At 35.5% G+C, this 71,598-nt stretch overlaps 5 protein-coding genes across 5 annotated transcripts; 3 read left to right on the top strand and 2 right to left on the bottom strand.

Annotated features, from left to right (window-relative positions):
- Positions 1 to 3,602: 3,602 nt before the first annotated feature.
- LOC104100755 (IQ domain-containing protein IQM4-like) lies at positions 3,603 to 6,507 on the bottom strand. The gene is made up of 7 exons (XM_009608065.4): positions 6,066 to 6,507; positions 5,619 to 5,799; positions 5,298 to 5,386; positions 5,103 to 5,190; positions 4,627 to 4,857; positions 4,427 to 4,528; positions 3,603 to 4,291 (listed from the first exon to the last, which is right to left on the bottom strand). The coding sequence occupies exons 1-7, from the start codon at positions 6,395 to 6,397 to the stop codon at positions 3,872 to 3,874; spliced, it is 1,443 nt and encodes a 480-aa protein (XP_009606360.1). The 5' UTR covers positions 6,398 to 6,507; the 3' UTR covers positions 3,603 to 3,871.
- Positions 6,508 to 24,105: 17,598 nt separating this feature from the next.
- LOC104100756 (BTB/POZ domain and ankyrin repeat-containing protein NPR1) lies at positions 24,106 to 31,779 on the top strand. The gene is made up of 4 exons (XM_009608066.4): positions 24,106 to 25,747; positions 28,276 to 29,023; positions 30,147 to 30,347; positions 31,206 to 31,779. The coding sequence occupies exons 1-4, from the start codon at positions 25,202 to 25,204 to the stop codon at positions 31,475 to 31,477; spliced, it is 1,767 nt and encodes a 588-aa protein (XP_009606361.1). The 5' UTR covers positions 24,106 to 25,201; the 3' UTR covers positions 31,478 to 31,779.
- A 7,835-nt stretch (positions 31,780 to 39,614) lies between these two features.
- On the bottom strand, positions 39,615 to 42,371 carry LOC104100757 (heat stress transcription factor A-7a-like). Its single transcript, XM_009608068.3, has 3 exons — positions 41,867 to 42,371; positions 40,112 to 40,870; positions 39,615 to 39,923 (listed from the first exon to the last, which is right to left on the bottom strand). Exons 1-2 carry the CDS (start codon positions 42,212 to 42,214, stop codon positions 40,163 to 40,165), a joined length of 1,056 nt encoding a protein of 351 aa, XP_009606363.1. The 5' UTR covers positions 42,215 to 42,371; the 3' UTR covers positions 39,615 to 39,923; positions 40,112 to 40,162.
- A 3,934-nt stretch (positions 42,372 to 46,305) lies between these two features.
- LOC104100758 (small ribosomal subunit protein bS16m/bS16c-like) lies at positions 46,306 to 50,287 on the top strand. The gene is made up of 3 exons (XM_009608069.4): positions 46,306 to 46,594; positions 47,137 to 47,182; positions 49,855 to 50,287. Exons 1-3 carry the CDS (start codon positions 46,462 to 46,464, stop codon positions 50,075 to 50,077), a joined length of 402 nt encoding a protein of 133 aa, XP_009606364.1. The 5' UTR covers positions 46,306 to 46,461; the 3' UTR covers positions 50,078 to 50,287.
- A 1,270-nt stretch (positions 50,288 to 51,557) lies between these two features.
- LOC104100759 (nucleosome assembly protein 1;3) lies at positions 51,558 to 55,624 on the top strand. Its single transcript, XM_009608070.4, has 12 exons — positions 51,558 to 51,748; positions 51,859 to 51,902; positions 52,006 to 52,101; positions 53,604 to 53,696; positions 53,785 to 53,875; positions 53,964 to 54,025; positions 54,122 to 54,306; positions 54,403 to 54,580; positions 54,668 to 54,711; positions 54,865 to 55,063; positions 55,158 to 55,175; positions 55,265 to 55,624. The coding sequence occupies exons 1-12, from the start codon at positions 51,703 to 51,705 to the stop codon at positions 55,331 to 55,333; spliced, it is 1,125 nt and encodes a 374-aa protein (XP_009606365.1). The 5' UTR covers positions 51,558 to 51,702; the 3' UTR covers positions 55,334 to 55,624.
- The last annotated feature ends 15,974 nt before the right edge of the window (positions 55,625 to 71,598 follow it).

Raw genomic sequence — 71,598 nt, 5'->3', positions numbered from 1 at the left:
CAATTTTTTGGCTAAGGGCTACCACTTCTTGCTCACTTTGCTGCAAACGAGCCTCCAAAACAACGACCTTTGCAGCTCTGGTTTCCAGTTCAAAGAGGCGGAGAACATTTTGGTCCCGTTCCGCCAAAAGCTGATCCCATTTAGAATTAAGTTTTTCCTTCTTACGAATCAACCTTTGAAGGTCATCGGAAGTAAGAAAGTTGGCCTATAAAATAAGAAGAGGTAAAAATACATTCGTTCAAAGTAGAAGAAATAACAAAGGAGGAAGGAACGTACCGCTGCGGCATTTTGCATGGCATTGTTCAACAAATACTTTCTCGAGAGTGTCCGAATATTTTCCTAGTCCTTCTCTAAAGCCAAAGGCTTCAGATAATTAGCAAGTTTCACCGGCCGAGACAACAAGTTTCAACCGGTAGAGACCGAAATAGTAACGTTCCACCTCCTTAGTGGATCTTCAGAAGGAGCAGCATAATTTTGCCCCAAAATTCCATGAACTGGGGACTATGGTAGAGGAACACATTCTTCATGGTCAGGTGCGGCCGATGGAAATGATGTAGCAACCACTGGTGGAAGAGTAGACGAAGATGGAAATGATGTAGGAGTTGCTGGTGTTGGTAAAGGTGGAGATGAAGTTGATAGAGTTGAAGAGTGAGAAGAAGCTACATCACATGCAGTACTGACTGTTTGATGCTCGCCAACCAAAGACGACAGGGACCCGGTACTTAGCCTCGCAGCACCGCTTATAACAATTAGGGTCCGGAAGCGGGAGTTGGCATATTCTACTAAATTGGATTCTCCCCAAAGTGCTGAGACATCGTCTACAGTTGGTGCAACTATCTCAACATGTTAAGCATTATGTTGAGATGATGAGTATCGTCGCCTTATGTGTAAAGAAGCTCCATCATCAACAACTTCTTTATCATGATCAATCATCACAGCGTCTATGACTGGCCCTGAAGGAGGACCAGTCATCATCACCACCGGAGACGACTCAGGGGCATTCGTCTTTGCCCTTTTATTCTTTTCCCCGGCCGCGGAGGAGCGTTTTCTCTTTGTTTGTTTATCCTCCTTCTGGGGACTCCGTAAAGAAATATTTGCACCCGAAACAATCCCGAAGATACATGTTCGAGTAAGTGCTTCCTGAAGCAGCCTCGCTGCATCAGCAGGGTCAGCCAGAACGTCCTCCTCGAGGACAGCAACAGAGCCCGCAGGTAGACCTAATTCCATGAACAAAGTCAGAAGGGTTCAACTAAGTTTTTCATATACAAAAATGAAAGCAAGGTAAATTAGAGTTACCATAATTTTTGACCTTTCACCCGTACTTAACGGCTAGTTCTTTCCACGAATAAGTTTCGGGCGTTGTGGCGTCCAAAATCTTCTGAACCCACTGGTTCAAATCTTCCACCATCGAGCTGCTGAAACATGCGAAGGGTGAAGAGATGATATAGCCATAGAAGAATATCTAGTAAGAGGAATATTATACAAAGAACTTACGAGTGCGGTTCCAAGCAACCGGAAAGGATGAAGTCGTTGTCGGAATGATGTCGTTGGTGGCAACTGCAATGAATCGTTCAATCCACCCGCAGTCGCTGTCATCATCCATGCTAGACAATAAAGCATAGTGGACACGCTTGCAAAGGTTTGTCATTCCCCCGTGGAAGATTTTGGGGGAATAAAGATTTATCACGTGAGCTAAGGTTAGCTCCTCCCCAGTTTCTTGGTACAAGCGTCAGAGGCAGGCGATTGTCCTCTACATTGAAGGACTTACTGTGCCAAACTCACCTGGCAGCGAAGGTAAAACTCCGCAATTATGGAATGAAGCTCTCAGCTCAAAGAAAACACACCCAAAGTAAAGGGATACGTGAAAAAGTATGTAAAACCTTCCTTGGGAAGGGTCACTCGCTCTGATAGATCAGGAGCAATAATTTTTAACTCATTGCAGCGGCAGTCCTCCTTCACGGCAGGAATACTGGAAGGACGAATGAAAGAAGGGTACCTACTAATAGCCCATGTACGAGAGTTAGTAGTAGGAAATTTCTCTTCAAAATCCTTCGAAGTGCTAAGTCTTCTTGGGGTGATGGAATCCACTGTTGACTGTTGGAACAACGGAATCCTCGGTTTTGTTCTTATTCTTTGTAGAACCACCATGTTTGGAGGAAGAAGCCATTGAAAAAGAAGAAGGTAAAGAGTTTATGTTTGAAGAAAATTAGAAAACAAGGATGCAAATCAGAAGCTCAAGCAATTGTGAAACGCTAAGAAAAAGAAAGTTGCGTATAAGTAAAATTTTGGCGGCTAAATTCATGGCCATGATTACCTCGATAATCGGCAAAGGTTGTGCTGAATCATGGGATGACGCGTGTTTGGAAAATTAAATGCGGAGAGATGTACGTCTAATCAACTATCAGAGACCTTCAAAGGAAATTATAGTAATTCCCGCCAAAACGGTGTCTCTAACAACTTCCCAGTAACACAAAGTTATGTCACCAAAAAGTAGGGGACTATCTGTATAGGGTAAAATATGATATGACACGTGGCTGACTAAAAGGAGGACGCGTGGAATCCAAGATGGAATGGCTGAGGACCGAACGCAGCCACTGCGCTTGTCACCGGAACGGATAACGTTCATAAAAGTGTATTAAATGCCCTGCGCTTGGTAGCATTTACTAAGGAATATTCTACAGCATTAAGAGTGACGATCCGTTACAGAGAATTTGGCATTTATGCTCAACGTTACATCTTCATCAATGACCGTAATAATTGGCATTAAAAGAGGGCATGATCCTAAGACCTCTCTCCGTAGGCATAGCTATAAATAGTGAGCTCAATTACCATTATAAATGACACGAAATTTCTAGCAAAAACATATAATATATTTTATACAAAGTTTTATACAATTTCACTCTCTTACTTTTTGATCTCATCATTGCTGTGTTTGGAAACCGTGCTCACGGAATCACTATCTTTGCTATTTCATCTAAATTCTAAGGCTAAGTATTGTGTATTTCTTCGTTTATTATATTATTTCAGGATCAAATTAATTCACTTGTCTAGAAACCATGTATAAATTTAATTGTACCATTTTACGGGTAAACACAGTTGTCTAAGAGTTATATCTGCTGCAATTTCATGTTATTGTCCTCCTGCAAACCTCTCATTAAGTCGTTTGTGTTCTTTTATCTTTGACCTTAACTCTTTATATATATATATATATATATATATATATATATATATATATATATATATATATATATATATATATATTTATTGGTTTCCTCACTGAGCTGTATGATCATAATGTACTTGTCCTTTGGTCTATTGCCAAAAGAGCAATGTGCTTCTTTAAGGGAAAAATCTCAACTAGGCTTTTTTTTTTTTAAATGTATATAATGGATATGCATTATTGCGAAAAAGAAGTGACAAACACAACCAACCATCATTAAAAAATTTCATGTTTGGACCCATTAAAAATGTGACTTTGGTAATCGGTATTTTTCTTATATATATATATATATATATATATACAATTTTCTATTTTCGGGCTAACTTCAAGAAAAGATTCTATAAAAGAATAAAGAGCATATATCTTTCTTTCCAAATCCAAATACAATGCGATGGTCAACTTTGTATTTCTGTTACTATTAGCTGCTACAAAGTTGTGTACAAGAATCACCTCTTTGTTTCTCAAGAAAGAATGAAACGTTTTGAAGATTAATCAAAATTATTACCTCAAAGACTATTTACTTTGGCTCAATGAGGCCATCTAGTAAATACAAACATGAATGAATAAATAAATTGAAGATTTGAGTTAGTTTTGTCCCTCCCATTTCCTGTCTAGTAGAACTAGATGTGCTTCATTTGGTTCAAATGTTGCTTAGTTAGGTGCTGAAATAGGAGTCCGAGGACTAGGCAGTCCCATATGTGCAATCCTAGGAGAAAGCCTAATCTTTGGACTTGGTCTTGGCGAGGGGATTGGACCAGAGAAATTAAAGCCTACATTGGCCACCCGAGGCGATAAATTAACTTGTTCAAGTGCTCGGAATTGTAATTCTGTTGGGTAATCTCTAACACAGCCAATACGCGGTCCAGTTCCAGTTGTCCATTTGTTGGACAAATGTTTAGCCAAGCTAAATGTTGGTGCCTTCTCATTGATGACAATGTCCTTTGGTTTCTTGTCGACGTATGTGCTTCTTTGTTCAGATTCTTTAGTAATGAAAGGATCCACAGATGGTTGGCGATTTGAGCCCTCGTTGCTAACATTGAATGAATGATAGTCATCATCAACTGCACATCTCTGCATAAGAGAATAATTATCGTTACTATGTTGTTGAGACATAATATAATTAAGATGGTCGCACACTTTAATATGATATCAGAGCATCATATGATCACACTTTAACACATGTTCAAGAGAAACTTGATCATTTACCTTAACATTTGTAAGATCGACGTTGTGCTCTTCAAGAAAGCTAATGAATTCCCTGAAGTTCTCTTCAGTTGGGTGATAGTGCCCACTGTATGGCCAAATAGCCTGTAGCAGAAGACATACATGGACAAGATAAGTATATTTATTCGCAACAGATCTAATTCGAAGTTTGTATATTATATGTATATTGTTGGATAATTTACCTCCAGAATTCCAGCATGAGCAACAAGTCTACCAGCTGCAGTGATAGCACCACCAGATAGAAAACTTGAATGTTGAAATGTGCCCTTTTGCTTCTGTCCTACATATAATGTTCTTGTTGTGCTAAGAACAAAGATCCACTTTGAACCCTCTACTGACTGAACAAAAATTCCACTTTGTTTATATACAAGCTTCCCATTCTCAATAACTACTTCATATGATTCGCGCTCTTTCTGAAATTGTAAAACAAAAGCAATTAAGTTCAAAAGAACTATAAACACATCATATATCTGTTAACTATAAAGGGCAATCCAGTGCACTAAGCTCCCGCAATTCATGGGGTTCAGGGAAGAACCGGACCACAAGGATCTATTGTACGCGGTTTTACCCTGCATTTCTAGAATAAGCTGTTTCTGTTAACTATACATCGATTAATTAAGTTACATATGTTTAATAAAGATTCAGATCGCGAACTTACTGGTCCAAGATATTTGATGCATTGATGGTGCAATTTTGTCCTAGGACATTTCTCTAGATTTATTTCTTTCCCATCTCCAACATCCAACCTTCATAAGAAAAAAGGTTAATAACGCGATTAGATGTCATCTCCGAGTAATTAACTTTCTCATGTACACAAACATAACTTTCTAAAAAAAATTAGTAATATACTTACCAGTAGAAGAAAGGCTGAGAGCTTTCACTCTCAAACCATAAATCATAGTAGAAATGCAAGTTGTGCCCATACCGATGTCGTGGATCAATCTACATAGAAAATTAGAAAAAAGTAAAAAAGTCAATTGCTAGATCATACCAAAACCTTCTAATGAAAGCAACAACAACAATAAGTGGGGCCTGGAGAGAGTAGTGTGTGCGCGGACGTTACCCCTACCGTGAAGTAGAGAGGTTGTTTCCAATAGACCCTCAAGAAAACAGGCAAGTGAAGCAATATCAACAAGCATCAACGACAGCAAGAAAAAGCAATTTCAAAACTTACAGCTTCAAGCCAATGCTGCAGAGCCAATTTTTGAGCTTTTTCATCTTTGGACAATCCCTTTCCAACTTTAGCAGCTCTAGTACGTGCTCTAGCCCACCTTGAAACAGCAGTTTCTGGCTTCTCATCATTGAAAAATGAAACTGAACTTCTCTTTAGAGCTGCAAAATCTAATGCCTTCCACCTACATATATCACAACATAATTACTTCAATAAACATAGAATAAGAGAAATACATATAACACAATTGTAATCGAAAAAGGGCGTTGTAACAACAACAACAACAACAATAACAACAAAACTAGTATAATCACACAAGTGAGGTATGTGGAGGATAGTATGTACGCAAACCTTACTCCTACCTCGAGGGTAGAGAGGTTGTTTCCGATATACTCTCGGCTCAATAGAAAGCAGTAACAATCAACAATAACATAATAAGAAAACACGAACCATAATTCTTCAACCACAACAGCACAATCCGCAAGATTTCTTCTTGTCCTATAACTCTTATATACTTTTTGAAGCTTAACAGCTGCAGCATCAAGCTCGCTAACAGGACGTGGCGAAAACATAACAGCAGGCTCAGGAAAAGAAACATCTGATTTTGCCTTAGTTTCTTGAACCAGATTCTTGAATGAAAGTGTTGTCTCAAGCATCAGTTTGATTGGCTCACAATTTCTTACATTTATTGTATTCTTTCTTGACATCTTATCAACCCCATTTGATTGTATTATGGTTTCTGATTCTGTTCCATTAAAACCATTTTCTCTCATCACTGTCATCTAAAATCACAAACTTGAAAGTAAATTAGAAGAACCAAAAAATTTCTTTTCTTTTCTTTTGAAGAATATTGAAGTTTTTCAGAAATGATGTGTCTGATTATTACAGAATTGGTAGTTATATAGGGAGATTTTTAAAGCGTGGATTAATGGAAAAAACAAATTAAAATAGAGGAGACTAAAAGATTAGCTAGTGGACAAAGGGAACTGTACTAAAGAAAGTAATTGGTCTTTGAATTACCGTACAGCTTAATGTGAACGAAATTGGAAAAGAATTAAGAAAACACATTGTTGGTTTTATTTAGAACTTCTTTTAACTTTCAAACACCACGAGTTTTTTGATCAATTCAAAGTTCCCTAATTTCTAAACCAACCTTCTTTCTAATTTGGGACAAAAATAAAATCTGTCCCCTTTTTTATTTTTTGAAAAAAATCCTCGAGAAACCCGTAGCCACTGCCCTGCAAGTACGCACCGGATAATCTGGTCAATGCGCAATAACCCGTGAAACCTACAAGAAATATAACTCATACTAGACAAGTCCGATGTGATGAGTTCTGACTGAGAAAGTTACTGATAAAGAGAATCGATCAAGTGATTTTTTATTTGAGAAACATTCACACAACCAACTCAATTAACTTTACCGACAATCTGTACCCTTTTTCTAACCCAAAAAATGGAAAACATTTGATGACTTAGGAAAATTTTGGGTGGTCAAAGAAAGTAAGCTTTAGGAGGTTTCTTCCGTGTAACCAGAACTGACTCTTGATTTCCGTAGAAAGAAAGAAAGTTTTAATTTTCTAGCAAATTATTTTTCTTCAAGATTTTGGACTTTACTGTGATGTTAAATCTTTAAAAGTCAACTACTTCAAGTCTTGGGTCATGTAACGCGCCATAAATAGCTAACTAACGTGTCATCGTGTTTGGATTGTTAGCTAGGTAAATAGACTAAGTTACCCCTTACTGACTTATTTTCTTTAGGCCAAATACATATTCAGTCCATTTAATTTAAATTCTATTTTTTATTTTGGCACTCTATCTCAACTGTATTTCATTTTGGCCCTCCAACTCTATTTCTTATGTTTTATTTTAATACAAAAGCTGAAACCAGTACAAAAAAATATAGCGCATGTGTATACACAAATCTGAGGTGTAATAAATATCTAATTAAATGTTGCTCATCCTTGTCAAACGGGTCAATACTAAAATACCCGACCCGAATTTCTTTGTGTCCATGATACTTTCGGTTCAACTTGAAATCCACAAGAACAAATATCCATTCTATTATGAAAAAATAATTTTCTTTGAGACATGGATTCACTTCAAACTTCAAGTTTATATGAAATAAAGGATGAAAAAACGATGTGGCAATATTTAATTGGATATTTATTACACCTCAGATTTGTGTATACACACGCGCTATATTTTTTTGCACTGGTTTCAGCTTTTGTGTTAAAATGAAACATAAGAAGTAGAGTTGGAGAGCCAAAATGGAACAAGGTTGAGATAGAGTGCCAAAATAAAAAATGAAGCCAAATTGAATGTGTTGCATATGAGTTTGGCCTTTTCTTTATAGCACTACTTTTTATTCAATTTATTTTCTAGTACTTATAGTAGTTGATGCATTAAAAATAATTGCTTTTCTTTTTTTAGTAATTTAAAAATTGCAATTTGGGTGACCAAATCTCTTTTAGATAAAATGAATTAGTGTAATTTCTTGTCCTGTATGGAAGAATTCCAAAACAGATATGTTCTTGATTATCACAGACGGACATACAAAACTGGTATGCAATTTTTTTCTAATTAATTTAGTTTCTCCATTTATTTTTTGGGAAAATTTCACAAAAGAACAACTGGGCTCCCTACTTTTTAATTTTATAGCCCATATTTCAATTTACAACCAACTAACTCAAAAATAATAGGTTAAGATTCAACATTCAACTCCAATAAGGTTCTCGAAATTACTATTTAATTTTAAAAAAAGATTGCTCAAGCTTTTAAGTTAATTTTCAAATTAGTAATTGTGACTCAAATATTAGTTCAACAAACCAAATCCATTTGGGTGGTGAAAATTAGATTTTTAACAAGCTTAATTATGTGAGTTTAAATTTCGAATTTGATTTTGTGAAAAATTTGGAGTGAGTGTTATTTAAACTTGTTAGAAATAGTATAAGGAGATTGTATATAAAATTTGAAGTCATTTAATGGAGATCTGGACTGGTTTTGAACAAGAATTGCAACTAAAAATCGTGGAAGAAGTTCGTCTACAGACGCTTGTATAAAGGTGTATAAAAGTATATAATAGTGTATAAGAGTGTCTTATACACTATTATACAAGATTATACATAATTATACAAAAAACTGACTTTGTTTTCTTTCTTGCGTTTTTTCTGAAATTTAACTCAAATCTACTCCAAATCACTTCAAATTTAAATTTTGAACTACCTTTTGATATTTTCAATCAATTGGAACAACGTCCAATCCAAACAACTAACAAACTCAAAAAATTCTATTTTCGAAAGCAAAATTTTGAATGGCCTTCAATGGTGGACTTCTACTCTTCAATTTTTTTACATTGCAACCAGGTGATAATGGGGAGAAGCAGATATGACGGACGACCTCTTAAAGCATATGTAGAAGATGCGAGAAGAAGAAAGAGCGAAAGCAATGGTTGTGAGAACATAGATTTAACTTCATAGCTTTTAGAAGCAATGGTTGTAAGAATACAAATTTTGAATTTGCTAGTACTTTCAAAATATATACAATATGAACTAAGTCGGGTAAAACTTAAAAACATGAGCCATTTTTTATTATGGTGTGAAGTCAAATATATATTCTTGTAATTCTTTCTTATTTTTTTTTAGTAGAGCAATACACAACCAAGGAAACAATGGATGTTACATCTTTATTTTAACTTATAGTACCCTTTTCTTGGACCCTAACGTAATGCATGCTTTGGATGTCGTGTAATCTGTTAATAGAGTCATGACCTCCATTTAGACAAAATGGTTATGATTTATAGTTAACCAAATGTCCAAAGATCAAATGTGATAAGTTACAATAATAATATATTCAGTATATTCTTACAGAAGATCAAATATGCGTAAAGATATACGATTATTGAATTTAACATTTCCTATGCTTCTAATATATTTGAGTTAATTTACGAGCGAATGATTTTTATTTTTATTATTAAAACTAGCTAGTACTCCTATTATATATTCTATTCACAAGTCCTTCCAGAAAATGGAGGAACATATAAAACTGGAGCTCCTTGTCAGTGGCCGAGCCACCTTATAGGAAGGGGTGTCACCTCTTCGCGAGAAAAATAAATTGTGTAGGTAGGTAAAAAGAAAATTTTATATGTATATATAGTAGTATGTATTAACTCTTTTTAATTTTTTGATATGTTTACTTTTATATATTTTGACATTCCTTAATAAAAATTGTGGCTCCGCCTCTTCTTCTTGTATTGATAGTGGTCAAAATCAGAAGAGATTGGTCAAGGGTCAAGGCAAATTAAATACTACGTACCATTTTGCATTGTTGAGATATTTTGATGAGATTGACCCTATTTGGGAGTAGGAATTAAGGCTGCTAACCGTATTTTGAGGTATTGGGTGAGTAGACTAGACGAGACACTAATCAACGTTGATTGCAGTCATTTTGGTCAACTTTGCTTGGACGGCTAAGATCTGTTAACAGCCAACTGGTGGTACAGTGGAATGGATAAATCAGTAATAACTCAACAGTTTTTTTACTAACTACATTTGTTCTTTCTTAGCAGCCTCTATTATTAGACTAGTTTAATAACTTCTTTATTACTAAAATAAAAAATAAAAATAAAAACAAAAACAGAAAACTTGATCATATCTTATGCAAACTGAAGTAGATGGACTACCAACTGCGCTGCCTATTATCATTTGACTACTTATTAAGTACTAACGAAATTAAATATTTTTTTTGTTTCATTCTTGGCAATTTGTATTCAGTCATTTGATTGATCATTGAGCTTCTAATTTTTGAAGTATTTGCCTTCCACGAACCCGTTTTATTATTTAAGAACACACCAATGAATTAAACTCTTTAACAAATTGCAAAAGTTAATGGTGTTATGGTCCAAAAACTTGTTTAAGAGTTCGACACTTTTATTCATGGTACTTACATGCGAATTGGTTCATACCCCCAACTTGCGTCAACAACGAACTTATCATTTAATGATAGAGGAACTCGAGGTGGTGGTGGTCAAGCTAGTTGAGTTGGTCGAAGTAGCAAGTATCGCACTCAACTAGCATGTTAGGTTGGGCCAGCTTCACGGACCAAGCTTATTTTCATAATCTTTTTTACGCATTCCACAAAAAAAATGAAAGAATAACTCTGGAAGCTTGTTCTTGATTCTGTAGTGATAGATGGGTTCATGAAGCAATTTAGTTAGATGCTTCATGATTACTAGGTAATATTTTATATTAATGTGACTGTGAATTAATGTTGTTTGACCTAAAGTTCCTTCAAAGTGGCTCGAGGGCTTTGGGCTCAGTTTTAAGAGAGCGCGTAATGCATGTTGTATTGATTAAACACACATTACAAGTTTGAATTCTACGAATAAAAACTTGATATTTAAGTGGAGAAGGGTAGAGAGTCGAGACCCATTATTAATATCTACCAAATTAGGAATCATATGCGCTGTAATATTGTCTTCTGATCTGCAATCTGCAGGTAGCACTGGAATATCTTAAGTTATGCAGTTCAAAGAAAAAGTGAACGCAAATTCCTGATGTTTGTTTCGTATGTGCAATATATGACAATAATGGACCTCCTTCCCTTTGTTTTTCAAAATATACATCACAAAACGAGTCCCGAGTGAATTGATCTTTGTCATATGCTAACTCTGCTATATATGGTCCTCTCCCATATCACACTTCATTTTTCAGCTCAAAGCCTTAATTCATCATCTGCGCTGTGGTTCTGTTTAGCAGAAAAAACAAAGGGAAGGTGCCTTCTAATCTAAGTGAAAAGGCTAAGGGAGAAATCGGACGACGTTTATGCATAAAAAAATCGCCGCATCATATGAGAACCATGGTAATTGTGATTCAAATTTCAAGGGAGACAAAAGGTGTAAGCTTGGTGGATATATAGATTTATTTCGTATTTATAATGATGAGAGTTAGAAAATACCCGATGAAATAATTGAATTGTATGCAAGCTGGTCTGAGCACAAATACTAGTATTTTTTTTTCTAAAGAAACACGATTATTCAGATTTATAAATGCAAAAAGTCAATCAAGTTATAAACCGAAGCAAGTCATCTTCTTGCGAGATAATGTTGCGTACATCACATAGTGTATCCAAAACTAATTTGAAGTGTGTACACACATAGACAAAAAGAAATAAAGGCTTAATTAAATTGAAGTACTAAGGTATTTTAAATGTGGTATGGTTATCCTTGTGTAAATAATTTCAACTAAATACCAATTAAAATTGTGAGGGAGTAATAAATATTTTTTCATATTTAATCAGACGTTTTTTGTTCGAGCCTGAATATGGAATAGAGATTGCTCTATCCCAAAGTAGAAATTTATAACGTGTGCTTGAATAGAAATATGCAATCTTCCTTTAGCCATCTCTTCTTGTCTATTCAAGCCTTGCATCAGTCTGAAATATATTGGCAATTGAGCTCGAATTTACTGAAGAAGAAGGGGCGAAGTCTCAACTATCAGACTACTACTATACCAAACGCACTCTACGAGTGGATTAGTTGAGTGATTGTCACACCTCTTTTTTTCCGAAGGGGATATGGAATTTTTTCAATTAAAGTTACATTAATCGAAATAGGATCAATTATTTAGTTTCAGAGTCGCCACTTTGGATAATTTATGGTGTCCCAAGTCACCAGTTTATTTTAAATCCCAAATCGACAAAATTTGACTCTATTTTAAGTCTGCGAAACCAGAATACCGGGTAAGGAATTCTATTAACCGGAAAAAGGTATTAGGCACTCCCGGATTTCGTAATTTTAGCACGGTCACTTTTAATCATACCTGGCTTAATTAAATTATTTAATCACTCATTTTAGAACCTATGTGTATTTTACCTTTTACCGCTTTTAATTGCTTGATTATTCGTAATTATGGAATTATCTTGAAACGAGTCATGCGTACGTGTACTCTTTTTGTTTGGCACGTTAAAAATCATGTCACGCGTACGCGTACACAATTAATAACACTTTGTTATTATTAAGAAAGCTTGGCCAAAGTCGCGCGAACGCGTACCTTGATTTATTTTGAAAACCGTAATTATGTCACGCGAATGTATACACAATCACGATAATAGATTAAGTCGCGCCTAAAGCATTTTCTACGAATATTCATTTTTTAAATCGTACTCGTGTCATGCGAACGTGTACACAATTAATAATATTTTATTATTATTAATATTGTTTCGCCCAAAGTTGCGCGAACACATACTTTAGTCTTAATTTTGAAAACCGTAATTATGTCACGCGAACGTATACATAATCACGATAATTTGGATAGGTGTGATCTAAAGCCCAAAATTGTACCGATTCCTACAGACCCGTTAACTTACCAAAGTCCACATGATTCATCATTCTCAAACTCCAATAATCCAAAATAATTAAGCTTTAAGTAGAGACAAATCGAGTGAGATAAAGAATAACTAAACAATAGGATCCAAATTATAATTTTACAATCCAATAAAGATACCATGATTTGGAACCATGAATAAATTAATTCACTTAATACATTTTGGTTACTGTCATAGTTATTCTAAAATTCCATAATAGTCTAGCAAAATCATCTTACAAAAATAAAGAACAAGAGCTTAAAATTGGAAAAATAAAATGAGTTTTCATACAGCACAAACAAATAAACAATAGATGAGGTAAAGTAGTAGACTTTCAAAAAGCTTTCCTCATTAACATGATCCTTCGGCAAAAACATTACAGCATTGGCTATTTGACGCGAGCAAAGACAGAATCAACACCGGAAAACTCGCACACAAACTCGACTGAACCGCAAATTTGTCCGAAAACTTCAGACTACGACCTCAAACGACTTTAAACCCAATTTTGATAACACTCGGCAGAAACAGATTTCAGCTTTGTTTTTTTTTCCAGTTGAAACTAACCTGTTTCGACGAATATCGTCGATTTTCTGTTCGTTCAACGTCGAGGGTGCGACTCCGAGGATACAAAGACAATAAAGAAGTACCAGCTAGGTGCATCAACAAAAGTCATGGTCGTCGTCGGTCATCACCTCCGGCGGCGGCAACCATAGAGAGTGCGAGAGCTGGAGGGAGAAACAAGGAAAGGGACTTGGGCGGCTGTTGTCTCTCAAGTGTGAGAGAACGAGGAGTGTGATGAGGGGTGGCGGGCATTCAAAGATGACACAGAAGGAGCAGGGGATGAAGAAAGAAGAGAGGGAGGCACCAGCTATGGCTGTTGGTGGTTGGCCGACGGCAAAAGATGGAGGAAAAGGGGTAACTGCCCTCTAGAAAAATGAGGGTGGGAGCTTTTTTTAATAGTAGGGTTTTTAGGGTTGTAAAATGGTAATTTTGTTGGCTAGTTTACATGGTGGAGAAGAAAGGTCTATAAGGTGCTATGGAGCTTCAAGGAAAGGAAGAAGAGAAAACCCCCATTGAAAAGAACGTTTGTCCGTTTTCTTTGGTGGCTGCTGCCGCGACATTAATGGAGGAAAATTGGGGTATTGGGTGTTTTAGGAAGAAGAAGGCGGCGCTAGGGATTTTAACTGCTCCCGTTCTCTGTTTTTGACTCTCTATTTGTTCCCCTTTTCCTCTCGTTTCCCCTAGATTTTCATTCTCCTCTTTTAATTGGAAGATATATAGGTGTAGGTATAGAGATTAATCGGTGGCCAAGAAAAAATAGTGTGTATGTGCATGTGAGTTTTGGGTGAGAGCATGTGAGTTTGTTACAAAAGATAAGGAAGAATCTTGCCACATGAAAATGACTCATTGGCTCTTGCTTTAATTAATATTTTTTCTTTTCTTTTAAGAGTGTAAAAATAAAAATACTAGCTAAATATTTTAAAATCAAGAACATATAAATTATTTTTGTGATTTTTAATTTTCTTAAATAAAACCTATAAAAGTGAAATAAAGCTAAAATATCAATATTAAACTTAAAAGATATTTAAATGTTAAAAAGTGATGAAAAGAGTTAAATATGGTAAAAACTTAGGTGCACACAGCATGCCCCTCTTTGCGGGGAAACATAAAGAGTTTTCAGGCAAAGACAAGGTGAGCCATGTGACTAATTTTTGACCAAATCATTATTTAAAGGGAAAAGAAATAAAAGAAAAGAGTGCAAGAGTGAAACCGAGTCATGGTTTTGGACAGCCTGCATATCCCGGGTTATAAGAGAATCAGGTCGGGTGTAGTTAAAGGAGAATGATGGAATGGTGAGTTGGAGATTCGAGTGAGGTTCCGTCAAGGCTCCGGTCCGTGGTCCCTGCCATTTACATCATAAATTAAAACCAAGAATTACAGCAAAATAAAAGAAAAATACAAGATCATATCTACTTCTTGTCTTGAATCTTCCTCGAATCTCCACTTGATCCTTCAACATGAAACTGAAAATTTACTCTATTCTTCAGGTGGGTATCCTGATGACTTGAATTTGAAGAAACCTGAAAATTGACCATGTTCTTCATGCGGGCATCCTGCTGCTTGCACTTGAAATAAACTAGAACTTGGAGTAGACTTGAGCTTGCAAACATTGTTCTTCAGGCGGCTCATGCTACTTCTGATTTGAATTGAAAATACTGGAGGTTAACCCTATTCTTCAGGAGGGATCCTGCTGCCTCTGACTTGAACTTGAAAACTGAAAATTGACCATGTTCTTCAAGCGGGCTCGTGATGCTTCTCTAATTTGAACTTGAAAACTTAAAGTTGACCATGTTCTTTAGGCGGGCTCCTGGTGCCTCTGACTCGAACTTGAAGTGAATTCTGAAATGACTTCCCTCGTTCTCCAGGTGGGCGCCTGCTACCGACTTAAAACTTAAAATGAATTCCCTCATTCTCCAGGTGGGCGCCTGCTACTGACTTGAAACTTGAAAGGAATTCCCTACTTAAAATGAATTCCCTCATTCTCCAGGTGGGCGCATGCTACCGGCTTGAAACTTGAAATAAATTCCCTCATTCTCCAGGTGGGCATCTGCTACTGACTTGAAAATTGACATAACTCTGAAATGAGTTCTCTCGTTCTCCAGATGGGTGCCTGCAACCAAAACAATAAAACGAACAAAATTTTCTGCCCCAGTTTGCACTACGAAGATTTGTGAGTTGTTAGCAGAACTATAAATCACCTATGCTATTTATGAAGGATGCAATGATAAGAGTAAAATTAAAGACTCGACTAGGATGTGCATCTCCTGTGAGTAAAATCAAGAAAATTTTGACTAGCAAATGCGTCTGCTAAAAAAACTTGAATGACCCAAACTAGGAAGTGCGTCTCCTAGGAGTGAACTCAAACGATCCAAACTAGGAAGTGCATCTCCTAGGGGTGAAATCTCAATTTAGGAAGTGTGTCTCCTAAAAGTATGACTTGAAAGACCCAGACTAGGAAGTGCGTCTTCTAGGGGTAAAACTTGAATGACTCAAACTAGGAAGTGCGTCTCCTAGAGATGAAACTTGTAACCTAAGATTAGGAAGTGCGTTTCCTAAAAGGTATGACCTGAAAGACTCAGACTAGGAAGTGCGTCTCCTAGGGGTGAAAACTTTAACATAGAATTAGGAAGTGCATCTCCTAAAAAGTGTGGCCTGAAAGATTTAAACTAGGAAGTGTGTCTCCTGGATGTGGGATTGGGCTTGAGAAAAACTATAAACTAAGCTTGACTAAAATAAAAACTGACCCTATTCTCTAGGCAGGACCCCTGAACTAAAGGAAAACTAGAGATTGAAAACTTAAGGAAACTAAAAATTGACCATATTCTCCAGGTGGGCCCCCTGACATTAAGAAAAATTAAAGATTAACGACTTAAAAAAACTAAAAACTGACCCTATTCTTCATGCGGGACCCCTAAACTTATAGAAATCTAAAGATTAACCACTTAAGGAAATTAAAGTCGACCATATTCTCCAGGCGGGACTCCTGAACTAAAGGAAAGCTAAAAATTAACAACTTAAGGAAACTAAAAAGTGACCCTATTCTCCAGGCGGGACCCCTAAACTCAAGAAAAACTAATGACTAACAACTTAAGGAAACTAACAACTGACCTTATTCTCCAGGCGGGACCTCTAAACTTTAAGAAAAACTAAAGGCTAAAAACTTAAGAAAACTAAAACTGACCATATTCTCCAGGCGGGACCCCTGAACTAAAGGAAAACTAAAGATTAACAACTTAAGAAAACTGAAATTGACCTTATTCTACAGGCGAGACCCCTGAACTCAAGCAAAACTGAAGACTAACAATTTAAGAAAACTAAAAACTGACCCTATTCTCCAAGCAGGACCTCTGAACTAAAGAAAAACTAAAGATTGACAACTTATGAAAACTGAAATTGACCCTATTCTACAGGCGGGACTCCTGAACTCAAGTAAAACTGAATACTCTTCTGACTAGGGAGAATGCCTAGGATGTACGGTTCTTCTCAAAGAGGACAAATGCCTAGGAGGTAAAAACCTTCTCAAACAGCCTATGTGCTGACAAAATTTGGGCACGACACCTCGAGGATGATTGCTCCTACACTTGCCATGACAACTTTGATTTTAGCTTGGAAGACCTTGCTTGTTATTGACTAACCATTTTTCTTGCACTGTTTTGTTCCTGTTTCAAACAAAGAAAATTTTGTCAGTTTTAAAAGTGGTGGTCGGTTTGTGGCCTTGATGTCTTTGGCAGCTTGGCTTTAGGATCATCCAGCCTTTGGAAGACCGACTGCATTGGTAGTTAGTCGCATTACTGGGAGACTTTGTTGTTGCTTACATGGGGCCTTTACTTTTTGTATCAACTCTGATTGTTTCGGTCCCAGTACCATTTGTGTTTTGTGGCTCAATCACCCATATCTCAAAAAGGAGATTTCTTTTCTTGGATAACTTTTTCTAATATCTTGAATGACTTTTGCTTTTGGAGCAATTTGTCTGTCAGAGAGAATCACAACTGGTAAGTGCCTTTTGCATAAGGTGCACACTTCATAGTCATTGTTCAATACTACATTGAATCCCTGAGGTTATATTTGCTTGCTTTAACCAAGTAGTCTGACAAGAGTCTTTTGGTGGGGACCCTTTGCATGAATCCTCAAGGTACGTTGACTGTAACAACAGGGTGTGCTGGACAAATTTACTTTGTGCAACTGAAAAGCTGGTCGCATATTTTGAAATCTTTTCTTGCTTGTTTTGACAAGGACTGACTCAGAGTGAAGGACACAATGATGCAAAGAAATAATATTAACAAGAAATGCCCATGTCGGGAAGAACAAAAGGAAGAGTTTTATTTTCAATAACTAGCCTTAATGATAATGATATGCACTTTGGAGTCACCAGCATGATCTATCAAACTGATCTAATCATTCCTTTCGTTATTCCTTCGGGCTTTGAAGTCGGGCTTGTTTGTGTTAATTCTTTGCATCAGCTTCATGACTCACTTTCAATAAGTGGTGCCCCTAGGGCTTTTCATCAACAAGTCTCTCTTATTTATTTATCTCTACTTACTGTAGCCTTAAAGTGTCCGTGAGGGTTTTCACTAGTAAGAGTTTCTCATTTTTTTTCTTTTTCATTTTCTTTCCTTTTATTTTGCTTTATTTTGTGAGCAACTTGACAGTGTTCTATGTCGTGTGACAACTGTTGCTCATTGCATGTGTCCCTTGGCATTCTTGAAGGCTGATGAGGAGGTCTTTATTTGGAAGGTTTTGGATAGGGTTGGAAAGAAGGGACGATATGAAGGCTCAAAATAGACTCAAAATAAGGGGGTTGTAGACTTATAACTCTTGGAATCGACTCTTTCAAAAATAAAATAAAATCTTTGTCCCAGTTTTAGATACTGGGGATTTTTTGAATCTTTTTTTCCTTTTTCTTCTTCTTATTTAGTTGGACCGAAACATGTAAAGCTGCCTACGTATCCTTTTTTAAAGGAATCAGGTCAAACGTAGTTCATACATCTGACCTGACTATTGTTTTTTTTTTTTCATCTTTCTTTCTTTTTCTTTTTCTTTTTCTTTCCTTTTTCTCTTTTTTTTCATTTTTTCTTTCTTTTTTCTTTTCTTCCTTTTTGTTTTCAAAACAAATTGCCCCAACTTTATTTTCTGGGGGCATGGACTTTGATTGTTTTTTCTTTTTTCTTTTTCACTTGAACTTTCTAAGAGTTGCCCCAGTTTGTACTCTTGGGGCATTGACTTTTTTTTATTTCATTTTTTTTGACTTTTAACTCTTAACTTGATTCCAAAAGAGGGTGGTCAAAGAAAATAACACAGACTCAAAAGGGGTAGCGAAGGATATCAAGTGTTTGGATAGCAGAAAAAGGGCCTCCAAGCCTCGAGAACGCCAAACATATTATCTCTTCACAACTACAGCACTGATGAATATGTCTGCCTTCATGGTGTGCCGTGGTCGAAAGACACTTTCCATCCATTAAATGTCAAACTTTCCACCGAACTTCAAATGATTCAACATTCTCAAATCTAATCTTCACAGTGATTTTGAAGGTAAAGATCCTTAAACTCCACGGGTATAACTATTCTAGTTTCACTTGAATTTTACTCGGGCTTAATTTTCAAGGTATTTCAACTCTTTTTCATCCTCAAATGTGTCTTTTTCTCAGTTATCCAATTCAAGCTTAAATCAATTTTCTAAGACCTGGCCAAAAATTTCGCATGCATGTCATGTCACTAAAACTAGCGGCGAAAGAATTAAGCATAGAATGACACAAATGGACAAACTGTATTTCATTAAATAAAGGACGAAAGGATTTGACAATAAGACAAATAAACTGAAATCTCGGTTACAACCCTAGATAACCTAGATAACAGAAAAGATGACAAAACAAGCTACCAAGACTCCTCCCTGTCTAAAACAGGAGTGACTTTCCAGTTGCTAAGCGACATCTTAGCCACAAATTTGCACATCAGCACATCTACGACATTCAGTCCTTTTTATTACTTTTAATTCAACACTCAAATTTTAACTTTTTGATCAAACTGTTGCTAATATTGGCTGTGAGATTTCAGTACTAACGATATGAGAGATTTCATAGCAACTAATTTCCCAAAGGACTTGAAAGCATTTTCATGTCTCCCTATCATCAAACCATCCCGAGCAGCACATGTCCTATTGCTTAAACTTGGTAAAGTCAAATAACATTTGCCTCCCTTTTTACCACCAATTTGTCAACTTGCCTTTTCGTGACCTTAGTTGGATCAACAATAATGGTTCTTGTTCCTTCGATTGAGAAGATGCTTTTATTTCTGAGGGATCCTGGACTCGCCATTAGCTTTTATTTTAAAACAACAAAACATGTTAGAATAAACACTCTCTTTTCTTCTTCTTTTTTTCTCTTTTTATTTTCTTTTGTCACTCTTTTTTTCTTTTCTTTTTTTCAAAATCATTCGATCGAACCTGATGTGGGTTGCCTACGTATCATGTGGGAACATGAATCAGATCTTGCGTAGTTCGGAAAGATGAGGAATAAAGGAAATAAAGTAACTCTTTTTTTTTGGATTTTAATTTTTTTTAATTTCCGAAAGAAAGACTTATAAAAAAAAGAAAATATTTTTGGATTCCGATTAGTTTATTTTTTTTTTAAAGAATTTTTTAAAAGAAAGACTTCTAAAGAATAAAGAAAATATTTTTTTTTGAATTTTGACTTTTTTTTTCCTGGAATTTCGAAAGAAAAACTTCTAAAGAAGAAAGAAAATATTTTTGGATTTTTGGACTTTTATTTTGAATTTACGAAAGAAATACTTCTAAAGAAAAATGGAAATATTATTGAATCTTGAATTTTCTCTTCATTTTTCGAAAGAAGAATGAAAATATTTTTGAATTTTGAGAATAAATTAAAAAGAAAATATTTTTGTATTTTTTTAAAAAAAATTGGGGTCTAAAAGAAAGACTTTCTAAAGAAGGAAGTAAAGAAAAATATTTTTGGATTTTTTAAAAATTGTGGACCGGAACCGATGAAGTTTGCCTACGTATCTCACATCCGGTGAGAATCAAACCCGCGTAGTTCTGTAAGTTTTGATGGAACAGGGGAAAAATAATTTTTTGAAAAGATTGTCTTATTTTCTTTCTCTTTTATTTTTCAATATTTCGGCAGAGTTTCAGCATTTTTCAAATACTTACCACTCACTTTTATTTTTTTTTAAATTTTCTTTCCCTATTCTAGAAGCGAGTCAACATGAAAGCCGAAACAAATAAATGCGCAAGTAGAATGTAAGATACATCAGGATGGTCTTTTAATTTGGGTATACCTGTCCTAGACGGACCGAACCCCTATGTTGAGTCCCCAAAGTCAAATGCACGTGATGCAAACAAACGTTCCTACTAGGGATCCGACATGAGACTATGTTATTCTAAGTTTAAACCCGGGGGTGTGTTCTAGACATGGCTTACCCAAGCGGATATCTCGAGCCGAGGTGGAGGCAATGTACCGAGAGCATGAAAGTCTACCCGGCCTAGTTGCTGATCTAGCCTCGTTCTATTTGGTACGACCTCTAACAAAAAAGTGGGCCACACGTGTGCACCATATTTTTAGAAGACTTAGAAGGGAAGCGTAAGAAGACAGTTTAATACAGTTCAAATAATATCAAAGTGGTAAATGAGCAGCAATTAGCACATTAGACCCACAAACACAGTAATATCAATAAACAATAAAGCCAAGTATAGATCACATTAACAAGATTGAATTCTGAACCCTGAACCAGAGATTCTGGGTTCGATCCTCAGCAGAGTCGCCAGAGCTATCACACCTCCTCTTTTCCGAAGGAGATAGGGAGTTTTTCCAATTAAAGTGACATTAATCGAAATGGGATCAATTATTTAATTTCAGAGTCGCCACTTGGGATAATTTATGGTGTCCCAAGTTACCAGTTTATTTTAAATCCCAAATCGAGGAAATTTAACTCTATTTTTAGTTTGCGAAACCAGAAGACTGGGTAAGGAATTCTGTTAACCCGTAAAAAAGGTGTTAGGCACTCCCGCATTCCGTGGTTTTAGCACGGTCAATTTTAATCATATCTAGCTTAATTAAATTGTGTAGTTACTCATTTTAGAACCTATGTGCATTTTACCTTTTAGCGATTTTAATTGCTTGATTATTCGTAATTATGGAATTATCTTGAAACGAGTCACGCTTACGTGTACTCTTTTTGTTTGGCGCGTCAAGAATTATGTCACGCGTACGTGTACACAATTAATAACACTTTGTTATTATTGAGAAAGCTTGGCCAAAGTCACACGAACGCGTACCTTGATTTATCTTGAAAATCGAAATTATGTCACGCGAATGTGTACACAATCACGATGATAGATTAAGTCGCGCCTAAAGCATTTTCTACGAATATTCATTTTTTAAATCGCACTCGTGTCACGCGAACGTGTACATAATTAATTATTATTATTAAGATTGTTTCACCCAAAGTTGCGCGAACGCATACTTTGGTCTTAATTTTGAAAACCGTAATTATGTCACGCGAACATATACATAATCACGATAGTTTGGATAGGTGTGATCCAAAGCCCCAAATTGTATCGATTCCTACAGACCCGTTAACTTACCAAAGTCCACATGATTCATCATTCTCAAACTCCAATAATCCAAAATAATTAAGCTTTAAGTAAAGACAAATCGAGTGAGATAAAGAATAACTAAACAGTAGGATCCAAATTATGATTTTACAATCCAATAAAGATACCATGATTTGGAACGATGAATAAATTAATTCACTTAATATATTTTGGTTACTGTCATAGTTATTCTAAAACTCCATAACAGTCTAGCAAAATCATTTTACAAAAATAAAGAATAAGAGTTTAAGATAGGAAAAAAAATGAGTTTTCATACAGCACAAACAAATAAACAATAGATGAGGTCAAGTAGTAGACCTTCAAAAAGCTTTCCCCATTAAAATGATCCTTCGGCAAAAACTTTACAGCATTGGCTATTTGACGCGAGCAAAGACAGAAATCAACGCCAGAAAACTTGCACACAAACTCGACTGAATTGCGAATTTGTCTGGAAACCTTAGAATACGACCTCAAACCCAATTTTTATACTACCCGGCAGAAACAGATTTCAGCTTTATTTTTTTTTGAGTTGAAACTAACCTGTTTCGATGAATATCGCCGATTTTCTCTTCGTTCAACGTCGATGGTGCGACTCCGACGATACAAAGACAGTAGAGAGGGAAGAAGGGAAAGAAGCACCAGCTAGGTGCAGCAACAACAATCATGGTCGTCACTGGTCATCATCTCCGGCGGCGGCAACCATAGAGAGCGCGAGAACTGGAGGGAGAAATGGGGAAAGGGGCTTGGGCGGCTGCTGTCTCTCAAGTGTGAGAGAACGAGGGGTGTGATGAGGGATGGCGGGCATTCAAAGATGACACAGAAGGAGCAGGGGATGAAGAAAGAAGAGAGGGAGGCACCAGCTATGGCTGCTAGTGGCTGGCCGGCGGCAAAAGATGGAGAAAAAGGGGTAGCTGCCCACTAGAAAAATGAGGGTGGGAGCTTTTTTTAATAGTAGGATTTTTAGGATTGTAAAATGGTAATTTTGTTGGCTAGTTTACATGGTGGAGAAGAAAAGTCTACAAGCTGCTATGGAGCTTTAAGGAAAGGAAGAAGAGAAAACCCCCATTGAAAGGAACGTTTGTCCATTTTCTTTGGTGGCTACTGCCGCGACGTTAATAGAGGAAAATTGGGGTATTGGGTATTTTAGGAAGAAGAAGGCGGCGTAAGGAATTTTAATTGCTCCCGTTCTCTGTTTTTGACTCTCTATTTGTTCCTCTTTTTCTCTCGTTTCCCCCAGATTTTCGTTCTCCTCTTTTAATTGGAAGATATATAGGTGTAGGTATAGAGATTAATCAGTGGCCAAGAAAAAAGAGTGTGTATATGCATGTGAGTTTGTTACAAAAGATAAGGAAGAATCTTGCCACATGAAAATGACTCATTGGATCTTGTTTTAATTAATATTTTTTCTTTTCTTTTAAGAGTGTAAAAATAAAAATACTAGCTAAATATTTTAAAATCAAGAATATATAATTTTTTTTTGTGATTTTTAATTTTCTTAAATAAAACCTATAAAAGTGAAATAAAGCTAAAATATCAAGATTAAACTTAAAAGATATTTAAATATTAAAAAGTGATGAAAAGAGTTAAATATGATAAAAAAAATATGTGTTCACAGTGACTAAACTGATATTCTAAACGAGGCCAATACTATAAAAAAGAAAGTAGCTTTCTAATTAATCGGATCTTATATTGAGCATCGAATACCGGAAAAAATGATATAGAAGAAGTTTAATTTAAATTAGGGTCTTTAAATTAAATAATGGCATATGATGGGAAGAAGATAAAGACAGACGGTGGTGATTGGAAGGACGTAAGCAAACCCAGGCTGAAAACACGTACAATTGAGGAGCTTAGGAGAGTGGGACCCATATATTCTCTTTTCTACTATTTCTCACCTCAGCTTCAGTCGTCACCTCCGCCCCACGCCAGCGGCCACCCCTTTCCTTTCTCTCTCTCTTTTTTTTTTTTTTTGTTTCTTGTTCATTAATTTGTGGCTTTTCTTTTCTTTAAATATTGATTTTCCAAATTTTGATGGCTCAAATTCGGACTCAATGTCCGATAAAATCACTGAGGAATGAAATATTTTCTATTTTCAAACTTTAACTCAAGAAATGATGAAATTCGGCTCTATGCACTTTGATTAACTTATTAGGCACGTCCAATGTATGTGATATAACTTAATTTTCACGAATTTAAGACAAAGGAAATACTTAAGAATATATTATTTTAAATAAATATATATAATATTGTGTCAGTATAAAAATATCTTATTAAATCTAAAATAAAAATTTTAAAATTAAATTATTTACGTGCTAATAAAAAATCGTGTTAGATTGAAATAGAGAGAGTGATATATCTATTTACTACTAATTACATATTGAATAATTTCTTATATTATCTTCAATTAGTACATGCATCAAGTAACACTTTCGTCAAGATTAAACACATTCAACTCGGAAATAATATTTCATTAAAGAGATTCAGAGAAAATAATTTTTTGATATCTAGGATTCAATAATTAATATTTTAAATATATATTTTTTTGCTAATAAGAAAATGTTCAATACCAGCATACAACTCTACATAGTACTTAACAATTTTGTGTTGAAAAAATAAAAATAATAATTTTCTATTGAAAGGGATTCATTTAAATCCTTAATGGTAATTCTATTTCACACACAACAAAGAAAAAAGGAAAAAGAAAAGGAAAGAAAATGCCTAAAATTGTCTCGATTGGATTAAATTTCAATTTCTAACTCCACCTCTTTAGATTCCTTCTTCCTCTTTCTTTTGACTTTCTAACTATCGCTGAAATTACAGAACGAAGAAGACTTTCCATTTTTACTTGAAAGAATCCCAAAATGGCAATCTTTCTCTCTTCTTCTTCTCTTTTACTACCTCCATTTCCATGTCTTTCTCCTCTTCTTTTTCCTTCTTCTCTATCTCTTTCCCTCCTCCACCTTCCCTAGCCCTTTTGAATTTCTAGAATATTCTTTTCTTAGTCTGTACTTATATATAGCTCAATTTCTAAGACAGAACTTATGTAAGGCGGCTTTCTGTAATGGATAATAGTAGGACTGCGTTTTCTGATTCGAATGAAATCAGCGGAAACAGTAGTATATGCTGCATCGGCGGCGGCATGACTGAATTTTTCTCGCCGGAGACTTCGCCGGCAGAGATCACTTCACTGAAACGCCTCTCGGAAACACTGGAATCTATCTTCGATGCGTCTTTGCCGGAGTTTGACTACTTCGCCGACGCTAAGCTTGTGGTTCCCGGCGCCGGTAAGGAAATTCCGGTGCACCGGTGCATTTTGTCGGCGAGGAGTCCGTTCTTTAAGAATTTGTTCTGCGGGAAAAAGGAGAAGAATAGTAGTAAGGTGGAATTAAAGGAAGTTATGAAAGAGTATGAAGTGAGCTATGACGCTGTAGTGAGTGTGTTGGCTTATTTGTATAGTGGAAAAGTTAGGCCTTCACCTAAGGATGTTTGTGTTTGTGTGGACAATGAGTGCTCTCATGTGGCGTGTAGGCCAGCTGTAGCGTTCCTTGTTGAGGTTTTGTACACATCTTTTACCTTTCAGATATCTGAATTGGTCGACAAGTTTCAGGTAAAAGTGTGAAGTCTTTTGCTGCTATTGTTCTTCTCGTTGATAAAAATTGAAACTTTGCAAGTTAGCCAATTATATTACTAATGCCCTTGATTGAATGTAACAACTTTGTTTATACTGTCTTTTCTTTTGCATCATAGGATAGTTATTTTTCTGAGTAAAGTTGTGATAATCTATTTACAGTTTCTGAGTGAAATGTCAGGTTGGGGAGGGTTTATATTGATCTCTTTTACTTTATAAAAATGGATGTGTAACTTGCAGTGAGTGACAAAATCAGAAGTAAAAGGTAGACATGCTGAAATTAATTTGTGAGGAAGGAAGTGATCCCAAAATAAAGAAATAAACAAATATGTTTAATAAAAGAAATTAATTTAAAGCCTTGTTATGCTTAATAAAATTATTGAGAAATGTTTTCAATCAATATTTTTAATATTCTTGCTGCCCCATCTTCTAAAAAACCAACATCTACTTTATCCTTAATGAGATAGATTTATAACCACACAAGTGTATAAGGCTTGTTTTAGATGACAAGTTTCAAAAGTTTTTTTTTCCTTTTTAAACTCTGCATCTAGTCAAACAATGCCAAATAAATTAGAACAAGCGAGTAGTATTGATCTAAAAAGGGAAAATAACACTTTATAGCTGCTCTCAAAATAATAGCAGAAAAATATATAATTTTAAAATATTTTTTGTATATATTTTTATATATAAAAACTATACAAATTTTATATACTTTTTCGGCTACCGAATGTAAATAATTTCTGGCGCGGGCTAAAAGTGAAATAAGCAACGTACTTCACTTTTATTTTGAAGTGAAAAAGCATGTTGCTTGGCATCTCGACTACAAGCTGTCATCACCATTGTTATCAATGAAGCTCAGGCTGGATTCATTTCAGGGAGAAGAATTGCAGATAATATAATCCTAGCGCATGAACTAGTGATGGCCTATGCTAGAAAACACATCTCACCTCGATGCATGGTTAAGATAAACCTTCAAAAAGCATACGATTCTGAGGAATTGCCGTATATAAGACAAGTCATGGAAGAGATGGAGTTCGCTCAATTATTTACCTCATGGATAATGAAATGTATTCAAACTGTCAACTACTCCATCATTGTTAACGGGGAGCCAACGGCTTCCTTTAATGCTGCTAAAAGATTAAGATAAGCTATCCAATGTCACCTTTCTTATTTGGTATAGTAATAGTAATGGAGTTCCTGAGTAGAAATCTTAATGGCCTTAAGTCAGTTAGAGAATTCAAATATTACCCTAGGTGTGCCAAGCTTGGGATAAGTCACCTTAGCTTTGCTGATGATCTACTGCTGTTTACTAGAGGTGATATCAAATCTGTAAAGGCAATACAACAGAACTTCCTACAATTCACTCAGGTGTCTGGACTGCAAGCTAACATGAACAAGAGTAAAGTCTATTTTGGTGGAGTTCCTACAGAGCACATGCATCATATATTGCAGCATTTAGGATTCACAGCTGGAGAATTACCCTTCAAGTATCTTGGAGTTCCATTGTCTACAAAGAAACTCAGTATACTGCAGTGGCAACCCTTTATAGATAAAATGACTGCAAGGATCACCTCTTGGACTGCTAAGACATTGCCCTATGCAGGGAGGGTGCAGTTAGTTCAGAGTTTGTTATATATTTGGTATCCAGGCTTTCTGGACTCAGCTGTTTGTGATAGCCAATTATTTTACTAATGCCCTTGATTGAATGTAACAACTTTGTTTATACTGTCTTTTCTTTTGCATCATAGGATAGTTATTTTTCTGAGTAAAGTTGTGATAATCTATTTACAGTTTCTGAGTGAAATGTCAGGTTGGGGAGGGTTTATATTGATCTCTTTTACTTTATAAAAATGGATGTGTAACTTGCAGTGAGTGACAAAATCAGAAGTAAAAGGTAGACATGCTGAAATTAATTTGTGAGGAAGGAAGTGATCCCAAAATAAAGAAATAAACAAATAAAAACACTCTGACGCAGGATTGTAGGGCTGCTCCTGCATTTTACTCTCTGTCATCTGCTTCAGCCAGGAATGAATAATTGAAGATCATCTAAATGATAAAAGCCTTTCCTACGGACTACCAAATATTTGGTAGTCAGCCAATGCTGAAGGGAATGCCCCCTCATCTTGTAGAAAAAGGACTACTGGCATAAAATAGAATCATATAAGGAGACAGTACTCGTCATCAACTGGAGCAGTGGAGAAAACTACTATAAACATGATATTCCATTTTTATTAATAGAAGGAACAACCATGCATTGCCAAGACACTCCTAAGACTGAATCTCCTTATTTGAAATTGGGGACATTTGTTTTGCTCAGTTATATTGATAGAAAGATACTTAGCTACACTTATTTACTTTTGCAGTCATTCAATATAAGTTATTCAAAGTAAGTTTCTAGTGAAATTCCATAGTTACTAGTACAATTTAGCATGCAGACACCACTTACCGTACTGGGACATAATATATATTTTTCTAATGTTCCATTTCACATTTCCTTCCCTTTGCAGAGACACCTATTGGATATTCTTGACAAAGCTGCAGCAGACGATGTAATGATGGTTTTATCTGTTGCAAACATTTGTGGTAAAGCATGCGATAGATTGCTTTCAAGCTGCATTGAGATTATTGTCAAGTCTAACGTTGATATCATAACCCTTGATAAGGCCTTGCCTCATGATATTGTAAAACAAATTACCGATTCACGTGCGGAACTTGGTCTACAAGGGCCTGAAAGCAATGGTTTTCCTGATAAACATGTTAAGAGGATACATAGGGCATTGGATTCTGATGATGTTGAATTACTACAGATGTTGCTAAGAGAGGGGCATACTACTCTAGATGATGCATATGCTCTCCATTATGCTGTAGCATATTGCGATGCAAAGACTACAGCAGAACTTCTAGATCTTGCACTTGCTGATGTTAATCATCAAAATTCAAGAGGATACACGGTGCTGCATGTTGCAGCTATGAGGAAAGAGCCTAAAACTATAGTGTCCCTTTTAACCAAAGGGGCTAGACCTTCTGATCTGACATCCGATGGCAGAAAAGCACTTCAAATTGCCAAGAGGCTCACTAGGCTTGTGGATTTCAGTAAGTCTCCGGAGGAAGGAAAGTCTGCTTCGAAGGATCGGTTATGCATTGAGATTCTGGAGCAAGCAGAAAGAAGAGATCCACTGCTAGGAGAAGCTTCTGTATCTCTTGCTATGGCAGGCGATGATTTGCGTATGAAGCTGTTATATCTTGAAAATAGAGGTAGGATGTCATGACTCTGCTTGCTTCTTCTCTTATAGTAACTCTTACTTTTTAAGATCCAGTCGTTGTATATGATCTTCCACTTAGTCTGAGCCTATGTCTAGAACTTCATGTTTAATCACCAGCCTTACTTGCTATGAAAGCTTTAATTGATATTTTGGTCTGTCTAATAGAGAACAAATGGAGGATGAGATATGCTACAATGTAATATTTCTCTATTATCCTATACCTCATATGGCATGCAAAGGACAGGTGGGATGAAAACTGGCAGATATGCTTAATTTAAAGTACCATTTAGGTATTCATCTGTTGCATGCAATCCATGATTGCAAGGTCAGTGTCTATGAATTGGTTATCACCCCATTCCAGCAAGTGGTTCTCCTGGCTTTTTGTTCCTGTAGATATTCATCTGTTGCATGCAATCCATGATATTTTATAATGAATTCTGATTCCATGTGAGAAATATGAAATAAGAGAAAATGTATTTATGACATGGTAAATGCAAGACACACATTTATAGGAGTCAAAAAGAATAGACGTGATATTTGTCCAATGAGGAATGATATTCAATATTAAGAACTTTAACGCTTTTAATTCTAACATCAACACTTTATATTCTAGCACTGTCTATTTCTATTTGTACATTCTATGTTTCTTCTTCTTGCTCTTCCTTACCAGTGAAATACAAAGAGGGTTAAATAAATGAGATTTGTGTTATTTTTGTTTTCATCCTTTTGAAATTAATTCATTTCCAAATTTCTATTGACGTTGTCATATATTTAAATGAAGGAGGTTATTCTGGTCCAGACAAGTGTGGTGGGATAAAAGGTCTAGAGCTAGACAAACTTTCAAATTAAATGTGTGGTTCACATGTTATTAGTTTGGAAGGAAAACGTATCAGTTTCACTTGGTCCATTACAAGGATATTTTTAAAGTTTGGGGGAGGGGGGATTTATGTTTGTAAACTTAAAATGTGACAGCTAATCTTTTTCCGAAGAAGGTCACAAGGTTTGTCCTTTTAATGATAGGTGGTCAAATTGATTATGGTTGAGGAACTATTATATTGGTGAAAAGGGAAAAGAAACCCATTATACTGAAGATGGCTAGTTGATTTGTCTTTCAGTTGGCCTGGCTAAACTCCTTTTTCCAATGGAAGCAAAAGTTGCAATGGACATTGCTCAAGTTGATGGCACTTCTGAGTTCCCACTGGCTAGCATCGGCAAAAAGATGGCTAATGCACAGAGGACAACAGTAGATTTGAACGAGGCTCCTTTCAAGATAAAAGAGGAGCACTTGAATCGGCTTAGAGCACTCTCTAGAACTGGTAAAAGATGTTTGCAGCTATATTTATCATCAAAGTATCCTCGTTATTCATGTTTCTCTTATTTCAATTCTTGATATGTGGACTGCTAGGGGTCGTTTGGTACATGGAATAAGGATAATAATACCGGGATAGAATTTGGGATTGTATTTATCTCATGTTTGGTTATAGCCATTAGCTTATCCCATATAGAAGGTGTGATAGCTAATCCATGAGATGTCCCACCATTCTATCAAACGACCCCTTGGCGTATAAATTGTGAGCCCAGTGGTTGTCCTTCGTTTTCTGCTTCTTATTTTTATTTCTTGGCCTGTTTTTTGGTGTGTGGTGGGGGTGTTTTTTTTTTTTTGGGGGGGGGGGGGGATGAGGGGGGACGGGGCGCTGGGAAAGGGATGGAAGCCAGATTCTTCCCATATGGGAAATAATGGACTTTAGGAATTTCACGTTCAAAATATTGTCGTATGGACGTACTTCTTAAAAAGATGCAGTTGAGATTAAGATAAGCTTTGATGAATAAAAGAAGAATTGGTAGAAATTCTCATAGATGAAGCAAATCAAACCTATTTTCAGACAAAGAAGATATAAACAGAAAACTATAGTGGCTAGGAAAGCTCCGGAGATTCTATGGGAAATTGAAAACGTCGAAGTAAGCGGCCTCAATTGGCAAAATCAGGGTTGTTGCACCGTTGTGAAGGCAACCGAATGCTATTGTTATTTTTATTTCACTTGAGATGGGCCTCGAGAGTGCTTGATTGTATAAATGTATTAGCATTTCAATTTCTGAATTTGTGCTTTAAGGTCTTCTGTGTTGAACATGAGCTTTGAAAATAAACCATTGTGTACTTGTGTTTGTACGAGCAGTGGAACTTGGAAAACGCTTCTTTCCACGTTGTTCAGAAGTTCTAAATAAGATCATGGATGCGGATGACTTGTCTGAGATAGCTTACATGGGGAATGATACAGCAGAAGAGCGTCAACTGAAGAAGCAAAGGTATATGGAACTTCAAGAAATTCTGAGTAAAGCATTCACTGAGGATAAAGAAGAATTTGATAAGACTAACCACCTCTCCTCATCTTGTTCCTCTACATCTAAGGGAGTAGATAAGCCCAATAAGCTCCCTTTTAGGAAATAGGTAACCTTATTAGGATAGGAGGAAGAAGAGAATTTTCTTGTAACATAGCACTCTTTCCTTCTCTTCTTTAGTCGAGGTCTATCGAAAACAGTCTCTCTGCCCTTTCAGGGTAGGGGTAAGACTGCGTACATCCTACCCTCCTCATACCCCACTTGAGGGATTACAGTGGGCTATTGTTGTTATTATTATTGTATAGCACTCTTTCCTTTCGTCATTTGATATGTCAACATACATACAACACCTGTACCATATACTTGTATTGTTTCGCTTACGGCTTTTAAAGAACAGAATTTATTTGAGAAGCTCCTTTCAACATTTTATTTCTTATTTTTATGGAGATAGAATTTTAATATTAATTGGAAGCCTAGTAGGTCTGTCTTGTTGTTTTTATTCTGCTTTTATATGGCTTTTTGGTACTGTCCCTTGTCTATATTTTCATTAATATAGTGCATATGCTTTCGTGAGCCTAGAGTCTATTGGAAACAGTCTCTCTATCCTCACAAGGTAGGGGTAAGGTCTGCGTACATACTACCCTTTCCATATCCCACGGTGTGAGATAATACTGGGTATGTTGTTGTTGTTTTTGTTGTTGGAAGTAAGCACAAGGAACACATACAAAAGCAAGCAAGGGTGTGGCCTAACTGGTGAGGAAGATGGAAAGAATTTTGACAGGAGATCAGTGTTCGTATCCTAGTAGAGACTTAAAAGTGAAGTAATTGTTTCTTCTCCATCTAAATCTTGTAAGCTTAAATCCTTAGTACTTGTAAATGGTAAAAGGATGCAAGTACCCGTGAAATAGTTAAAATGAGCACAATTTGGTCCGGACTAGGGGTGGATAAAAAACGGGTTATCCGGCGGGTAATATGAATATCCATATTATCCATGGCTTCTTGAATATGATCATTTTTGAGAGAATTCCTAGTCTCCCAAACTTGAGGAATCCCGAATTTGAGTCCTTATAAATGTAAAAGTTAACCCATTGGTTATCCATCTGATTATCCATTTTTTAAGTGGATAATATGGTTCTTATCCATATTGAACCCATTCTTAAAAAGTTCATTATCCAACCTATTTTGTAATGAATAATATGGTTGGATAACTATTTTCTTTTAATTATTTTGCCACCTCTGATCCGGACGATACCATTATCTATATAAAGAAGAAGAAGACCACGTACTAAATTATTCTTTTTACCTTTAAATGATAGTGCATTTAGTAGTCTAAATGTGAAGAAGTTTTGGGGCGGTTTAAAAGATTAACTCATAAGTATTACTCTTGGCAATCATTTCAAAATGAAAAAAAGGAAAAAAGGCAGGAGAACCCCTTGGCATCTTGTAGTTGCAGCTAAGATTTTGCCTTTTCTCTTAAGGGGAAAGAAGATAGGATCTGGAAAGTCCATGATTAAAAATTGGCAAAATACATTGAACTTACATCGAAATTCCTTTTTTTACGAAAATTTTTTTACACACTTAATTTTTTAAAAGTGTGTCTAAGATACATATTTTTTTATTACGTGTCACTCGCGTGTTTTACATACATGAGAGGTGAGTGGACAATTAAAATTGTGTCTAAAAGCTCATTTTGACGCCAGTTGTCCATCCTTTTCATTTTTTTCATTTTTCTAAATCATTTTCTTTCGTTTTTAGAAAAAATTCTACCAAGTCTTTTCCATCTTCTTACAATTACTGCACTATCACCTTCTTCTTCCACCATACCACCAAATATTTTTGCCAAGATTTAAAGGAGGATAAAAATAATCAGAATTTCACATTCAACACGGGGAATCGCTGAATGACGGCGTTATAGAGTGCGCTTTTTTGGTGGCCAAATCTGAAGGAAAAATTCATGGAGTTCTTCGTATGTGTGTCGTGAGAACTGGGTCTGTGGAGTTTCTTCCATTCTATCCATTGATGGGTTGGAAATTTTTGGTTCTTTTCTGATCCTATTGCTGTTGGTGTAAGTAATTTTGGTATTCAACTATATTATCAGTTAGGTCAATATGAAAGAGGGACGATACAAATACGAGAAACTAAGGAAAATATTTAATCGCTAATGATGATAGAAATTCAATGTCGTCCTAATATTTTAAAAATTGAAACTAAAAATAAATGTTTCATGGTTGATGTTGGTGCAGAAGTACTCACTTGGGAGGGGGCAGCCATGGTGATACAACTTTGGTGAAGATGAAAATGATGGATATAATTGAAAATTCAAAATTTTTTTAAAGTCAATAACACGTGTTACGTTATTATTGGTGTGTTTGAGAAAAAAAGGTCAAACACCGAATAAAGTTGTCATAGATACACTTTTGAAATGTTGAATGTGTAAAAGATTTCTTGTGAAAAAAAGGTGTGTAACAGGAATTTCGGTGCAAGTTTGATGGGTAAACTATGTATTTTGCCTTAAAAATTAGATGCAACTTGCTACTTTTGGCGCCCCTGTTAATTTTATTTTATTTTAAAAAAATTCAGCTAGTTGCTTTTCCAATAGGCGACTACTTCAAAACTGTTATAAGAAATATCAAATTATGGTGGATGTCTACTTTTTCTCCATGATATTCATCTCAAATGATTATTGACATATTCAATGACATATTTTCTATGTTTAATGACATATTCAATGACATATTTTCTTCACTTTTCATGCCTATATAAAGGCCTTGTAATAGATAGGAAAATATACACAATTGAAGAAGAAATAAGAATTTCTCCTCTCTTTCTCTCTATATCTCTTAGCTTGTTTTTCCTTATTCCATATTGTTACTTTGAGTTATATTTTATAACACGTTATCAGCACGAGACTCTACCGTCTCAAGAAACTCTTTGAGAAGACTAAGCAAATATGGATATCTTTCAAAGCAAACTTGGATCAAAGTTCAATTGTAAAAATATTTGCTTGATTGATTCATGTACAATACATACAATATTCAAAGAGAAGAAATATTTCTCTCATTTAAGTATGTGTAAGACAGATGTTACTACAATTTCTGGTAGTAGTAATCTAATTGAAGGCTCTGGAAGAGCTAATATAACTCTGCCTAAGAGAACAATACTTATCATAGAGAATGCAATGTTCTCTTCCAAGTCTAAGAGGAACTTGTTGAGTTTTAAAGATATCCGTTGAAATGGATTTCATATTGAGACAATAGATGAGAATAATCTTGAATATCTCATCGTTACCAAGAATATCTCTGGCCAGAAAAGAATTATTGAGAAGTTCCCGTCTTTATCTTGTGGCATGTATTGGACAAGAATTAGTGCAATTGAGGCACATTCTATCGTAAACTAAAAGGTTTCTAATTCTAATACTTTTGTACTTTGGCACCTCCATATCGCACCAAGATGAGTCCCCAAAGAAGATTAGAAATATATATTGGGTTTGAATCGCCCTCCATTATTCGCTACCTCGAAACATTAACGGGAGATTTATTCACTGCTCGATTTGCAGATTGTCGATTCGATGAGGCATTTTTTCCAAAATTAGGGGGAGAAATTGGTGAAATCAAATGGGAAATTTTGTGGGAAAATCCATCATTGTCTCATCTTGATCCACGTGCCTCTATTTGTGAAAAAGATGTGCAAAAGATTATCCATTTGCAGAAAATATCAAATCAAATGCCAGATGCATTTTCGGATCTAAAAAGGATGACGAAATCACATATCCATGCAGAGAATGTTCCAATCCGTATTGATGTCCCTGTTGAAAAATCTTCTACTGTCATATCTAATGAGTCAAAAGCACGCCTAAAGCGTGGCAGACCATTGGGTTCTAAGGATCGAAATCCTAGAAAAAGAAAAATAAATTATCAAGATGACACTACGAAAGAGTCTCATAAAGAAACCCATGATTTAACCAATCCTGAGATTCATGAGGATATCAATGAGCCTGAGACTCAAGAAAATAAGGAACTATCAATAAATCTAATAGATATTGAGACAAATTTGAATCGATTGAATATAGTGGTGAATTATGTATTTGCATACAATATTGCATCTATCATTATGCAAGATAATGAGGATCTTGAACCTCAATATATTGGAGAATGTCGACAAAGACGTGATTGGCCAAAATGGCAAGAAGCAATCCAATCTGAGTTGGATTCACTTGCGAAACGTGAAGTTTTTGGGTCTGTAGTCCAAACACCTAATGGTGTTAAACCTGTTGGCTATAAATGGGTCTTTGTACGTAAAAGGAGTGAGAAAAATGAGGTACAAAGATATAAGGCACGCCTTGTTACACATGGATTTTCACAAAGGCCTGGTGTCGATTATGGAGAGACGTATTCTCCTTTTATGGATGCTATAACGTTCTGTTATCTCATTAGTCTTGCTGTCCATGAAAAGCTTGACAAGCATTTAATGGATGTGGTTACAACCTACCTTTACGGCTCACTTGATAATGAGATATACATGAAAATTCTAGAGAGATTTAAAATGCCCGACGTATATAATTCAAAGTCCAGGAAAATATTTTCAATTAAATTGCAAAGATCTTTGTATGGTCTAATGCAATCAGGAAGAATGTGGTATAACCGCCTTAGTGAATATTTATTAAAGGAATGTTATATAAATGATTCAATTTGTCCATGTATTTTTATAAAGAAAACAACATCGGAGTTTGTTGTACTTGCCGTATATGTTGATGACATAAACCTTATTGGAACTCCTACAGAACTCCAAAAGATAATTGATTATTTAAAGAAGGAATTCGAGATGAAAGATCTCGGAAAGACAAAATTATTTCTCGGTTTGCAAATTGAACATTTGGCAAACAGGATTTTTGTTCATCAATCTGCCTACATAGAAAAGGTATTGAAACGGTTTTACATGGATGGAGCACATCTAAGTACTCCGATGGTTGTTCGATCACTTGATGTGAATAAGGACCCGTTCCGATCTCAAAAAAAGAATGAAGAGTTTCTTGGTCCTGAAGTACCATATCTTAGTGCAATTAGTGCACTAATGTATCTTTCTAACACTATAAGGCCTGACATAACTTTTTCAGTTAATGTCTTAGCAAGATATAGCTCTGCTCTTACAAGGAGACATTGGAATGGAATCAAGCAAATATTACGGTATCTAAAAGGGACTATCGATATAGGCTTATTTTATGGCAATGATTGCAATCCCTATCTTGCTGGTTATGCCGATGATGGGTATTTATCTGACCCGCACAAGGCTAGATCTCAAACATGCTATGTGTTTACATGTGGAGGCACTGCAATATCTTGGCGATCGACTAAGCAATCAATCGTGGCTACTTCATCTAATCATGCTGAGATAATTGCTATTCATGAAGCAAGTCGAGAATGTGTATGGTTGAAGTCTGTAATACACCTTATTCAAGACAAATGTGGTTTGAAGTGTGACAAACTACCCATAATTTTGTATGAAGATAATGCAGCATGCATAGCTCAATTGAAGGGATGATTCATAAAAGGAGATGGAACACATCACATTTCACCAAAGTTATTTTTCACACACAATCTTCAAAAGAATAGTGATATCAATGTGCGACAGATCCGTTCAAGTGATAATATGGCTGATTTGTTCACCAAATCTCTACCGACGTCAACCTTCAAGAAACTAGTGTACAAGATTGGGATGCGAAGGCTCAAGGATATGAATTGATGATCTCATCAGGAGGAGTTAATACGTGGTATACTCATTTTCCCTTATAAGGTTTTGTCCCACTGAGTTTTCCTTGCAAGGTTTTTAATGAGGCAACCAAAAAGCGTATTTCTAAACATGTGTACTCTTTTTCCTTCACTGAGATTTTTTTTTTCTCTAATAAGGTTTTAACAATGCACATTATCTATGGACATCCAAGGGGGAGTATTATAGGAAATATCAAATTATGGTGGATATCTACTCTTCCTCCATGATATTCATCTTAAATGATTAATGACATATTCAATGACATATTTTCTTCACTTTTCATGCCTATATAAAGGCCTTGTAATAGAATTTCTCCTCTCTTTCTCTCTATATCTCTTAGCTTGTTTTTCCTTGTTCCATATTGTTACTTTGAGTTATATTTTATAACAAAAAATTTAAAAAAATAAATAAAAATTCACATGATTAACAATTAGGTAGATGCGTCACTAACTTGGTCCTTTTGGCAGTAGGGAACCTAATAATTTTTTAATTTGTTTAATTTTTTCCAAAATTTTCAACAGGTCGCCGCACCAATAGGCGACCTACTCCATACACTTTTTAAATAAAAAAATTGGCAAAAACTCTGCTTGGCAAACGAGTTGATTATTCAGGACGTTCTGTACAAAACTTACCCACTGAACTATGGACCAAATCTCTGTTACACATTTTTAAGGACGAAAATTTTCTTACGCACCCAATCTTTCTGGAGTGTGCTTAAGACACACTACTATTACTACATGACATACGCGTGCATAATCAAAACAATAAAGAATGTGAACACTTAAGAACAAAAATTTCAATCCTTGTTTAAGTGTCACGTGTCAAAATTTTAATTATTTTCTTTATTTTTTAAATTATTTGGCTCCCAGAACCCCACCCCCTCGCTTCTTTTCTTCTTCCTCATATATTGTCCCCCTTTTCCAACTTCTTTTACACATAAATTTTACTCACATTTTCTACAATTGCTCCATTAGCTTGCCACCAAATATGATCCCGTTGGGACATCACAAAATAACCTCTTAGCATCTCATCTCTATTTCAATATCAGATTAAGTTTCACATTCGACTGACATAATACCTATATTTTTTAACTTTAACTAAGATTTGAGTTTTACTTCAATAATAAATTAATTAATGCTCTTGGAAGTAATCTACAATAAAGTTTAAACTTGTAATGTATCTGAAATTTGGTGGTTTGCTAGTCGGAGAAGTTGACAGCGAATTGGGCAGCCATAATATCTTTTCTAATTTTGAGTTTTGGGTCCTGAGTTTCTTGTGTTAGATGTGAAATTAAAGTCAAAAATTTGAAACTAAATCTATTTGGGCTACTAAGTTTTGGTTTGAAATCGGAAGGGGTGGTTCCGATATTATCGACGATAATGGAGAGCGAGGGAGAACACAAAGAAATGGAAAGAAAGGTGTAATTATAATTTTCTTGTCGGATATGGAAGATAGATGAATGTGGAGAAGGGTGGCAGTGAAGGTATCTAATTTCATGGTTATGGGGTGTTCGGCGAGATGAGTTGAAAGGGGGTAATTTGCGGAGAGGAAGAGATGAAATGGAAAAGATGGTTATGGGGTGTAATTGTAATTTTATGTGATTTATTTTTTTAATAAAAATAATGACACGTATCATGATTTTATTGGTGTGTGACATTGCACTTGTTTGAAAAAACTGGTCAAAAAAAGGTGGTGTGTCTTAGGCACATGCCGTAAAGGTTGAGTGTAAGATAATTTTCGTCCGCAAAAAGTGTATCACAGCAGGGATTTGATCAATAGTTTAAGAGTAACTTATTATTTTGACTAAAAAATAATTGCAAGCCATGATCAATAATTAGAGGCGTCACTAATAGTTATTTTTGTGGGCTACCAGTTTGTAATAGACAAGATGTGGCAATTATTATTTTATTATGACTAATAAATGTTGATGTTGTGGCTCTAATTTGCACACTTCATCTCTGATTTTAGCTGAAGTTTCCAGTAAATAGCTGAGTGCGTTTTAGATCCATACAATTATACCATTCTGGAATAGGCAAAAAGATAGGATTTTGATAATCCACATTTGTCAAAAGTTGGGGAACATCCATCTATCTTGTCTGTCTGTTCTACCCACTTCGATCATTATTCTCGAAATTACTTCTAATTCAAAATACACATCGCTTGAAATTTTGATTGGAAGCATTATAATAACAAAATCTACTACATGCATTTTATTTTAACCTCCTAATATATAGTTTGTTTCTATATAGGCAAATTAAATTCTTGCTAATCTGAGAAAATGAAAAGAATATGTACCTAACTTAAGCGACGTCATATTGTCAATTGTAGCTACAAAATTTTCGCCGAGGAGATTCAAAAAAATAAAAAAAGTAAACACGTGAAGACGCTGAGGGGATTCAACATCTAATATATATTCAACCAACCTAGTTCCGCCACTGCTTAGAGACAAACTCTGTCCAGTCTGATTGATAAGGCAACAATTTGAAACATCAAAGCTGAGAAACAGTATTAATGTTAAAGCAGAGTAGAACAGAGCAATATGGTTAACAAGCCTACATCTCCTGTGCACCTACTAAACAACCACCTAAGAACAACAAAAACCACCTTAATATTTTGATCTTATGTTTTTGCTATATAAACTTTGTACATTGTTAGTCACTAACTGATAAAGATTATGACAATAAACACATAATCTAAACACCATCCCACTTTCTTGATTTTGGCTCCTGTGCAGTTGAAAGAGAAGTAAACCACATTTCTTGAAAAAAGCTGCTTCCTTATTTGCCATCCTGCACAATGAAAAGGTACAACTATGAATTTTACAGTTCACATGATAATAGTTATTTCCCAGAAGCCTTACCCCTACCTTGTAGTAGGGGTACTGTTTACGATAAATCCTCGGCTCACGAAAAACATAGTCACAATATTGTTGAAAAGCCAGAATAAAAATCCAACAACAATAAAAGCAGAGCTATACCAATTATCTCATAGTGCTGAACCAGGACAACTAACATGCTCCACAAACTCTCTAACTTGCAATCAAATCCTCCAGTTCAAGAACAATATCACTGTGATGTTTATCATTTTCTGCTCCATTTTCATATATCATATCATCTTCCATTAGCTTTTCCCACAATATATAGTTCTCAGATGACATGTCTTGGCCATTCATTTTCTGTTCATTCGCAGGACTGTTTGATTCATCAGAAGAGAAAAGTGTTTGTATTTCAGACTTGATTGTTGTGAACTCCTCTTGAACTTGAAGACTATGTCCATCACACTTATTGTCACATGGAGTATTAGCCAATCTCCTCTTTTTTGTGACTGTGCCATTGTCTAAAGTCTTTCTCTGTTTAATCTTCTCAATCAAATGTTGAACAAAGAGTGGATTCTTGAATGCTTTTGCCATAAAGATTACCATATACTTTTGCCTAGTCTCACTATTCTGTAACCTCTCTTTAACAGTAGCTAAGTAGCTTTCTGTGTTCTCTTGTTGTTGTTTTAGACTGTGAATTTCCATTTTCAATGTGTTTTGATCCTTTCTCAGTTTCTCTAACTCAGCCTCAACCCCATCCTTATTGCAAGAACCAAGCCAAGATTGTGCTGATCCTGATCCTAATCCTTGATGAGTATACTGCTGCTTTCTCCTCTTTATATTTACCAGCAAATGCTTCTTCCCTTTCTGAAACCCCTCATTTGCAAATTCCCATCTGTCTGAATCAATCTTCCTGAAACGCTACAAACCCCACAAAACAAAATATACTTAATTACACAATAACCCATAATCAATTAGAAATGGATTTATGTTTATATACTTTAACACGAAAAAAAAAAAAAAGGACAATCCGGTGCACAAGTCATCCAACTTTCACGCATAGTCCGGGGAAGGGCACTAATAAGGGATGCAAGCTATCACCATTTTTTATTCAAATTACCTATTAATGCTTATACTGACTACTTCTTTTTTTTTCCACTATAAGTGAAATTTAACATGTGATAGCAACTCAATTACCATTTTTATCAAATTACCTATTAATGCTTATCAAGAAACTATAATGACCATAAGTGACGTAAATATATTATAAGCTCTAAGTGCAAAGAATTTAAAACTTAACCAAATACATGCGCACTCAATCACTACTTCAACAACAAACAACAACAACAACCAAAAAAAAACTTAATCCCACAAGTGCGTTCCAGAGAGGATAGTATGTAAACACACTTTACCGACTATGTAATCCCACACAGTGGCAGAGCCACATGCACCCAAGGGGTGTCATTCGACATTCATTCGTCGGAAAATTATAGTATAGCTGGGTAATATTTTTTAATATATATATATATATATATATATATATATATATATATATTGACACCCCTTAACTTCTTGGTGAGTTTATTTCTTTATATTTTGACTCATTGACTTCTTGGTGAGTTTATTTCTTTATATTTTGACTCTATTTAATGAAAATTCTGGCTCCGCTACTTATCATGCAACTCAATCACTACCATTTCACTAAAGAAATTTGGATATTCATTCCTTAAAAACACTAAATTTAACTTTCAAAACTGAACTCACCATATTTCAGAATTAGCACCAGCAAATACATTAATTAAAGGCTAAGTATTCATTTCCCAGCTAATTTTGTAGTAATAGAAATTAAAGCTAAGTATTCAAAAAAACAATTGTAGTAATAGAAAACAAGTAGTAAGATATATTAGGGAAACTTACGTAGGTATTAAGCTGGCGAATGAAGCTAGAGAAGTTATTGTGCTTAAAATGTTTAGGCAAAAGATCAATAGAGAACTTATGAGGATCCCAAACAACAAAGCTGGTTTTGGTATTACTCCAAGAGATTATAGAGTCAGTATTAGGATCATCCACCATTTCAAATGTTTTCTTCAAAAAAGGCGGTGGACCCACATCACGTAACCCTTCCAATGGCTTTGGCAGTAGTGAGCTACTAAATTCACTATTGCCAATAATGTCTTCTTCATCAAGAAATAGTACTGGCTCTTCTTTCACTGTTAGTAGTCCGCCATTGATGACTTCATCTGTTACCATTTTCTCCTGTTCCATCTCTAATGTTCAAAACCAGAACTCCTTTGTTTTTAAACTCTGATTTGGGTTCAAATTTTTGCAGATAAAATTAAGGGAACTCACTGAACATGGGAATTGGGTTTTCTGAGAGAGAATATTTTTTTGCAGACGAAAAAAATGGTGAGACTTACAGTACAGGGCAAGTATAAATTGTATAGAAGGGGTGGGGGGTAGGGGCATGGGGTAGGATGCGGGGGAGGGCGGTGACGGTGCACTGTGTGTGTGTGATTTAGAAAGCAAATAAGGAAAAGCGATGTGTAACGAACCGTTTCGGAGCATGTTGCCATTTGTATTTTTACTTCATTTACCCCACGTCATTCAGTCCCTCAATTTTCAAGAAACTTTTGTTTGACCCATAACTTTATTAGTTTTGTCCATTTAGGTCTTACTAACTTATAAATGATGCAATTGAATTTTGTGATATATAACCTCTATTTAACGACCACTGTGTAGGTGAAACTCATCAACTTTGATTTCTCATTTAGGATTTAATACAGTTCGTTAACCAAAGTTTCTTTAAGTATAAAAATGATACTTATTTATAGTTAAGTGTTTATTCACACGTACTTAGTCGATATTTGAGTAAAGATTTATTTTATCGTTTGGATCAAATTTTTATACACATCACATTAAGCTATTTATAAAATACTATTACATATAATATAATTGTATGTATTTCAGCAAATTTTTTACAAGGCATATCGTAATTTGTAATCTTATGATTTATATTTTGAATTTTGTGTGAGCTTAAATCTTTTGCAGTTATCAAATATTTGGTTAGTAAACATATGAGCTATTAGTTACACATGGAATATGTGCAAGAAAACAAGACCTTTTACATGTTAGAGTAAGAAGTATGCATTATATGATTAAAGACATTAATCTATAGTTTTAAAAATAACGGATTGAATAATGGCTTTACTTTATATAAATAGTTAAAGACTTTGTTTGCTAGGGAAAAACTTAAGCGTCGAGATTCAATTCAAATGACAAATATCTCACCCAAGAACCTCAATCTTAAACACTTCTTGATCGACATTGATATTTTCAACTCTCAATTTGCTTTTAAAGTTTGAGTGTCTATTTGAATGTTTTTCTTGTTTAGGGCCCTAGGGAGGAAAGGACCAAACAAGCCAAAGGCAAGCTTTATCCGTTCTTTGACTTTAAGTTGAAAATATTCAGAGGGATAAATACAAACACAAAGCAGAGTCAGGTGTCTGTGGTAGCAGCAAGCAACAGATGTCATATGTCGTTTGGCTGGGCGTATATGGGTCGCGTTGGTTCGAGTTTTTTAATTATCAAACTAAATTAATGATATTAATTTTTAAATTTATAAATCAAATCAAACCAATAAAATTGAGTTTTTCAATCTCGATTTTTCTCGATTTTTTTGGGTTTTCTCCTGGTAAAGTCTTCATATCATAAAATATGTAATTTGTGCTCCAAATATTTCTTAAATCCTAGTAAAATACAACTATATAATGTGTTTTCCAAGAAACTAATACAATAATATGAGATAAGTCATTGCATTATACTAAAATATTCAATAACAAAAATAAATAATAAAATTACATAAAACAAATATTGCTAATTAATAAGCCATAATAAAAATTAACATAATCTAAAAATACTATATAGGTCATGCTAAAATAAGTATAGCTAATGAGTACTAATATTAATTACATAACTAAGCACTAAAAAAAAGATAAACTAAGTTATGTATTTTCATTATAAACCAATATAAAACTAAAATAATTATCTAACACTATCGTCATTCCTAGTATTGAATTGAATTTCTTTTGTTAGCATTAGTATTGATTTGAACTTTATTTGAGTTACTACATTTATGAGCTAAAAAATTTATTTATCATTCAAGAATGTTAAGTCTAAACTTGAAATAATAAGTTTAAAGATAAAACTGTGAAAAAATTTAAAAAATATTTATAAATTACATTACAATAAATATTTATATGTATAAAATATTTTTAAAAATTATATAAATGTACTATCGGGTTAGTTTGGTTTATGTTTGACTTTTTTTTAATTAAAACCAAACCAAACCAATTATGGTCGGGCTTTATTATCCAATACCAAATCAAATCAAACCAAACCATATCAAATTTTTTTTACCGGTTTGACTCAGATTATCGGTTTGGTGCGATTTATCTATTTTCTTTGTACACCTCTACCATTTGGTTTACACTTTTTGAACATTTTATTGTGATAATTTGAGATGTATAAAAGGAAGTCTCCGTGTTATGATTTATGTCACGGATCTTGTGAAAATCATCCACTAATACTTGCGTTACGGTAGTTGTCTACATCAAATCCCTCGAGTTGCAGTCTCTTTCCGAATTCTATGTGAATATAGGATACTTTGCACACCATTCTGTAAAAAAAAAAACGAGATGTATACGGGAGAAGAGGTAGAAGTTCATATACAGTTGGGCTTAAAATGTTCATTAAGTAAGTACGTTTATTAATAATGTATCTATTAATATATAGGGGTGTCAAATTGGCGGGTTGAGCCGATTTTGAGGGGGTCAAAATGGGTTGAGTCTGACCCGTCCAAAAGTTACTCGGATTAAGATGGGTTGGGTCAAGATAGACTAAAATTTGGGTCATAACCCAACCCGCCCAACTCTTATCAATCTTTAGTTAATATATGTTATTTTCTTATGAATTGTATAATTACTAAATAAGACTTTTTCTTTTTTGTTATGGTTATATATAATATATCAAATAAAAAAATAAATTTATTTCTAAGATATTTTGGCAAAATTACTTCTGGATCAATTTGGACTAAAAATCAACCAATCTTTAAAAAGATTGAGATGCATTTGATCAAAATATGTTGAGTTCAATAAATAAACGGGTCAATAACCAACCCAACCTTAAACAGGTTAAGCGAGTCATTTGGGATTGAGCCAAACTTGAAAATTCTATTAACACGTTAAATCGTCTTACTAAAACTTAAAACCAATAAAATTAAAATTTTAATTTAGCCTCTAACTAGTTTAGAGGACCCACTTCGAAAAAGTATTGTTAGGTGTGATAAAATGCGTGGCACTTTTGTATGAATGGCACGAGAGGAAGATAGTGCGACTCTGAAATGCTTATCGAATAGTGGCATATTTCACTTCCCACCCTCCTCTATCGTTATCTCAAATAATAAAAACCTCCATTTTTTATTTTTTGGGACGTCAGTCGTGTACTTTTTTGTTACCTTTATTACTTCCTCAACCCTCGTTTATACAACACCCTTTTACTAAAAAAATTCAAAAAATCAGTAAATCACATTTCAAGGGAAACGAGTTTGTTTCTTTATCTTCTTCTATTTAAATATTACTACTATGATTTTATTTGTTAGAGTTTAAATTCGTAATGTACCTTAAATTCACATAATACATAATGCGCTTTTACTATTAAAATCAAATGACCCTCGAATGTTTTTGACCTTTTAAAAAGAAACAGATTATTGATGAAATATAGTAGTATTCAAGTTCCAAAGAATGGCCCTCCAATAAAAATTGCAGCCAGAAGGAAAAAAAAGAAAGAAAGAAGAGAAACTCTTATCCTAAGTGAAAATAGCACGGGCTAATCAGTTTCGTAACGGTAATTAAAAAAACAGCAAGCATTTGCAAAGTTTTTAAAAATAGTCATTATTTTGTTGCAACACAAAAAGTTCCAGCATAATATACTGGAGATTGATACACTGTGTATAAACTTCAAGCATATTATGCTGGGACTCCACCACACGGAAGGTTACAACATAATATACTAGATCACATGTGTATGGACTTTCATCATATTATGCTGGAACTTCAATATATATTATAGTAAAACTCCAGTATATTATGCTAGAATATTTTTTAGATTTTGAATAGTATTTTCATTCAGATTTATCTTTACATAAAAATATTTCAGATAATTCAAAGTGGCTAAATTTAAATTACTTTTGAAATTACATATATTTTTTAATTAACACTTATAAATATAATTATTTTTGAATTTCACCCTTACCCTGCTACCCGTTTGGTGTAGTCATCAACCTACCCAAGAGAGATATAAATTAGAGGAGGAAAAAAAAAAGAAAAGTAAAGAGGATAAGGGATAGGGAGGACAAATTTTTCACAATTTGCATTCTCCGCTAACAAGCCCCGATTACAAAAACTCAGCCGTCGGAACCCTGCTATTGCCGCCACTAGAGAGCGAAGAAGAGAAAAATGGTGGTAAGATTGCGGTTGTCGAGGTTTGGATGCAAAAACAAACCTTGTTACAGAGTAATGGCGGCGGATAGTAGATCTCCCCGAGATGGCAAACACTTGGAAGTCCTCGGTTACTACAATCCTCTCCCAGGTAACCCTACCTTGTTCAATTTTAAGCAGTAGCCTACCTTGTTCTTCAGTAGAAAGCTGTTCTTCTCTCCTTTTGACGTATGTGGAGATTTTGCTGTTGTCATGGGAAGTTAATTTATGGAGTATCATTTTGCTTATTATTTGTTATGAGCTCTTAAACATTGGTCATTTCACCTTATTTTGAATTAATCCATGTGATAATTGTCATTTTTCAGCTTGATTTTCTCTTTTAACTAATTGTTATATGGGTTCTTATCCTTATGTAGTCTAATAGAAGTTTTATTGATGGAAACCTCAGTTGTTGAATCTCAACTTATGAATTTTTAGTTATCAAAGTACTGTATTTAATTTAGGCTGGTTGGGGGCATATAGTACTTCATAAAAATATTCAGAAGGAATATAATGTTTTATAGTCACTGATGAATATACAACAACAACAATAACCCAGTAAAATACGGGTTTGGGGAGGGTAATTTGTACGCAGACCTTACCCCTATCCCGATAGGCACTGATGAATATCTTGTACAATTTTCATTTGTACAGGTCAAGATGGTGGCAAACGGATGGGTCTTAATTTTGACAGAGTAAAGTAAGTGTATTTCCGGAACATGTTTTTTTGTTTGTTTTGGTTATGATTCCTAACTAAGCAAGTTCCATATATTAATTTAGAGCTTTTTGAATTGCATTTTCTGCTCTCTTGTTAAAGTTCAGATTGGATGGATAATTAATGGGTTGAATAGAAAGTAGAAACTAGTCAATCATATATTGATAAATATTTAGTTCATATATCGTACTTTTTCTTTTTGTTGTCTGACAAAGTATACCGTAAGACTACTAGAAGGCAATATGACTACTTGAAGCTAATGCTAGTTGCATATGCAAATTGTGGGAGCTCAACATTGGTAGCTTAGCAATTTTGGTTAAGCTTGTTTGATCTACAGTATCATTGAAATTTTTTTAATGGCCATGAATGCGAATGGCTAACACTGGTTTATAGATGCACAATCAAGAATAACATTGTAGTAACGTAAAACAGATTTTGCTAATTTGTTATCTTAATTTTTCTGTTCATCTGGTCGGTAGTCCTTCAAATTGAATATAGTCGCCTATGAACTCGCTGAATACGAAGGACAAAGCAGATTCCTATTAGATACATGAAGCAGAAACGAACATGAACAAATTTTTCTCATGAGCTACCCACCTACCGTTAAAGAACGAGCAAGTGTGGGCAGGGATCTGACTGAGTGTAGCAATTGGAAGTGTTTGGGGAATTTCTAAGGTGACTATTGCAGGTATATATGAGGAAGACGTGTTACAACATTTTAATGAAAGAAGTAAATCAGTTTTTTATCGGTCCCTGGAAGCAAATCTGGAAGCCGAAAGCTCCTATGAAAGTTAGTTGTTTTGAATGGTTGGTGGCTAAGAAGGCCTGTTTAACTCAGGACAACTTACAAAGAAGGGGATTCCAATTAGTTAACAGGTGCTACATGTGTAAAGAGGAGACAGAAACTATCAATCATCTATTCTTACACTGCAGAGCTGCCACACCATTGTGGCAATTATTTTTGAACATTTTGGGAATTAAATGGGTGATGCCAAGCACTACTGCTGAGTTACTGTCATGCTGGAATAGAAAAAGAATGTCAAAGCAAATGAAGAAGGATTGGAATACAATACCAGCGGCTATTTGGTGGTGCATATGGAAAGAAAGGAATAGGAGATGCTTTGAAGGACAGGAGAATTCATTCTTGAAGATCAAATAATACTGCATTTTGTTGATACCTTTTTGGTGTAAACAGGATTGGATAGATGATAGTGAAACCCTACTAGAATTCAGACAGTCTTTTGTATAGACACAGAGGGTTTTCTTTTTTTGTTATTTTCTGGGATGTAACCACAGCACTCTCTTGGTGCTGATTTTTTGATATCTATAATACCTTACCATTTCAAAAAAAAGGTCTATATGAGGAAGAAATTTAAGATGTTTGGGTAATTTCTAGGTTGACTATTGCAGATATACATGAGGAAGCAACCAAGCTGTTTGAATTGAGATATTGAGGAAATTGTATAGAAAAGATGCAGCTGGGTGGTGGACCAATGTAGACTATTATGGGAAAAAACTAGGAAAACGACGCAATTGAGATACATTTGACTATACGAGCATATTTAATTTTAGTGATAAGAAGCATTATACCACTGTAAAACGGCCACTTCTTTTTGGGGTTCCCTTTGGATTTTGTATACTTAGTTGTATATGGGTTTCATTCCGTTAGATGCTTCATATGACAAGTTATACTTATAAAAGAAAATTATAATTATGAATACTTGGAGCTATAATTTTTATATGAGATGCTTAAATGTTTACCTTTTGTTGAGAGTCTGACAAGTTGAGTGCTGCCTCACTAAGATTGAAATGCGTCCTGAAAAAACAAAACTCATCTGGGTAAAGGGGTGAACAATATGCTAACTCATCCGGGAGGGTTTATTTTCTTTAAGTTTTTTGAGAATGGTAACATAAAATATAAAAGAATAAATTTATTTTCTTTAAGTTTTAAGAATGATGTTGTCCATTCACACATAATGACGAGCATAAATGGTTCTCTGCTGCACTGTATACTTTGACTGCCATAATCATTTAGAGCTTGCTTGACTGCAGATAGAGTGAAACATAACTGAGTGTTGTGTTTGGTATAATTAAAGATCTTCGCTTGATTGTTCTGTTACTGTGGACATGGATCTATAAACATGATGCGAGGGTTCATTTGTTCAGTGTGCTGGGTGTAAGCAGTAAGTTAATATGTGTTTGTGGACTTGGTTGGGGGAATTTGGAGTGTAGCTGTGATTTTGATAGGCTAATTATCAGCAACACATAAAGACAGATTAAGAAATGATACTTGTTAGTTTGTATCTCCTTTTTAACCCTTTTATTTTACTCCAGGATAGAGCAGGGAGTTAACTTATAGCTGATATTTGTAGGACCTGTTTCTTATTGTAGAAATTACAGTAGCAGTAGCGTGGTGCTGCTGTTTTATAAACTTTCTTATTTTTGCTACTGTTTCTCTCTTTGGATGAGATTGCCATCACTCAAGTTTATTCTTGCAAATGTCCAAAAGGAAAATAGTGCTCAAATGGTTGTACTCTGACTTTGCTTTTAGTTGCTGCAAGACCTACGACTTGTTGTTTCTTATACTCTCTGATCATCAGATAGCTTTTAGGATCATACAATCATGTATTGCTTACCTGATCTTTGCGGGTCTGCAGATATTGGTTATCTGTTGGTGCACAGCCGTCAGAACCGGTTGAACGTCTTCTTTTCCGAGCAGGTGTATTACCTCCTCCGCCTATGCTAGCTATGGGACAAAAAGGAGGTCCACGGGACACTCGTCCAGTTCATCCTATGACTGGACGTGTCATGGCACCGGAAAGTGTCAAAATTGCTGAACCAAAAGTTGGTTCTGAAGTTGATGGAGATGACAAAGCGTAGAACCCCCACTAGTTATATTTTATACAACTTCAGCTGGAAGAGCTAATTTTTATTCCGATAGTGACCTTTTGGTATGTGATAATTACAGAGCTAATATCTGTTTGTTGCTCTGGATTGAAACTTGAAATCCAAGGATGTATCATCTTTAAAGATGCTGTTGTCAGTTGTCTCTAGAAATTATGTGATCATGTATCATCCTTTGCTTTCCCATTTTTCTTCCTGATGGTAATAGATGGATAATGTAGGTAAAAGTTGCAGAATATTTTCCAAAAGCATGGATGTTTTTGGAGTTAAAAATCATACATGATACTTTTTGTCCCCTGCTTGCGCTGAGTGTACTCAATTGAGTTAAACCATTATATTTGTTAGTTAGATACAGCTTTAAATGTCTGGCACTAGTATAATGGCAAGTATTTTGCTTTCCGGAGAATTTTCTTAATAAGTACTGTTGTAAAGTGGTATTTATGTTGCTGGATAAAGAAATTAGATGATGATGTTAACAGGTTCAGAAGGGAGCAAACTGCATATAGATGGTTGTCAACTCTGAACAATGAGGGGCGGGCGTGTTATGTATCGAACCGGGGGATTTTTTCAATTTTAAAGAAGAAAAATATCTGGACAAGTAGGAAAAAAGGGAACACAAGATGATGAAACTGCTGGCTTTTGATTATTAAGAGGAAAAAAAGATATAAATAATGGGTTGGGAGGGTTTGTAATCGAACAGTTATGCCTACGTTTTGATTGTTGCGTATAAATAAACACTTTTCAATGAGAATAGTCAAATAGAAGCAGGTGTAATTTTAACTTAAATCATTTAATGGTGGTGGTGTTTGGTTCAAATTTCAAAATTTTGAAAAAAGAGTTTCAAACAAGAAGTATTTAAATTTTTTGAAGCAAGTGCCAATATCGACTCTTAATTTTGTTGTAAATCTCGAGAACCAAATATTGAGCAATTAAAGTTTTGAGTATTTAGGGTGATTATGTCATAAAAATAGTAGAAGGTAAGGAGATTTTGAGTTTACTAGATGAAGCTAAACTAAGAAAAGGTAAACAATCTCGTGTGGTGTTTTTATTCCAAGATATTTATGTACAAACCATATGACAATGTCATAAATTTAGATACATCTTTATTAAAAAGTCTTCTGAGCTGACAACGTATGAAACTTAAACTCGTAATAATGTAGGAGTTATGCTTTTGCATGCTCGTCTTAATTTGTCTAACAAAATCACATTTGATTTCTTGTGTTTTAATGTCTTAAAAAGTCATTTTGGATCGCACTTAAATTATGCTGATTATTAAATGAGTATTTTTTTTAAAAATGTTACATAATTAAAATCCTTTTCTAAACATAAATAAAAAAGCAAATTAGGAGAAAAACAAAGAAAGAAAAAGGAAAATCAATTAGTATATTCGCATTCAATATTATAGTCTACCAAACACAGCCTTAAAAGAGAGTCAATATATTGGACCCAGTAAGCTGCTAGGTTTTCTGACAGAGATAGAGAAGAGCTTAAATTTGGGCGCTTAGCCATTTCTCTCATCTCTTTCCCCAATTTTCCTCCCCTGTTTTTAGGGTTATTCCCTTTGGTTGCTTCTTCTGATTTCTTGCTTCAGCAAATCCAGAATGAGCAACAATAAAGATAACTTCAACGTTGCCGATCTCGCAGCTGGTAAATACCTTATCTACTTAAACAGAATCCTATAGTCTTAATTCTTTGTTTCTCTTCATTTTTGTTGTATTGGGTTTGAATTTCTCTTAACTAAATATCTTTTTTTGTAGCTTTGAATGCTGATGACAGTGACGACCTTGTTAATGTTCTCAAAGTGAGTTTTTTATTCATCTTTTCCGTTCGTTGTTTGTTTTTGCTTTATGGAGATTATTACTATGCTCTGAACTGGCTGTGATATTCGCGGTTTGTTTTTGTAGAATAAGCTTCAGGGCCTAACTGGGAAGCACTCAAACGTGCTAGAGAATTTATCTCCCAATGTTAGAAAACGAGTTGAGGTTCTGAGGGAGATTCAGGCAAGTGGTATTCTTATCCAATGTTGTTTAAATATGTTCTTTCGTGGCACCGTGCCGTTTTTAGCAAATCATTTTGTATTTCAATAAAGTTCTCTAGTTTTTGCCTATGTTATGTGCCTCTTGCCAAACATGGTTCTTGTTAATGATTGTGATAACTGTTATCCTGTTAGATATTTAAATTCATTTATATGGTTCAAAAAGAGATTTCGGAGCTTGTTTGTTTTTCGCAAGCATTAACAAAAGGTTGTATGAGTTCAATCCATCTGTTTAATTGTGGAGAGGTTGATAAAAAATGAAAAGACTGGGGCTTTCTCAAACTTTGCCTCTGTTCCCCAATCTTTTATTTGTATGAGGCTCTTTGTCATTTGGTCTACTTTCGTGGTTTTCCTCTTTGGTTTAGTTTGGTTCTTGAAGATTATCACGTCTTAAGTTGTATTGATGAAGTTTTAGGTTGGTATGTAAGAAATTTTGATATTCAAATGATGGGAAGTTGATTGTACTAAATGAAAACACATATTGTAGATGCTAAGTTGCAGCAGGGATCGTGCCCATAAGTTTCTTTTACATTGTTTAACATTCTGACTGACCTGTACTAGAAAAGGCAGGGGTTGGGCGGGTTGGATTATGGGAGTGGGAGTCCAAGCGGCATTGATTATAGAACTTTTAAAGATTGTATAGATTCACTGGATGTTAATGGTTCAATGGACCACATTTTTTGGCTTCTGATAGTAAGCATTTTCTCAGTAGAAGTGAACATGTTTACTCCTTTTTGCCATAGGAACCTGAGCCTGTCTAATGGATGTGTAGGTTTTCGGCTTAGGTGTGTGGTAATTATCCCCTCCACCATCTGTTTTTCTAAATGGCGGTTGCATTGATTAATGTAGTGCCATTCACAATACTATCTGTCTCGACTCATCTGGTACATTATGCACTAGTTTCCAAATTATGTTCAAACTTATGAGAGAGGTGAGCTAAGATCTTCTTCCAAGTAAAGTAATGCATCAGGATTCAATGTTGCACCTTCTCCCATTCTTATCTAGCTGTTGAGTTCTTCAATAAAATGTTCTTTCCTTCAATATCAATTATCAAGATTAGGTCACATGATGAGCAAATAAAAAATCAGAGACTTACATAGGTAATTGGAATAATTCCACCAGTTTCACTAGGAATGGCCTTATTAGTGCTGGTTGAACACGCTTCATCGGACTACATAAAAGTTTCTGGCCTTTCAGAAAGCCCCTCTCTCTACAAAATGTAGTTTTCAAGGAGAACAGAGAAAATAGGGTGGGACCAGAATCTGCAACTCATGGTGGTCCTTGTTTTAAAAGAAAATGCAACCGCGGGTGGTCAGCAGTGTCGCCTGTTTTTTTTTGCACAATACCTGATTAACAGGGTATCCTGTGTGTTAGATGCCTAATTGTGTTTATGTTGCTTTTTAATTAACTTTAGTATCTAGATACTCTCCTGTTGATGTTGAATCGTTGTCATCTTGTTAAACACAGACTCAACATGATGAATTGGAAGCAAAATTTTTTGAGGAGAGAGCAGCCCTTGAAGCCAAGTACCAGAAGCAGTATCAGCCACTATATACAAAGGTCTGCCATATTGCTTCGTTTACCTCTTTGCATCCGTCGATACAGTTGCCTTGATATAACTGAACTTAAGTAAAAAAAACATTCGCAGAGATCTGAAATTGTTAATGGAGTTGTTGAAGTTGATGGCGAGGCAACTCAGACTGCTGTAGCAGATGAGGAAGAGGATAAAGACGCAGTGGGTATGTTGATTATCAATTTTCCTTGATTGTTGCTTTATGACCATCAGTATTGTTGACAAATAGCTTTTGTCTCTTCTCTTTTATATAGAGAAAGGAGTTCCTGATTTCTGGATCACTGCAATGAAGAATAATGAAGTGTTAGCTGAAGAGGTTAGTTGATGATAAATCCTCTATTCAGGTTCCTTATATTTACTTTTATAACTGGCCAGAAAATGGCACTAATCTGGTCTATTCTATGAGTTACAGATTACTGAGCGAGATGAAGGAGCTCTCAAATTTCTCAAGGATATAAAGTGGTCGAGGATTGAAAATCCAAAGGGTTTTAAGCTTGAATTTTTCTTTGAGACTAATCCCTACTTCACAAACACTGTGCTGACCAAGACATATCACATGATTGATGAAGATGAACCAATTTTGGAGAAGGCCATAGGGTATGTCACCACCTCATAATCAGCAAGCAAGGTTTCTTCATCTCATCGTTGTGATTATTTTCCCACAATGCCTTCTTATCTCTCTGAATTTTGTAGGACCGAGATTGAATGGTATCCAGGTAAATGCTTGACACAAAAGATTCTGAAGAAGAAGCCAAAGAAGGGGTCAAAGAACACCAAACCTATCACTAAAACAGAACAATGTGAAAGTTTCTTCAACTTCTTTAGTCCACCTCAAGTACCAGATGACGAAGAAGATATTGACGAAGATGCTGTATGAATTGCTCTAGTGGTTCCATTACACAAACACACACATGTACAATTTAAAGTGGTTTGTAACTCATTTTCTTTTCTTGTATAGGCTGAAGAACTTCAAAATTTGATGGAACAAGACTATGATATTGGGTAAAAGCCAAGCTGAACTAATCAATTTGCTCAAGCACATGGGTGTGATTTTCTTGGATGTGGATGTTGCAAATTCAGAATATAAACAAACTATAATGTCAACTATATGTTCGTTTTAGTTGTTAAAGATCCATATGCTTATGATTTATGCAGGTCAACTATCCGAGATAAGATTATTCCACATGCAGTTTCATGGTTTACTGGGGAAGCTGCTCAGGATGAAGATTACATTGACTTAGAAGATGATGAGGATGAAGATGATGAAGATGAGGATGAAGAGGATGAGGAAGAGGAGGATGAAGATGATGATGATGAGGACGAGGATGAACATGTTACAAAGACCAAGAAGAAGGTAATTGAATTGTTAGTAACACAAATATCATTGTTAGTTGAGATGTCCATCAGTGCTAACCATTTCCCTCTCTTTGTTTCAATCATCATTGCAGTCATCTGCTGGTCGCAAGGTATAATCCATTTCTTTTTATGTTTGCTGAAGTTTACTTCATCTCCTTTATAAACCTCTGACATGCTTACTTATTCCTCGACTACACAGAGGAGTGGAGGAGCACCTGCAGCTGACGGTCAACCCGGTGAGAGACCACCTGAGTGCAAGCAACAGTAGCCATTTGCTTGGAAGCTGTTTCAAAATTATGGTCTTGAAAAGTTGGATGGTGTAGTGAAGAGATTGTGCGATTGGTTGTTTGTTATATATGGAGTATGTTAGAACAATTTATTGAGTCATTTTTCTTTTCTTTCCAATATCTTCTGGTTTATACTTTACAGTTTACCCTTTTTGTAGTGTGGGTGAGATGCAAGTTGTGGTAGAAATAGTGAGATGTGTTACGATTTATTAAATTCTCATGGCCTCAGAAGTTGCTTAAAACTAATCTTCATTACAAGGTTTATTTTCCTAGTTCTATTGTATTAAGTTGATGCTTATTTTTCCCGATTAGCTGGGAACTGTCACTTGAAAATTTAAACTCTTTATCTCTGTTTCTACTTTTCTTTTATGAGATCTGTTAAAAGGAAAGAAATGGCGAGACAAGGGAGAGTACACAAGTGGGGTCTAGGGAGATTAGATTGTACGCAATCCTTATCCGAGAAGACGGAAAAATTGTTTTCAATAGACCATCGGCTCGGAAAAAAATAAATGGAAGGGGCGATACCAAGAAAACCAAATCTGATAACCGAATCGAAAATATAAAACTAACACTAAGGAATGCAAACAGAAAGCCGAAACAAAGACAGTAATAATAGAAGTCAAGGGATACGAAAATACACAAAAAAAAAATAATACTAAGTGCTGCATCAAAGCTACTGAGACAAATATGGACACCGTGAAGAGCAATTAACAAGCCATAATGTTCGACCGTGAACTCAATCGAATTTTAATTAATATCACTCATTGAAATATGAATATACTTGAAATTGAAAAAACAGTATTTAATTGTCGTTTAGCATTTGTAAAAACATTGTAACAAAATGACTAGTAAGATATACTTCTTTCCATCCAATAGATTTCTTCCACCTCATGACCTGATGACCAAGATTCCCAAGACAAAAAAAAAAAATTCACTTTACCACCTATCCCAATTCTTCAACATTATTCTGTTACATTAATGATGTCCCTTTTTTTCCTTCTATTTTTATCTCCTTTTGAGCCGTTAAGAAAACCATAACATACTTATTATACGATAACGCTTAGTCGAAAATCTTTACTAATTATTTATATATAATTCAAATGAAGAAATAACAAAATCATAAAATGGAATAAGTGACACCACTTATCGTAGACATCGTCTAGCTTATCAGGTCAAAGTCTGAAAATTTCTATGCAAGGTCATGAGTTCGAACCTGTGTAGCCTCATTCTACCTCATCTAAAACATATACTACGTGACTATAGCACAACACCTTTTTAAATTGGAGGGATGCTCCATTGTAAATTGTGTTATTTTTTTTTCATGGTTGTTTTTTTAAAGATGATATTATTACAATGATTTTTTTATTTATTCATGTCTAAAATGACGACATCGCTTACAAAAATTCCTGCGTATACCACATGCTTTCTAACCAATATCACATGAATAAAATTTGGATCGGAGAAGAAATATTTCATTGTTTCAAATGGAATTGAAGTTTACGACATTACCATTATAGTTGCAAACTACATCAAGAATTATATGCTAAATTGTACTAATGCATTTGAAGATGATCGAAGAAGTAATATCTTAGTAAATTTCAAAAGGGTATAAGAGAGCCAAAAAAAAAAATGATAAACTACACAAAAACATGTAATTAAGGTCTTGGAGTTCTAATATCTACGTGTATAAGTTTATTCTGTCTAATGATTTCGCAGGGGTATGTTTCCTATCTTATGCTTCTTAAGTGAGTTTTATCTAATACTCCCTCGGTCTATTTATGTGGCATTTTTTTTTAAAATTTATTTTTAAAAAAGGATTTATTTTTATATTTAAAAATAATTTAACTTTAAACTTAATTTCTACTGTTGTATTTTGCATTTGTTACTGCTGATATTTGATTTACCAGAATAATAAGTAGTTTAGTCGAAGGAGGAGTCTTTATTTAAATTTAAATTTAATAGGATAAGTTAGTTGAGATAGTTTAGGTTTTTGAATTTGAATATTTATTCTCCTGATTTTCTGCAGATTCTGTTTTTAAATTGGCTATTTAAAGCCTTGTTATGCTTAATAAAATTATTGAGAGACATTTTCAATCAATATTTTAAATATTTTTGCTGCCCCATCTTTTAAAAAACCAATAGTGGTATCAGAGCTTCATTGGTCTTACGGGATCTGTGAGTTCTTCCAAAGAATCATTTTCAAATTATTTTTAACCAATATCAATTTTTAAGCCCATTTTCAAACATGGCAAACAACGGTCTATATTTGAATGCCCCACAAATTTTCACTAGCGAAAACTATCGGATTTGCTCAGTGAAAATAAAATTATATCTTAAAACTCTATGATTTATTGAATGTTGTAATGGAAGAACAATCCTTACGGATAATCCCTGCAAATTCTATCATTGTCCAGAATCAAATACTGTCAAAAGAGATTTCAGATAAGACAAGGTCACTAAGGGTGTTTTTTATGCGCAAAACTAAAAAGAAAAAAAAAAGAAAGAACAAGTCATATTATAGATGGATGCAAGTACAAAAACACTTGAAAAAATGCACAAGCACAATTGCCAAAGCAAAAATTGAGAAGGATCAACCTATTGCAGCAACAAAAGCAAGGAGGAGTGTTGGATTTTGCATTTGTTACTGTTGATATTTGATTTACCAGAATAATAAGTAGTTTAGTCGAAAGAGGACTCTTTGTTTAAATTTAAATTTAATAGGATAAGTTAGTTGAGATAGTTTTTGAATTTGAATATTTATTCTTCCGATTTTCTGCAGATTTTGTTTTTAAATTGGCTATTTAAAGCTTTATTATGCTTAATAAAATTATTCAGAGATATTTTCAATCAATATTTTTAATGTTTTTGCTGTCCCATCTTTTAAAAAACCATCTACTTTATCCTTAATGAGATGATTTATAACCACACAAGTGTATAAGGCTTGTTTTAGATGACAAGTTTTAATTTTTTTTCTTCCTTTTTAAACTCTGCATCTAGTCAGACAATGCCAAATAAATTAGAACAAGCGAGTAGTATCGATCTAAAAAGGGAAAATAACACTTTATAGCTGCTCTTAAAATAATAGCCAAAAAAATATATAATTTTTAAATATTTTTTGTATATATTTTTATATACAAAAACTATACAAATTTATACACTTTTTCGGCTAACGAATGTAAATAGTTTCTGGCACGGGCTAAAAGTGAAAAAAGCAACGTACTTCATTCTTATTTTGAAGTGAAAAAGCATGTTGCTTGGCATCTCGACTACAAGCTGTCATCTCCACTGTTATCAATGAAGCTCAGGCTGGATTCATTCCAGGGAGAGGAATTGCAGATAATATAATCCTAGCGCATGAACTAGTGACGACCTATGCTAGAAAACACATCTCACCTCGATGCATGGTTAAGATAGGCCTTCAGAAAGTATACGATTTTGAGGAATGGCCGTATATAAGACAAGTCATGGAAGAGATGGAGTTCCCTCAATTATTTACCTCATGGATAATGAAATGTATTCAAACTGTCAACTACTCCATCATTGTTAACGGGGAGCCAACAACTTCCTTTAATGCTGCTAAAGGATTAAGACAAGCTACCCAATGTCACCTTTCTTATTTGCTATAGTAATAGTAATGGAGTTCCTGAGTAGAAATCTTAATGGCCTTAAGTTAGTTAGAGAATTCAAGTATTACCCTAGGTGTGCCAAGCTTGGGATAAGTCACCTTAGCTTTGCTGATGATCTACTGCTGTTTACTAGAGGTGATATCAAATCTGTAAAGGCAATACAACAGAACTTCCTACAATTCACTCAGGTGTCTGGACTGCAAGCTAACATGAACAAGAGTGAAGTCTATTTTGGTGGAGTTCCTACAGATCACATGTATCATATATTGCAGCGTTTAGGATTCACAGCTGAAGAATTACCCTTCAAGTATCTTGGAGTTCCATTGTCTACAAAGAAACTCAGTATACTGCAGTGGCAACCCCTTATAGATAAAATGACTGTAAGGATCACCTCTTGGACTGCTAAGACATTGCCCTATGTAGGGAGGGTGCAGTTAGTTCAGAGTGTGTAATATATTTGGCATCCAAACTTTCGGGGCTCAGTTGTTTTTGATACCTACCAAGGTGGTTAAGCTGATTGTTGGAGGTAGACTCAATCTCACCAACCTAAGGCTTTAGAATCGTGCAACGATAGCCAAAAATTGCTTGGATTTGACATATAAACATGACAAACTGTGGATTCGATGGATTCACACATACTATATCAAAGGGCAACAATTCACCAACTGAACAACACCACAACAAGCTTGTTAGATGGTTAGGAAAGTATTTGAGGCCAAGGAAGTTCTAGAGAATCAACACTATATGCAGTCACACAAGAAAAGCTTAATCAGACAAATATACATGACTCTGCTAGGTGATTACACTCGAGTGACTGGAAAAGTTTACTGTTTAGCAATGCAGCGCGACCAAAAGCTAGATTTACAATGTGGCTCATAATGCATGGAAAGCTATTAATATCTGATATGTTGTGTAAATGGGGACTCTGTGTGCTTTGCCAATTACAGGAGGAAAATGGAGAACACTTGTTTATGAAGTGTGAGTACACTAAAAATGTTTGGAACAAGCTATTTCAATGGATGCAAATGCAATGCCCCAGCGCCCGAGATTGGTAACAACATAACCAGTGGATCATCACATGCTCTAAAGGCAAATCGCAGCAGGCACAAGTGTTCAAGATGGTATTTACAGAAGTTGTGTATCAGATTTGGATGGAAAGGAATCTTAGAGTTTTTGAACAAAGAAGCAGACAATGGGAAATTATTGCGAAGGAGATAACTTATATATGCAGTGCTCGAGTTCTACCTGGATCCAGGACCTATCTGCATAGTCTCTAGTTTTAAATAGGTTGTTTCGTCCTTTTGTCATTTCTTTAGTAGATAGATGTATGAGCTTAGTTGGAAATGGCTGTGTCGTATTCTTTAGTCACTTGATGAGATAGCTAGCTGCGTGAGCTTAGCTATGGGATTGTAAATATTTCTTGGTAATTAATAAAATTATGTTAGTTACCAAAAAAAGAAAGTTAAAAATATGAATGTAATATAGTTTTGTATTTATTAATTTTGTCTCTATTTATTGAATAGTGTCTTTATCTGTTCCACTAATTAATTTGCTTTCTCACTCTAATGATGCTCATTTCGCAGCTCTTTCCTTGCTAAATTGCTGCATGTTGGCTGAAATAATTTAGAAAATATCTTAATATATGTAACTTTTAGTTCAGGCATTTTACATCAGTCGGCTGCTGCTCTTTTTATTTCACTGTATGTTTTCCTTACTTTTTTTTCCTTTTTCTTTTTACTATCTATATCCAGAATTTGACAGTGTCTACTTAGTAATAATATTCAATCAATTAATAATCCTGGATAAGTTAAGCAGTTTGGTGCTGTTTGAATTCTTTATATCGTTCTAGCAACTCTTATTTCGATGTTTACAGGATTTATGCTATTATAAATGTATTTATGCTTACCGTAAATCTATCCCAACTTCTCTTTAATTATTCGTGCTGAGGCCAAATATAGTTTATCTGTACGGAGGACTCAGAAGTAAATAAGAGTTTAATTAGTTCCATACATAAACAACGTAAACTATTTTTTTTTACCATTAAGTCACTTGAAAGGTAATTATAAGTAATTTCAATTAAACTTTTAAGACAACAAGTTTCAAAAGTCTTCTTTTTTTCCCCTTTAAACTCCGTACCGAGTCAAACTACCTCATCTAAATTGAAACGGAGGAAGTATCATTTGATAACGAATAATATATGGTAAGTAAACGCTGTAACAAGGACTAAATTTGCATGCACTAATGTGTGTACAAAATTTCCACAATTAAACTTAAAAAAAGGACAAAAGTTGAAACCATAAAATGGATTCGACATTATTTTGATTTGGTTTATGGATTTGACAAATTGACACAGTGGTTTGTTTTTCCTAACGGAAAAATCAATTCAAATCGAATAGTATGCGGTATGCAACCCAACTAGGTCAATATATATACAATGTTATTTAATCAGTGAAAGAACTCACGAGTTTATAGGTTCCATCAGCAGATAATTTAAGTTAATGTAGTGATATTTTATTTCCATATCAACTAATTTAATTTTAGCGCGAAATAGCGATAGCCAATAATATTAGTTACGTGAATATATGCTTCAAGAGGTATAAATATATGCTTCAAGAGGTATAGTTCTTAGTATGCAGGGAAGGAATAGGTCCCTTTTTAAAATAATAAAAAAATAAAATAAGAAGGACTTTCGGTTAATTATACTTTGTAAAACGTGCCGTCACGTTTTTTCTTTTTTGAAGGCAACAAATATTTATTAAGCAACAAAGACAAAATAGAATTACATTAGGGAAATATTCATGTTTTTTAAATGAGAAGTAATGTTTGGCTATAATTATATATTTTTAGTGTATTATTTACCTTACATTTAGGTGTTTTAATGTTAAATTATATTATATTTGTGCTTAATTGAGTTTATTTTATATGTATGTATGTTGAAGACGAAATTGAGAGAAAAATAAAAATTTTATATATTTTTTATACACTACAAGAATGATTCGTGATTATTTGATGACGTAAAATATTACGAGGTATTATTGTGCAATGACTTAAAGACAAACCAAAAGAACACAAAAGAACAAATTGAAAAAGAAGGGAACACGTGAAAATGAGAGCTGAAGCAAAAGTTAGGCAACGAAGCAAAGGCAGCAGGCGAAGCGAGACTTTCTGCTCGCGTTTGAGCACGTGACGCGCGGGTTGACGCGAGCTGCGTCGCGCGTTTCGCGTGACGACGCGTGTTCCGGGTTTGAGACTTAAGTTTTAATGTTATCAATTCTTGATTTCGTGCCCGGAATGATAATATTGTTTGAAACTCTTGTAGAGAAGTTAAGAGTAAAGTTAGGGGTGTTATTTGGGAGAGCTCTTTCGAAAAATGGAGAAAGAGACGAGATGAGATGTAAATATCCCCTTTTTTTTAAAGTCAAAAAGGTGCTACTTGGCACCCTATGATTGACCCTTTTTCCAATGCTTATAACTTTTTATTTGGGTGTCGTATGAACGAACGATTAAGTGCTTTGGAAACTACATTCAAAGACATTCAATTTGGTATATAATATGTCCCAAAAAGACCTCATATAGCACACGGAATATATTTCTCAAAACGCTCTGTTACATGGCAATTCTTAGTCGGTGATTTTGCAACTTTAATCCGATTTTTTCCAAACTTCATATTTTCTATCAAAACATCATATATAGCCATATTATGACTTTAAAATCATTTAAATCATGATTAACAAGTCTCATATTCATTACGTCACCTTGGGACGCACCGGGTATAACAATTTTCCTCCATTAGAAATATTCGTCCTTGAATGTTAAACTCCCAGAAATCTATAGAAATTTTGGTAGAGTCTCCTTTATAATGGTACTACTACCAACTTGTCACACAGAAAACCCAACAATACAAAGCCACACAGGGCCACAATCATCAATAACACCGATGGCCTCACACGACCAATAATAATAACTAACATAAGAATCAAGTACCATATACGTACCTAAAAGATGTGATGTCTCAGTCTAATCCTTCTCCGAAAGTGAAAACAAGTGAGGATACCTAGTCTTCATTTCTTCTTCAGCTTCCCAAGTCATGTCCTCCAAATTATTGTTAATCCAAAGTACTTTAATCGAAGCTACATCCTTAGTTCTTAATCTCCGAACTTGTCTATCTAGTATAGCAATGGGAGTCTCCTCATATGATAGCTGCTCTGTAACTTGAACATCGTCAACTGGAATGACTTTAGAGGGATCTCCAATACACCTACGAAGCATAGACACATGAAATACTGGATGTACAGACTCCAATTTGGAAGGCAAGTCTAACTCATATGCTACTTGGCCTACTCTGCGTATAATCTTATAAGGTCCAATGTACCGAGGGCTAAGCTTTCCTTTCTTACTGAATCTCATAATGCCTTTCATCGGTGATACCTTTAGGAATACCCAATCATCTACCTGAAACTCCAAGTCTCGTCGTCGATTATCTGCATAGGACTTCTGACGACTCTGTGCTGCTAATAGCCTCTCCCTTATAAGCTTAATCTTCTCAACTGCCCGTTATACCAACTCTGGTCCTACTAACTTAGTTTCCCCAATCTCGAACCATCCTATAGGAGACCTATACTTTGGTCCGTAAAGAGCTTCGTATGGAGCCATCTGAATGCTGGAATGATAACTATTATTATATGCAAACTCAATAGGTGGAAAATGATCATCCCAGCTACCCGTGAAGTCCATCACACAAGCCCGTAGCATATACTCCAATGTCTAAATAGTACGTTCAGCCTGACCGTCTGTCTGGGGATGAAATATTGTACTAAGACTTACCTGAGTCCCCAATCCTTTTTTGAAGGACCTTCAGAAATTACTTGTAAACTGAGCGCATCTATCTGAGATAATAGATATAGGGACACCATGAAGTCGTATTATCTCCTTAATGTAAAGCCTTGCATAATCCTCTGCTGAATACTTAGTCGTAACATGCAGAAAATGGGCTGATTTTGTAAGTCTATCAACAATAACCCATATAGAATTGAACTATGCGCGGTACGAGGTAAGCCTATGATGAAATCCATATTAATCACTTCCCATTTCCAAGTCGGAATCTCTATAGCCTGTAATAATCCACCGGGTTTCTAATGCTCAATCTTAACTTGCTGATAATTAGGGCATTGAGCAACAAACTCTGCTATATTCTTCTTCATTCTGTCCCACCAGTATATTTACCTGATTTCATGATACATCTTCGTCGCTCCTGGATGAATAGAATAACGAGAATAGTGAGCTTCTCCCATAACCTGTTGGCGCAACCCTGCCACATTAGGAACACATAATCGACCTCGATATTTTAGGACTCCATCTCCTGTAATCTCAAATGGTGTATTCTCCTTTTGAGGGGATGTATCTCTGTAATGAGCTAGCATAGGATCCTCGTACTGGCGTTCCTTCACTTCAGTTACTAAAGAGGATGTTGCCGTGTCCTGAATAGTAACTCTGGTATCACCTGAGTCCAGTAATCGAACTCTAAGACTAGCTAGATGATGAAGACTATCCCACACTTCTCTGGCTGTAAATATGATAAGCTACCCATAGATCTACGACTGAGGGCGTCGGCTACTATATTCGCCTTTACTGGATGGTATAAAATATCAACATCATAGTCTTTTAGTAGCTCCAACCATCGCCTCTAACTTAAATTCAATTCCTTTTGCTTGAATATATACTGAAGGCTCTTAGGTCTATATAGATATCAACATGAATGCCATACAAATAGTGCCTCCACATCATTAATGCATGAATCACTGCGACTAACTCTAAATCGTGGGTCAGATAATTCTTCTCGTGCTTTCTTAGTTGTCTTTAAACATAAGCGATTACTTTTCATGGTCGTTCTGCCACTTGTTGCATGAATACATGGCTTATCTCATTGTCCACAAATACTGGAATTTCTTGTAACTCATATGATCTCAAATATCATCTTTTGATTTTTTTTTCCCCGTTCATTAGCCACAATAGGTGCCACTTTCTTATGGAATGCATACAATGTTGTTGTGAGACTGTTGTTACAAGATCATTTTTTCCTTATGTCACTATGCTTAAGTTGAAGACTTCTTCATTATTCCCTCAACTAGTCTTTTTTTGTAGTACTTAAGAGAGACCCTTTGACTTCTGTAAAGCTGCGAGCTTATTACATCGTATACCCGAGAGAATTTTTGACGTTCTTACTCGCCTATAATTATCCTTTATTACTTACCTCAGTGCCCTTGTGCTCGTAAGGTTGATTCTGAACTGAAATGTTTTGACTGTCTTCTCAGTGACACCGTTTTGCTTTTCTTCGTAATATTTATGTGGTACCTTTAACAACCCCAACTCCTATCTGGATATTTCTCAAGGATTACGATGTTATCATATTTGCGAGACCGAATTCCCTATGTTGGGTTTCCCTATGTTTATCTTGCACAACCTGTTGATTTGTTGGTATCCTCTTGTTTAGCCATGGCTAGGTTCTTCCTGAATCAACTACCAACTACACGTTAATCCATTCTCATATCTATATTCTGCGTAATCTCTCTTGGGTTATATTCTTTGTCTTAACTTACCCTGCACACTGGTTCCTTATGTATCCAGTGTTCATTTGTACTTATTTATCAATAACATCTAGTGATGGAATCCTTTCTGCCTCTCCCTGTCGTCATGATTACATAATGTTCTGGAGTCGTATCATATCCGTAGGATTTGAATAAATGCAATCTCATTCCTTTCGCCTTTCTACCACATTATTCCTTTATTATTCCATAGTTACCTTAACCACATAATTCCGACTTAATACTATATCACACCATTTTCCCCCTTTAGGGGAGTACTAACATTTATTGCTATGAAGATTTACCTATAAATGTTCCACCTATTCATATTTGGCGTATTTTTACATCTTCACGGGCTCTTATTTGCCTTGAGGTAACCCTTCTGTACCAGAGATAATTTAATTTCCTACACACAAAGGTGACACCTAGTGTAATTGGCACATTTAGTCCCTTAAGCTTAACTCTGTTCACAACGCTTGTTTTAGGGAAACGTCTTCCTGAATGACCTTTAAAAGTTATTCTTCTGTTGTCCATTCAATTATCGCATGTAACACAATCTCTGAAATTCTCACGATGTCAACTATTATCAAATCCTTTGGTCCCGAATTCATGTTCAGTTTATCTTATTCACTAGCCCATACTAATTTCTATTACTCCGGGGGTCTAAATTTTTCTTCTGGTAATCATGTATGAGTTACCAACTCATTTCTCAAAATGGGGACATGACTTTATGGCTTATACTCTTTTATTTCTTCAAGGCTTGTAACTTCTTGTCTTTTCCATCACTTGACTATAGAATCTGTAGTCTTGTCATATTTTGATTTACCGTTATCACCCATATATCACATCTTACTTATGATGCTTCATTTACTCTCTTCTTACTCTCCGAATAATATTTTTGTCTCTCACTTTATTCTGAAAACTTCAACAAAACGTTCATTCACTTTTAGCTCCCCTTGCTTCATCTCACTGGCTCTTCGAAATGCCTAACATTCTTTTTTTTACTAGGGATGAGAGCCATACAAAGGTAAATATTTATCCCTTCTAGGATTCCAATGTCGATCTTCTGAAATTTCTGAATATTCTAGTATTCATATCTGATTGTACTATTCTAGAGTGAACCATCTGGGTATCTCACAAGGAGAACCATTGCCACATTTGCAATATCCCTCGGAAAGGTGAGATAATGATAACAATCCATCTATAATTTTGGGTTACTTTAACCCCAGCTGGATGCTGATATCCCATCCTTCTCTTAAATTATATCTGTTAGCTCCCACGGGACATAAATGAAATGGGTGTTGTCAAGTGAATATATCTTTGTTATTGTTAAAAGTAACTCAGAATGCTTATATTTTTCTGCCTGAATTGTAAATACAAATAATCTTCACTAGCAGGGTACCTCGTATCCTGCTTCACCTAACTTCTTTTACTTGTTGAAACTTGTATCTACCTTCTGATTCTCTCGTTACTTTTTACGATAGGGTTAGATAGATACTCATGCCTTAGGGCTCCTTATCAAGAGGCTCACACGTCGTAGTACACACATATCTACAGAAGGCCTTACATTTACTCATCATAAGCATGACGGAAAATCAAGTTCCTCTGACTCAACTCTTTCACAACCACATTCAATCTCTTACCAACTGTCTTTCTGGATGTAGATATCGTTATATGACGAATAAAATAGAATTTAGGAATTTGAATTTCTTACAACTGAGCTCTACCATACAATCTAGAGTAAGAAGAAAGAGTGACGGTCCTAAATGCCCTGTAACCTCCTGCTTATAAGTGTGGTGCACAACACACCCATAAACAAGACTCTACTAGACACGGCTTATAGACTCCCTGGGACAAAACATCATATATAGCCATATTATGACTTTAAAATCATTTAAATTATGATTAACAAGTCTCATATTCATTACGTCACCTTGGGACGCATATGGTGTAACAGCCTCAGATGCAGTGATCATAAGTATTGTTTCAGTATGCCACAGGGAGGCTTCTATGACCCTGGTTCCACTTATTCATATATATATCATCGTATTTTGCTCATTATCTGGATATGCCCTGTGAGTCCTTAGTTTCACCTGTTTGTGTATCTACACCGATGGGCGATATTATTACTGTGGATCGTGTGTATCGGTCGTGTATGGTAACTATTGGGGAACTGGAGACTAAAGTTGATATCTTATTACTCGGTATGGTTGATTTCTATGTAATCCTGGGTATGGATTGGTTGTCTCCATGTCATGTTATTCTGGACTGTCACGTAAAAATCGTGACGTTGACGATGCCGGGGTTGCCAAAGGTTGGATGGAGGGATCATAAGTGTGATGACCCGAAAGGTCATCTTTAAATGTAATATTCATTTTTGTGATCTGAGACCTCGAATAGCACCATTCAGCCTTCCTCGACTTGCGTACGTAGTCCATAAATTGTTCCGAAAGTTTTTATGTGAAAAGTGGATTAAAATGTGAAATAGAGCTTTAAAACTCAACTGAGATGACTTTGGTCAATATTTTGAGCAAACGGACTCGGATCAATATTTTGACAGTTCCGGTAGGCATGTATAGTGATTTGAGACTTGGGCGTATGCCCGGAATTTGATTCGGAAGTCCCTAGCTCAAATTATCGCCATTTAACAGAAACTAGAAATCTAAAGGCTAAAGATTTTTAAAGTTTGACCGCGGATTTTACTTTATCGATATCGGACTCGGATTGAGATTCCGAGAGTTGGAATAGCTCCGTTATGTTATTTATGACTTGTGCGCCAAATTTGAAATCATTCCGGGTTCATTTAATACGTTTCGGCATGGGTTTTGTAATGTGAAAAGTTTGAAACTCATAAGTCCGAATCGAGGAGTGAATTGTAATTTCGACGTTATTTGATGTGATTTGAGACACCGAGTAAGTCCGTATTATGTTACGGGACTTGTTGGTATATTTGGTTGAGGTCCCGAGGGCCTCGAGTGGATTTCAGATGGTTGACAGAACTTAATTTGGATATTCTAGAATGTCTCAGCGTCGTTTCTTCAGTAATAAGTGGTATCACATTAATCAAATGAGCTCCAAACATAGTTTTGATTGAAGCATTAGATCCGTATTGACATTTCGGAGCCATAGCAAAAAGAATCGTTGAATTCGGACTTCGTATGAGAGAGTTATTCCCATTTCCGTGTCGAAAAATATTTTCCATCATCGTCAGTGTCCAGGGTAGTGTGGGGTGCTATCGCTGGCGCTGAGACTTCTAAAGTTCTGGAAATGGCGCCACAGCCACACCACCTGTGGCGCAACGAACATCAAACCCCCATAAAATGGGGAGTTTTGCCATTTTTACTCATTTTTGAGTTTTGAGTCTCGGATTTAGGCGATGTTTGGGCGATTTTCATGGGAAAATATTGGGGTAAGTGTTCCTTATCCTATATTGATTATATTTCATGATTCCATACTCATTTACATCATGAATACGTGAATTTATGGAAGAAAAATTAGATTTTTATAAAATCTTCCAAAAATGTAAAATGAAGATTTGAAGGTCAATCCGATGTCAAAATTCGATAATTATAGGATCCATTTCCGGAACGTAGAATGTAAGAGAAATTAAAATGTGAAACAATACGTCAGCTCTTTTACTTGAAATATCCTTCAATTATTGAAGAAATATGATTTTTTATACTCATGTTTCCCTTCCTATCCTGCTCCGCCGATTTTTGTGCTCGTGTCAACCAAACCCTCAAGTGCCATAAATTCGCCCTGGGGACATTGGGTTTGTTGGCATTATAGGCAGCTTTGCTGGAAAAGCGGTTACCCGTTGGTCCTAAGAAATGTCTTGCGCGAAGTGACCCACTTAGAAAAAGCTCCCCTTTATGTTAGGGGAGCATTAAAATGCAACTTCGATCGGATGCAGGTATCAAATCCCGCCACTGAGATGTCTAGCGGATTCCTGGGCCTTGACGAATGACCAACCACCTTTTACGTTAGAAGATCAAAAGGCCCAGGGCATAGCAGGATGAACTAATGTGAATGAGTGTAAGATTCGTTGCCCGAACACGATTGGTGCTGACCACACTAGGTGCTACCGTGGTAGCAAGAGAGGCCAGGCGGTGAAAATTGAGAGGTTGTCGCTGAGCATTCCTAGTCACATGGGAAAAGAGGTCAAATGGCAAGGCCATACGCCCGTTTGGCTCCTCGCGGAGTATAGCTCACATCCAAACATCTGATTGGGGAACGGGGCAACGCCCATGAAGCTCCGGTGGAAAGGGAAGGCCTGCCAGGCCGTATCCCTTTTGGTCAATTCCTGCATAAAGGTAGGGCTGGGCAGTAGCTTTACCCGTTGTCAAAATCGATTGTAGCCTTTCATTTAAAAAGGCAAGGCCCCTAGCGATAGGGGAAAAAAGAGAGGGAATGCGGGCTTCTTTCACTCACTTGAGTTTTGTTTTGGAGAGAGCATTGTGGAGCAGCAAAAGGCATAAGGGGATTCGGAATGGAATATCGTATGTAGTGTTGAATCCAATCTGAAGCTCTTTCGAAGAAGCAAGGAATGAGAGACCACAAGCTCCGCTTAAGCGCTCGACATGCAGTTAGCTTAATACATGTTCATCATATGGTCGAGCAAAGCGCACCTCTATTAAGCAGCCTATCATCACTTAAGATAGGAGCAGAATGGATGACTTAAACTAAAAGTAAGTTCTCCGGATCGATATATCGTACGACGTAATGGAGATCTTGATCTAGATCCGGTGCTTCGTAGAATTCAAAACCTAACGATGTTCGGTTCATCACATGAACTGAACGGTAATAGTCTATTACCCCTCTCACTTTGTTTGAGTTGAATTACATCCACCCTCTTACGGCCGAAGCCTCCACAACACGTTGGTGAGCTTTTAGATCCCGCCCTAAAACGCCCATTCCCCTAGAGTTCTGAAGTGATTCTCATTCTCACCGCAGCCTTCTTAAGCCGAAAGAAAGTCTAGCAAGAATCTCATAGTAGTACGAAGGGGGAGTAGAATCGTATCTGGGAGTGGTTCTTCGAATCGATCACAGATTCTCGGCCCCGTCCTTTGGCTTCCACTCCAGTTGACCTCTCTTGTTTCCATCCCACCGTGAGAAGGTAGAGAGCAAAACCAACCCAGCAAACAACTATTACTATGCCCCTATTAGTAAAGCATGTACTTCTTGCAAGGCTTGCTGAGCTTCTTCATGTGACAGACATCGCAAAAGTAGTCCGTTGAACGATCGCCGATCGAGGGCATCGTAATAGTATACTATTTTTGAACCCTGATGGGTTTCGCAGTCGACCATTTGATAGCCCTGTTCCTGAATATACACAGAATAGGGCTTCGATGAGCCCTAGATGTAAAGGGGTTCTTGAACCCTTCTAAGCAATTAGAAGAGCGCGGAATTGGACCTCCCTCAAATAGATGGATCTGGGATTGATTGTGGAACCGAGCATAGAGAACCGGGGGCGGGCAGGAAGATAGGCTAGGCGGAGTAGTCGCTCTGGAGCAGGTTCTTCGACTGGATCAATGCATGTATGAACCCTAAAAAAATCCCGAAGGTCTAGTCTAGAAAAAACCCGGATTTTGTTGGGTTAGCTTTTTGGTAGGAAAGGCGGTCACAGGAAGAAATGCCCTACCAATGAATAGATTAGTCTACTAACGTCAACAATCTCTTTCTTCATATACGAGACCGTCTGCTTTTCTATCCTAAACTATAGATATGAAAGAAAAAAGAAAGATAGATATTCCCATGGTAGGAATAGGGCAGTTGCACTAAGGAAGAGAGCTAGGGATTTGATAAAGGTGATAGGACAGGGTTCCAAACCTGCCTTAGTCTCAAATAGGGCGCAAGCTAGGGACATTACTATATGAATGAGACTTCATCCTTATTACATTACAAGCGATACCTCAAATTCCAAAAATGCTCCTCTAGTCCCGAGCTTGGTAAATAAGGCCGTGGGAAATTTTTTTCTTCCGGCCTTTAAGTGATAGGGGGGAGTCACTCTTGCGTTCTCTCTCTTGGGTAGGTCAGTCT

This window comes from Nicotiana tomentosiformis, chromosome 7 (assembly GCF_000390325.3).
Source record: "Nicotiana tomentosiformis chromosome 7, ASM39032v3, whole genome shotgun sequence".
In the NCBI taxonomy this organism is placed as follows: domain Eukaryota; kingdom Viridiplantae; phylum Streptophyta; class Magnoliopsida; order Solanales; family Solanaceae; genus Nicotiana; species Nicotiana tomentosiformis.
This window is presented reverse-complemented; position numbering and strand designations above follow the sequence as displayed.

What these genes read in the sequence shown, in the direction of transcription:
- LOC104100757 (XM_009608068.3), bottom strand. Translation starts at nt 42,214, where the DNA reads ATGGAACAGGAGAAAATGGTAACAGATGAAGTCATCAATGGCGGACTA. An exon ending in TTCGCCAGCTTAATACCTAC is followed by an intron (nt 40,871 to 41,866) that starts GTAAGTTTCCCT and finishes TGGGGTTTGTAG; the next exon opens with CGTTTCAGGAAGATTGATTC.
- LOC104100756 (XM_009608066.4), top strand. Translation starts at nt 25,202, where the DNA reads ATGGATAATAGTAGGACTGCGTTTTCTGATTCGAATGAAATCAGCGGA. An exon ending in GTTATATCTTGAAAATAGAG is followed by an intron (nt 29,024 to 30,146) that starts GTAGGATGTCAT and finishes TTTGTCTTTCAG; the next exon opens with TTGGCCTGGCTAAACTCCTT. An exon ending in TAGAGCACTCTCTAGAACTG is followed by an intron (nt 30,348 to 31,205) that starts GTAAAAGATGTT and finishes TTGTACGAGCAG; the next exon opens with TGGAACTTGGAAAACGCTTC.
- LOC104100755 (XM_009608065.4), bottom strand. Translation starts at nt 6,397, where the DNA reads ATGACAGTGATGAGAGAAAATGGTTTTAATGGAACAGAATCAGAAACC. An exon ending in TCTCAGCCTTTCTTCTACTG is followed by an intron (nt 5,191 to 5,297) that starts GTAAGTATATTA and finishes TTTCTTATGAAG; the next exon opens with GTTGGATGTTGGAGATGGGA. An exon ending in CTCATGCTGGAATTCTGGAG is followed by an intron (nt 4,529 to 4,626) that starts GTAAATTATCCA and finishes CTTCTGCTACAG; the next exon opens with GCTATTTGGCCATACAGTGG.
- LOC104100758 (XM_009608069.4), top strand. Translation starts at nt 46,462, where the DNA reads ATGGTGGTAAGATTGCGGTTGTCGAGGTTTGGATGCAAAAACAAACCT. An exon ending in TTACTACAATCCTCTCCCAG is followed by an intron (nt 46,595 to 47,136) that starts GTAACCCTACCT and finishes TCATTTGTACAG; the next exon opens with GTCAAGATGGTGGCAAACGG. An exon ending in CTTAATTTTGACAGAGTAAA is followed by an intron (nt 47,183 to 49,854) that starts GTAAGTGTATTT and finishes GCGGGTCTGCAG; the next exon opens with ATATTGGTTATCTGTTGGTG.
- LOC104100759 (XM_009608070.4), top strand. Translation starts at nt 51,703, where the DNA reads ATGAGCAACAATAAAGATAACTTCAACGTTGCCGATCTCGCAGCTG. An exon ending in CGTTGCCGATCTCGCAGCTG is followed by an intron (nt 51,749 to 51,858) that starts GTAAATACCTTA and finishes CTTTTTTTGTAG; the next exon opens with CTTTGAATGCTGATGACAGT. An exon ending in AAGATATTGACGAAGATGCT is followed by an intron (nt 54,581 to 54,667) that starts GTATGAATTGCT and finishes TTTCTTGTATAG; the next exon opens with GCTGAAGAACTTCAAAATTT.